Source organism: Gossypium arboreum, chromosome 11 (assembly GCF_025698485.1).
Source record: "Gossypium arboreum isolate Shixiya-1 chromosome 11, ASM2569848v2, whole genome shotgun sequence".
NCBI lineage: Eukaryota > Viridiplantae > Streptophyta > Magnoliopsida > Malvales > Malvaceae > Gossypium > Gossypium arboreum.
This window is the reverse complement of record NC_069080.1, coordinates 67,401,831-67,473,919: the sequence shown is the minus strand read 5'-3', so window position 1 is coordinate 67,473,919 and position 72,089 is coordinate 67,401,831. Positions and strand designations below refer to the sequence as shown.

The window sequence follows — 72,089 nt, the reverse complement described above, 5'->3', positions numbered from 1 at the left end:
GTATGTACAGAACATATGTAAGAATTGAATGAAAGTAAATTGGTCATATTGTATCATGTATATTAAATAAGAAAGAATTGTGTATAAGTATGTTTCATGCTAAAGTGTGTTTATTTGGTTATAATGAAATATGAATTGAATGATATGTGAGATATGATTTATAGTTGTTTTAACTAAATATGCATATGGCACGTGAAAGAAAAACCACGATAGGGCCTTGGTAACGTATGTGTAAGACCATAGTTGGACTATGTAAGACCATTGTTGGGCTATGGCATCGGAAAATTGATGAATTTGTATCATAAGCACTTATAAACCAGAGAGGTTTGATAAAAGTATGGGTGATAAATAGAAATGTATCAGTACAGGTATGTATGGAAAACTATTCAAGTATCGAGTTATATGAAGTTGAGAACTTATAAATGAGGACATGAATAATTTTATGTTAGCTCATGAATTGATGCTTTAAATGTTAATGATTTATTTATTTCGAATTGCTATATGAATGTTGTGATTATTTTAGCCTCACATACGAACTTACTAAGCTGTGAAGCTTACTTTATGTTATTTCTCTATGTTTAATAGTATCTTAGACGTTCTCTTAGGTTAGGAGTCAATAGAGATCGTATCACACTATCCGACTATTGATTTTCGGTATTTTACACTTTGTGGCTTAGTTTTATGGCATGTATAGGCTATGGTCTTTTTGATATGGTTGTTAGAAATGTATATGGTCATTTGAAATGGTTTATTAATGATTTTGGTTGATGGTTATAATTTGGCCTTATGATTTGGCATGGTTAATATAAAATGTGTATTTGGCTTATGTTATGTATTTGTGGTTTGTCTTGGAATGCAAATATGGCAATAATGTGGTTTAAGAAATGGCATGTACTGGTATGAGTTTGAAATGATACATTGATAAGCTTTGATTTGGTTATAGGTTGAATGATATGATTGGTTATTTTGCTGGAATTTGATACATGAAAAATGTTAAAGACGATAAATGATACATGCTAGTTTTGGTATGTGTTTGGTAAAGAAATGATTGAGATTTGAGAAGTGAGAAGTGAAGTGTAATGATTTAATATGGTGTGATTTATGCTGGAAATGGTCACTTTTGGTTGCTTATTTGGTTGTATTGAAATGGTACCAAATTGGTTGCTAGGTGTGCATGAGAAAAAGGATGGCAAATTGGCTTGTCAAATAGCCTATTTTTGTCCACACGGGCAGAAACACGGGCGTGTGTCTCAGCCATGTGCGACACACGGTCATGTTGCACGGCCATGTGTCCCCTGAGGTACCCTTTCGAATTAAATCAGTATACCCTACAGGTTTGGCACGGCCTAGACACACAGGCGTGTCTACTGGTCGTAGGTGGCACATGGGTTGGTACACGGGCATGTGGCATGCCGTGTGGCCAAGTCAGTAACCCCTCTAGATTTCACACAGCCTAACACACAGGCGTGTCCTCAGCCGTTAGTGCAAGTCAGTATATATGTCATGTTTTCACACGGCCTATAACACAGGCGTGTCTGGTGGCCGTGTGAGGCACACGACCTATTCACACTGGCATGTGACCCTTATATGTTGAAAAATTTTCTAAGTTTCTTAAAGTTTGCAAATGTTATCAGTTTAGTCCCAAACCACTTCTAAGCATGTTTTAAGGTCTCATAATTCCTTATGAGGGATAATGTGAATGATTTGTTTAGGTTTTATATATATGAATGCTTAAATGTGTATGTTATGTATGTGATCGGTAATGCCTCGTAACCCTATTTCAGCGACGGATACTAGTTAGGGGTGTTACAGGAAGTCTCCCTATCTTCCTTTAATCCCACTTTCCCAAGGAGAGATATTTTCTTATTTTAAAATCTTTTACTAGACCTAAGCCCTTATTCGAACAAGATAAACATTACATCAATCATTCGATGGTCTTATTCAAACCTTACCAATTCCAAGAATACTAATGAAGTACATTCCACTGGTTCATAACCATTTTAGTTCACATTCAGTTAAGCTATAAACATTGTTTCCTTGCTAGCTCAAAACCATCATTACTAAGTGCACTCATTACTAACTTAAACTTTTCAGCATACAATTTATTTCCTCATTTCTTATAACAGATTTCACCCATCCTATTCACACCAATACAGGGCTTTTGCGACAAATCCTTTCTTATTAAACCTAACACTCAATCGTTATGTGCTAATCTAGTGTCTGCCACCATCAGCGCATAACAAGCGCACCCATACAGTTCTTATCTTTTAAACTAAGTTTAGCTTTATTCACTTCTAGACTTATTTTATCCATCTTATCCTTTCAAACAGTGTTCGGATCCTAAGATTTTGTTAGGTGGGATGTTACATAAATAGAGTAAGCGATAATTTTCAACTTTAGATCTAAAAATTTCTATTAATCTTACAGGTTTGGCCAAACCTTATTTGGGTGTTAAGGGACTAAAGTATTTGGACTGTGATATGAGTTATTTTATTTGAGATTTTGCATGCATGAAATATTTGGATAAAAATCAAATGAATTTAATAACTGACCAAATTTGATTTAAAACGCGTATTTCTATACAAAAATCTAATGTAACACTTTTTTCGTTGCTTAACGATAAAATAATTTTTTTAAAAGGTTTACTAACAGAATGAGTTGAGTTTTTTTTTCAAACAACATGACTTTCTAACAAATCGAACTTATATCATAGACGACCTAACAAACCAATGTTTTTAATAAACCTGAGGTAACCACGCTAACATAATGTTTGATTGGAGGGAATGGAATAGCCATTCCCTCCTTATTCTTAAATGAATAGTTAAGCCATAGTTTGCTTCACTGTTTTTTTCATTCGACGAATGGCTATTCCTCTCCTTTTCATCTAATTTTCAGAATCATCATTCGGTGAAGGGGGCTAAGAATAGCCTATTCAACAACGGACGTAATAGCAAAATTTTCCCCAAGACAATTTTACCCTGTATTTGTTCAACCATTGTTCGTCAATTTCGTCGTTGTTGTAAAAGTGGTGCCTCCGTCGATTTTGTCATTAAGAATTGTCGATTCATCTCCGACTAGTTCCCTGCCTCCGCAAAGCTACCTCTTTTCCCTTGTGAGAACCTCTGTAAGTTCCCCTTTTTTCTTCCTCTTCTTGTTTTATAATTTCAACTATGTTTGTATTATTGGTTTTGTTTTTCCTCTTTTCCTTCGAATTTTTTTTCAATTATCATTGTTATAAGAATCGCCCAGAAGAATATTGAGAATTCTAGTTCACATTAAGTAATTATTTTCCATAATTTTCTTTAATTTTGAAGAAAAATGGAATCTTTTTTAAGGTTCCTCTCTTAAAATCTTCCAAAGTGGCATTTGGGTTACATTTTCATTGTCCCGAATCTTATTTTTCTTGAAGTTCTTCGTTCATGTATAATGTTGTCTGAATCTGTGTTTATGGGGATGAGCAGAGAATTTGGACGAATTTGAATGTGATGGGTTTATAATGGATGATGAAGAGGAGGAGGAAGACAAAAATGATCAAGTTTTGAAAAGCAAGAAGATGAAAAAGAAAAAGAGGAAAAGGTAAACTTTATATCCCAATGTGTTATGTTGATTGATTTTAATCTTATGACTATCTTTGCCATTTATAAAGTGCTACTGGCTTTTAATTCTCTAGGAGATCAGTGAAAGGTCCTGTTCTGTATGATGATGATGGTGAATTGGTTCAAGAAAACAAAATTTCAGGAATTTGTCAATTTCCAAAAGTAAACATCAAACTTGATCCATACACTCAATTTTATTCGTTGCTATCATTTGTATTACTAATCATTGTAAGATAGTTCTAGCATTCTTAAGAAAAATTCCTATGTTTGACATTTGATATGAGCTGCCGAGGTTACAATATCCATGATTTTCCCTGATGGCTTTGTTGGATGAAAATTTACTCAGGAAACTGAAATGTTTAAGCGGCTTAAAAGGGCTGAAAAACGTACTAAGATGGTTGAGAAATTTGGTTCTTCTGATGATGAGGGTAATTTCCTACTCTGATTTGAGTAATCTTTCTCTTGTTCTGCTGAATGATGTTGGAAACAATTTTACTTGCTGTTTGCCTCTGATTGTCACTAATTGCTCAAATGTTTTAACTTGCCTATGAATTGCCTACCAAGAAAGAAAGAAAGAATTAAGCGTTATTAATGCAGTTAGATATTGTAGGCCTGCTATTTGATGATATATTCGGAGAAGAGAAAGCTTCATTCTGTGGTCAAAACTATGAGATGAGTGATTTTATTGTGAGTAAGGAAAAATCTTATGGAGAGGGGTCATCTCTAAGGTACATATTACTCATCATAAAGTCATTTTTTATGAAGTTTTTGACAAACATTAAGTACCTTGAATATTGATTGAGTGTTAAACATTTTACCTTATATTATATGTTTGTTAATGCTAACATTTTACCTTATATTATATGTTTGTTAATGCTAACTATCTTTGTAGGTGGTTAAAGATGAACAAAAAGAAGATGGAGCAAGTCGTAACCATTTGTTTGTCTGCCTTAGATGACAAGGTTCCTATTACTGATGATGCTAACCAGACCCTGAATCATCGAAAGCAAGTTCAAGCTTCAAAAATGAACCTGGATAATTCTAGTGAGTTTGAGCCCTTTTTTTTAGCCAACAAGTATACAACTGAGAGGGATGATCTTATCAGCAGACTAACACTCCAGAGAGGATGCAGGTATATTTTGTTGCATCCAATCCCTTAAGGTACTAGACTTGTATTAATTTCTCTATTTCTTTTCCTTAGATGTCTGAAGAAATAATGGAGCCTCCTCCACTTGATAAAAGGAGCATAGAAGAGGAGACTATTTGGATACATAATCAACTTGTAATAAATTCATATATATTGTTCTGCAAGAAAAGAACTGAAGAAAGATCTCAGAGGTATCTGCTCACGAACAAAATTAAGAAGGAAGATATTATGAGGTTCTGGAATTACATCATGTGGAGAAGTTTGATGTAAGTATACTAAAACTTTTGTTCAAAGTTTGAAATTAAAATGCAAACTTACATGCATGTTTTCTCTCTATGCTAGGTTCCATTTATTGCCATGTATCGGAAGGAGCAATGTCTGAGTCTGCTGGATAATTTTGAGCAAAATGAGGCTGAGAATGAAGATAATGATGATGTTGAACAAGTAGGGCAATTGAAGTGGCATAAGGTAAGTTTTTTATTAAATTTTTGCTTATGTGCCAAGAGTCGAGAGTGGCTCAGATGCCTTAATCAATGGCAGAGCCATAATAATGGTCTCTATACTGTGATGTTATACTGAAAGTGTGACTTCCAAGAACAAGTTCTATTTACTGCATTATTTTCAGGTACTTTGAATTATAAAAGAATTAGACATGTGGTTGCTCCTTTAGAAGCGTAAGAGTGTGCTTCAGATGCACCAAAGGAAAATTTACGATGAGGAATGTCTGAAGATTGATAACAGTGAAAAGCATACTTTGAATAAGCAATTATTTGAATCAATATCAAAGTCTCTTAATGAAGCTGAAATGAAGGAAGAGATTGATGACGTGGATGCAAAGCATACTTTGAATAAGCTGTTATCTGGGTTCAACATAATTTGCACCATCTACAATTTATGTTATTTGGATTCATTCGATTGTAGGTGTTGAGTAGGGTATGTATGATGTATCTAGTGTAGGTCTATTCATTATTTTTGAGATTTTTATATACAAAATTCTTAAAAGATCAATGTTTAAATGTTAATAATACTATATGTTATTTGCTCAAAAAATGAATTTGACAAAATGAAAAAAAAAATAAAATTGGTAGCTCCGTAGTAGAACCACTAGTCTATCTCTATGGCATGTAATAATTTTGAGAAAGAAAATACTGGTATAGTTATTGTTTTATTTTGTATTCACATGTACTATCGACCCAAAGTTTTTAATATTATTCCATACTAAGATTTTTTAATAATCTTTTTACTTTTTCTATTTTTAATGAATTTCAGATAATTTTGTTGAAACATAATTTTGTAAGTTTTATAATTGATTGGATTTAATATATTTCTCATATAGATATTATGCAAAGGTATTCCTTCGATTAAATTCAATTTATATCGTAATAATAAAGTCATGAAGACTTGACTCTCCCAAAATGGTAAATTTGTTATAAAAATCTTTTAAATTTTATCAAATCATAAATTAATATAATGATAAAATTATAATTTGTTCTCTTATAAATTAATTATTCATTGTTAACCCTTAAAATAATTTTTAACTTCTCCCTACTTTTAGCACATTAAATTGTAATGCGTTTAAAAACAATAAAGTAGATTATATATTATTTTAATAATATTATATATTATAATTTTTTAATTTATATAATAATTATATTAAGAATATTATTAAATTGTATATTATTTTATTAAATTATATTTAATAATAATAATGTTAAAATATGATTAAATTATTTATTATTTTTATTAAATTATTTTAATAATAATCTTATTAAAATTTGATAATAATAACAATAGTCATTTACCTAACAAAAAAATTCTGCTAAGGGTATTCTGGTCATTTTAGTTTTTTTCCTTATTCTATTGCAACATCATTCTATTCAACCAAATGTAAGAATACTATTACAGTTCTATTACATTCCATTCAACCAAACAGTTGAATTACTTATTACAGCTTTATTCCATTACAGCTCTATTTCATTACAGCCTTATTCCATTACAGTGAACCAAACGTACTGTAAGTTTTCTAGATTGGTCAAAATAGTGGTTTTTAACCTAGATGGATTTACTTGGCCATTTCAGTGACTAATGTAACATTCAAGATTCGGCCATAATGTCTAGACTAGGTTTAACAGGTTACATTTGATGGTATTAAAGTCCGATTCAATAACTCAACATGAAAAAAAAATTATGAAACTGCATGCATGTTTTCGAAAAGGGGTATTTTGGGGAAAAAGACATGTCATAGTGTTTTATTTGAAAAAAATTCAAAATTAAAAACTCCAAAACTAAAACTAAACTGTATAAAATTTTAAGACTTTAGAAATTAAAAATACTCCCCAACATTTACACTAGGATCGAGATCGAGAACCACTATTTCGAGAACGGAAACTTTCGTACCCTTAAGAACAGAAACTTTCACAATCTCGAGAATAAAAACTTTTACAATCTGAGGAATAGGAACATCCATAATGTCCGTAGTGGTTTGGGGATGCTCCACGACAAGTTCCACATACTCCACATTAATGCTCAATCGAGCATGCTCCACTTCAAAAAGTTCCACATGCTCCCCCATCAGTGCTCGACATTCTTTTCCCATAAAATTAGATAAACTCCTTGGAAAACTAAAAATCCACTTATGATGCTATTAATTTTTTTAAAAAGTAAAAATAAATAAAGTAAAAGGTTAAAATAATATTTCAATTTAAAAAAAATTTAAAAAGGAAATTATTCATTACCTCTCGCTGTGTAACTCTTTATTTAGTAAAAGCGAGCCAAATAGCCATGTAAAAAGAAGTGAAAAAGGAGAAAATGCAAAGTAAAATATTGACTCTCGTGCTCTTATACACCATGTCATCAAATAGTGTTGACAACTCGAGCTAACACACCTTGTTTCATTTTTATTAAATTAAAATATAAGTTTAATTTTAAATTTTCAAAATTTAATAATTGTTTTGAAATTTAAGCATATAAAACAATGTATTTAAAAGGAAACATACTAACTAAATTGCATTTACCGAAATAAAATGGCTACAAGACTAATGTCCAAATGAAATCATCAAGCAGATAAAATCCTTTCTGAGGCGAGAACATATATGGCGGAGAGTATAGCGCTACTACCACAAATAAACAATGAAGATGAGAAAATTGGCTAGGAGTATGTAGTGCTCATCTTTCCCTGTTTAAAGCAAAATGAAAAACAAATAATCATAGTTATTGATATTTTATTGGTGTATAATTTTATTAAAACCAAAATATTTCAAACCAATATAATGAGGACTATCACAAAGAAAATGCAACTACAAAAGGCCAACACAACTCTTAATATCGGTCTCTGAACTGTAGGAGGCAATGTTGACACATAGAGTCGTGACAATAAATCAATATTTGTTGACCAAAGATAGATATCCGGTCTATTATAGAAGGTAATTATTATGAAACTGTTGATGCTAATGATGGTGCCGACTAATTTTTCCTTTCCAAATTTTGTGATTGTAGTAAATGTTTTCGTCCTAAAGACATCATAATAAAATAATCAAAACAAACATATCAACAAATACTTATCATATCTAAAAAAAAATTAGGCAAAAAAAAGAAAAGAAAAGAAAAGAAAAGCTTGTCTAAGATTAGTCAAAGGGTTTGTTTAACTTTTGATTTTTTATTCAAGACTTCTTTTAACAGTTTATTTACTTTTGTCAAGTAAGTATTTCTCTAGTAACTAGTGAAGCCAGATTACTTAAAATATTCTCTCCAAACTATTATTTATCACTTGTTATTCTTCGGGGTTTTGGCCTTGATGGTTTATCCATGCATATTCTTTTCCTAATTTCTAGTTTAAGATTCTAATAGAGGCACTTGTATGGTTGTGCTTTCAACTTTATGAACATTTCTGGTTTATTCATGCACAAGTTACTATCTATCAACTACTTAGAAATTCTTAATTAAAACTCTCCTAAATTTCACAAATCAAACATAAAATAAATAATTAATTTATAGGAAATATCAATTAAAAATCAAATCCAAAATACATACCCAAAAACTCGAGATAAAATACATAGTGCAATAATCTTCCAAGTCAATTGGAGTCTTTGACCGGTGCAAAATTATTTTTTCTAATGGAAGAAGTCAATTTATATATCGATAAAAAATAGCATATAAAGTATCAAATTAAAAGTTTCAGTCAAGCATCTAACATCTAAATTATAGACAAATACATTAGTTACGTAGAGGAATATTTAAAACTTTCTTTTTATTCGAGCTCCGATCATAAAAACTACGTTTTTCATACATGTTAGTAAAGTCAAATTCGATGATAATAAACAAATGGAATTAACACCTTAATCATATATAGCCAAAAAATTGGGTTCACTGAAAAATGGCAAGAAATGAGAAGGATAATTTCAGTTAACACATCTACTACAGATAAATTAAAGAAGTGCACATTCTTGTCTTTCATTGCCATCAAGATAGTTCCCTCTTCATTTATCTCACAATCTTAACCAAAACAATACGTTTCAGTCAAACAACAATAAGTGGGTTACGAGAAAAGGTGGAAAAAAAAACTAATATAATTGAAAATTTAGAGAAGAATATATAGCTGAAAATGATGGAGAGATTGAAAAAGAGATGTCGGAGAAGAGTTAACAAGAATTCTTGCTGGGAAAACAAAGGAATTAGTGGAGGAAAAGAAGTGTGAAGTAAAGACAATTGCTGGATTGATGAAAATAAGAATGAGTTGTTTCAAACTGGTTTGAAAGGGAGGCCAGAGTTTATTAGTAACTTATCATACTTAAATGGGATCGAATAATGCAGACATCTAGATTAGTTTTGATAGAAAAAATCCCAAGGAAAATAGGGAAACAACAGGTGAAGATGAGGGCAGTGGTATACGCTTTGTCGCCATCCCAACAGAAGATTATGAGTGGTTTGTGGAAGGATCTGTCAAGCAAGATCTTTCACAAGGTTTCCAAGAAATGATTAAGTGCTACTCTCCTCCTTGTTCCTCTTGTTGGAACTTACATTTATGTCCACAACTTGAAAGAAAAGAAAAGGAAAAATTAGAGCACATGTATTAAAACGTCAGGAAGCCTTTAATTCTTTATCTATTCTATTATTTCTTTTTTACTTTAATTCTTTTTCTCCTCTATTCTTTATTTTCTTCTATTGTAACTTTTTTCAACAAGTTTTGTAATATGCATTTGGAGCAAAGATTGATGAATATATTTTAACATTATCGTAGTGTAACGGTGAAGCGTTTGAGGTTTTTTTTCTTTTCTTTTTTTCCCCCAAGTGTGCATGGGCCCAAGCCGGGTTTAACTAAAATTTTAGGCCAGTTTGTTAGGCTCGGGCCCGGTTCGGCCAAAGAAATGGATTTAAAATTTTGTTCAAGCTTGAACAGGATAAAAATGTTAAAAATAAAGCCCGATCCGGTCTGCCCATATTAATTTTTATATTATTTTTTATATAATTTTAAAATATATATAATACATCAAAAATATTAAAACATCAATATAAATATTTCTTAATAAATTAAAATAAATTTTAAAAATATGTATACTTAAAAACACTTACATAGATATAACTTAACAAGCAAATGCCTCTAAAATAATAACAAAATTAACAAACATCTTTAAAATAATAACAAAATTAACAATAAAATAAGTTTTATACTAGACCTGATCATGGGTCTGGCAATAAAGGCCTGCTCGAAATGTAGGAGGGTTTGGGCAAAAATATAGGCTTGAAAAATGGGTTCGAACAAAAAAAAAAGGCCCGTTTAAAAAAAGGGTCGGGCCACGGGTAAGGCATTTTTGGCCCAGGCCCGGCTCGAATTTACTAAAGGTCAAAAAAACTATTTTTTTAATGTTATTTTCTTGTTGTTTTCTCCTATTTTGCTACCATTTTACTATTATGTTGCTACTATTTTATTGTTATTGTTTGGATATTATATAAAACTTATTTTATTGTTAATTTTGTTATTATTTTATAGGCATTTGTTAATTTTGTTATTATTTTAGAGGCATTTACTTGTTAAGTTGCATTTCTCTTAGTGTTATTTAAATCTACATATTGTTTAAAATTTATTTTCAATTTGTTGGGAAATATTTATTTTGATGGTTTTAGTATTTTTGATGTATTATATATATTTAAAAATAATATAAAAATTAATACAGGCAGGCCGGATCGGGCCTAGTTTTAGCATTTTTATCCTCGTAGGGCTTGGGCAAAATTTTAAGCCCATTTTTTGGGTCAATCCTAGGCCTAGTAAATGGGCCTAAATTTTTAGTTGAGTCCGACCCAAACTCGACCCGGCCCATTAGCACCTCTATTTTATACAATATCTAAACAATAACAACAAAATAGTAGCAACATAATAGTAAAATGGTAGCAAAACAGAGAGAAAATAATAAGAAAATAATATTTAAAAAATAAATTTTTTTGTCCTTTAGTGAATTCGGGCGAAGCCCGGACCAAAAAAATCTTACCTGAGGTCCGGTCCTTTTTTAAACACGCTTTTTTTTTTATCCAAACTCATTTTTCAAGCTTATATTTTTATATAAACTCTCCTACATTTCAAGCGAACCTTCGAGTCGAGCTATATAAAGGACTTTGCGCCTAGTGCCCTTGACCACACACACTGACCCAGCCAGTGTTCTCAAAGGCACAAGGTTCACTCTAGACACTAGAATCCTTACATTGCCTAAGATGAAAAATATGTGCTTGCCTAAGCAAAGTAAGGCGCAAGTGCAGGTGTTTTCATGTGTCTCTCTGTGTGTGTATATATAAAATATGCTTAAGATATACGATTATCATCCATAAAACATGCACAATTTTCTTTTTCTCTTGTTGGTCAACATGCATGATTTCCTTATGATCCTATGTGTATTGCTGTGAATTCATAATGAGAAGCAGAAAGATGTTAATATGTTATCCCTTTCTCACCAGTAAATTTAATTAACATCCCTTTCTCACCAGTAAATGTACATCTAGTGAAAAAAAAAATGTATGTACATCTAATGAAAAAAAAAGTTCAAAATAAATTAGATTAATGAGAGCTTCAACCAAAGTGCTTCTTTTAATGTCTAAAACCTTAGCATACCAAGCAAAGGCCTAATCAAATGCACCTAGTCCAAAAACATCCAAAGCGTCTAATCAACTTTGTCTTATGAACCGTTAGGTAAAGTTAGCCTTCAAGAAGATAACATAGGTTAATTCTTGTTGTTTAAGTTTTATTGATTGTGGTAAATGTTGTATAAATGTTCAAAAAATTTACTTATAAACTTTTCCTTTGATCTTTTCCAAGGGATTATCCAAGAACAAAATTTCTAAACCATTACTATGTTATTTATAAAGCTACTAATGTCTCAGAAAATGTAATATAGTTGCATTTCTCAAAATTCTATTAAAGTTTAGTATAACATACTTAGACTTTGAGTTGATTATTCAATGTTTGGAGTTGCATGTTTTGCTCGAGGTTATTTCAATTTTCAAGCAATACTGCATAACAGTCTCCAAAATCCTGAAATCGACTACATTGGAAGCTAACAAAGGAATCTAAAATCATTATGCCTTTATCTGCCTTTTTTTTTTTTTTTTAGTCTGGCTTTATTGGATTTTTGACCATTTTGTATTTTATTGTAATTTATTGAAACATATATTTGTGCATGTATTGTATTTGTAACTCTATTATATTTAAATTAATGAAATTTATAAAAAAATCCTCATTTAGTAAATTCAAGCAAATAATAATAATAATAATAATTTTAAAGATATAATGGATAATAAATTTGAATATGTTACCTAGGAAAGTAAATCTGAATAGAATCCCTTATTGGAGGATTTGGATAATTTCACACACTAATAATTAAACAAAATGGAAATTTTTTAATAAAAAGTATGAGATTAAAATTTTAAAGTTGAAAAACGCTAAATAACATATATGTTTTCGAGAAAATACATAATTTCATTAATGAGAATAAAATTCATTCAGTACCATTCAACTTACTATAGGCTCCTCAACCTGTATTCCATCCTAACTGCCTGGTTCTCATCCCAATCTTAGCCAAGCTGACATTTACTTAAATATTAATAACATTTTTAATTGATGATTTTGATAAAGAAATAATTATAGCAATGATTTTTCCCTAAATAATATAAAATAATTAATTAATTATTGAAATAAGGTAAAAAATATTAATTACTGAAATAGGTATTTGCAATAGTAATCTGTTGATGTCGCCTGACCAACCAGCGACACTACTCCACTTTCCTCTAATTATTGCCATTGTGTCAGGAAGCACCAACAATATTTTAAATACATTTTAGTTGGCAAATTAATAATTTAGTTTTTTAGTTTGATGGTTAAATGTTTGTATTTTGTCTTTGAGACCTAAGTTCAATTCCTCTCTTACTCACATTTGTATTTTTTTCATGTTGTTACAAGCTTTGTTTAAATTTTAATTAATATTTTTAATGCATTAACTCTTTTGATTAGATGATTAAATAATTGTGATTTTATGATTGAATCTCAAGTTTGATTCCTATTATAAATATTTTAATATATATTTTTAATTCATGTTGTTTTAAGTTTTTTAATTAATAATAAAAAATAAAATGTTTATAAGAGGAATTGAATCCGAACTTAAGAATGAAATTATAATTATCTAACCTGTCACATCCCAAAAATCGAGTTAGAAAAATCAGGTTTGTGAAAACTGAGAGTGATCATGTCCTGATTTATAAGGTTATCATTGTGCGTTGTAGATAAACTAAGGGTTTGAAATGAATATCGAAATTAGGGTCATAAATAATTAATTAAAGTATTAAAATAATATAATTATGTATTATTATATTAATTAATCTAATCTGAAACTTGATTACGAGGTTTAATTTGAAAATAGTGTGTTTTAATAGAGTCGGGACCTAATTGGAAAAGGGTGAAATGTATTAAAATATTAGTAATGAGACTTAACTATGAGTATTAATTATTATATATAAACTAAAATGGAATGTGCTAAGAACTATAAAGTTAAATAAGTTAATAAAAAAATGAGTAAATGTGTAAGCTAATAAAGAATATGTAAGTTGAGCCCGAAATAAATATATACAATTAAGTGACTAAAATAAATAAGAAATAAAATATAGATTTAATGGTTAGACATTAGTGCCTTCTCTTTAAAAGTCAAGGTTTGAATCACTTTTCTCCCATTTTTTTCCTTTTATTTTCAGCAACCTAGGATAAAAGCCAAACTAATATATATACTATTAGGGATAAAACTTAACAAGAAATGGACAACAACTCAATAGTTAAGTGTTAATCTCTCTCTCTCTCTCTTGTGATCTTAGGTTCAAATCCCTCCTTCCTTTTTTATTTCATAATTTCACTGAAGAAACTATCAGGAAGTGGGTAATAGCTTAGCAGTTAAGGTGTTAGTTCCCCTTGAGAACCAAAGTTGAAGCCTTTTCCTCTTCTTTTTTCATTTTAATTTCAAATTTTCGGTAAAAATATTGGAAAAAAATGCAAGTGAAGCCCCCAAAAATTTAGCCACTTCTTTCCTAACTAGAATTCATATCTTACCCTTCCTCAATTTAGTCCCTACTTGATCCCTGAATTCATCCTATAAGTTTTTAAACATTTAATTGATCTTTGCATTAGTATTTATACGAAAATTCACAATTTATATGCCTGAATTGCCACTGTTATTATGTATTTATTGGTATTGAATAACTGAATCACCATGGTGCTATGAATAAAGATGTGATATTAATCATGCCTACTGGTAAGTGTTATTGATAAATTGTGAGTGTTAACACTATTATCATCCCACTAAATACATGATGAACATGTCTATTACTAGTGATTGAATGAAATAAATGTTAAGCATGCCTAGGATTTTTGCATTATTATATTCTAAAGTATGCCATATTGCATTGCATGGGGCGAGATGATTTGTATAGAGGAAAAATGACAGTTTAATAATCTGCAAACAAGTGGTGACTGGTCCATAAACCTAGTGACAATTCGTTTAATCTACAAACATGTTGTGCACTAACAACAAGTGACAGTAACTACAAATATGTGCTTCGATCATGAACCAAGTGGCAGCTTAGCTGCAAATATTTTTATTTAAAAATATTGTAGGTTTACCCACAATTTTTACCAACTGACTAGAAACTTTTATCTGCAATTATGTTGTGTATCCATAATAAGTGGTAATTCATCTGCAAATCAGCGGTGGTTCATCCACAAACCAAAGTGAAATGGTAGATGAGTTCTGGGAAACCCATAAGTAAGGAGTGTAGCGAAGTTGGGTAGGACTTTTCTGAATTTGAAATTGCATTGTCATTCATCAAAATGTGCATATAAAACTGTGTTTTCTGAAATAGTGTAGTGAAGTGATATTATGATAAACAATTAATCTAGAGTGTTTTATGATTGTGGTTATTAATAGAATTGCTAACCCACGTACTTTGCTTATGATTTTTGTTTCAATTTTCTTCTGAACGAATCCACACTAAGCTTTATGGCTCACTCCCCTTTTATTTTGACTTCTACAAAATAGCCCACCAGGTTAGGACACAGACACAACAATCTTAAGGCTCGGCTCGAATTGAAGTTTTATTAATATATTTATTTTTACTCTTTATTATTTATAGTTCCTATTATTTAAGAACTATAATGTTTTATTTAAATTGTGGCACGGAACTTAGTTTCGGGTTTATTTAGGGCATACATGGTATATTTAATGCTATTAATGCTTGAGTTTTATATTATTTTACAATGCATGAAACTTGATTTTCATTAAAAATACGTTAGCATCATTTTTCTGCTGAATTGTTGAAAAATGAGTTATTTTTAACGAGTAGATAATTTATAAGTCAATCAGTTGTGAATTAATTATATTATTTCATAAGAAGGGTGGTAAAATGCTAAGTTTTTTTTTTCGAAAATAGACTAAGTTTTCCAAAAAGTTAAACAAATGTTTTAACACGACTATTTTGTAAACTCCACCGGCTTAGAGATGACCAATGTAATCTTCTGGATTCGTGCTTGATGTTTAGACCAGGTTGGGAGGTTACATAAACATTTAATAATAATAAGCCAATGTATTAAAAATATTAATTAAAAAATAATAAATTTAAAATAATATGATGTAAAAACTTGATTTTTAATAGTGTCGGAAATAGTGGTTCAAGGCCACCAAATCCGACGAGTAAGCTTGTAAATTTTACTAATTAATATTTACGAGTCAAATATGATTTTAAAAAGATTTTTGGAATTAGTAGTTTATGTTTTATAATGATTTATTAGGTTTGAGGAGTAAAATCTAAGGTCAAGTGGTTTTAGAAAATGAGGTATCGAGACCTCGTTTTTATAAATTGAGCCGTAAATATTTTTATAAATATTTACGGAGTGTCAATAAGGTGGTATTAAAGTTTCGTTAAAAATTTTTAACGTTTCGATAGTTTATTAATTAAAAAGGACTAAATTGATAATAGTGTAAAACTTGCTAATTATAATAATTGAGTACTTAAATGACATGATTAATAAATAAAGAAGGACTTAGGTGGTAAATATGCCTAAACTAATATAGTTGGACAGCAACTTGAATGGAAATGATAAAATAATATAAAACAAATGACAATTTTGTAATTAAACGGACATTAACATAAATTAAAGTGAAAGTAAAACATTTTTATTTCATTTCTTCTCCAACATTCCAGCGAACGCCATAGCCATGGGAAGGTTTCTATTTTTGGCTTTATTCCTTTACAAGTAAGTTCAATTTAAACACGTTTTCAATAATTTTTATGTTTTTGAGATTGTTACAATTAGATTTAACTAAATTTTATTTTAATTTTTGATGTTGTTAAAGATTTTGGATGTTTCCATTGATAAATCTATATGATTTTTATTCTAAATGATGAATTTGAGATATTAGTTGCTATTTAAAAATATTTTATTAAGTGATTTTGATAAATTTTTCGATTAAGGATTTATTTGTTAAATAAAAAATATAAGGGTTTGTTGTGAAATTATTGCAAAATGGGTTGTATTGAATGCCATGAATATTCAGCTAGCATGAGTTTGATTAAAAATGGTTAATTTGCATGATTTGGGCTTAGGGACTAAACTGAATAAAAGTAAAATTTTAGGGGTAATCTTATAAAAATATCAAAAATGACCAAATTGCATGAAATGAATTGTTTTATTATTTAAATTAATAAATTGAATGAAATTATTAATTTAGATTAAGATCGGGTAGAAAATCGAGGAAAATAAAAAATTTATAAAATGCCCCTAAATCTTGGTATTTCTGCAATTTAGCCAGATAAATTCATATGAACTGTATTCTGTATAATTTTGATTAAAGTGAATGTTAATTGGTGATGAGTATTATATATATTTATGTTCTATTGTTGGAATTGAATTATTATTGGAAATATACTATCGAATTTAATACTCAGTTTGGATTGAACGCGGGATTTGAGTACATTCGTAAATTGGTGTATGGTGGTATTGAAGGGAGACATCGACATATTACCCAAGTAAATCGGGGTTCAGCATTTGTTGCAAACTCTATGTTTTACTTTCTATTTGGAGTGATTTGGGTAGATCAGCTCTTACGAGCTTCTGTTCAGCTCTTATAAGCTTTTGTTGGTGTGTTTTGGTGGACTAGCTCTATGAGCTTCTGTTGATGATGTACTCTTATCTGTAAGTCGTTGAAAGGTAAATTTTTTAATAAATTTGAACGATTTGTTAATTATTGAATATTGACTCGAACATAAATTAAAATGAGATATGTTGTGACTAAATGAGATACTTGAGTTATGTACTCATGAATTGAGTATTGAATGGCTAATGCCAATGAATAAACAATTGTAGTTTGATATGTGAATAACTATTTATATAGAAACGTGTGAATTGAGACATTGTTAATCAAATAAAAGATGTTAGCATGTGCAATTTGAGTATTTGACACTTTGTCATTGAATTGATTTGAAGTTGGTTGAATGGATTGAAATTGATATATATATTGAATATATTGATTACTTGAATTGAAATGAATATTGGTTGTATTTGAAAAGTGAATTGAAACCCTATTAACTGTATTAGGCTGAGTCGGATATAGATGGCATACCATAGAATTAGAAGAGTTTAGTGATTTCTTCGACTTCGAGTCGATGAGACACTGGCTGTCAATTTATTACTTCGGATTTATTCGAAAGGCATTGGGTGCCAACTTACTTTGGTTTAATCGATGAGACACTAGGCGTCAATTTACTACTTCGAATTATCCGATGAGGCACTAGGTGCCAAACTGGTGTGTTTGGTTGGATCCGTGTATCCGTCCAAGTCCGAGCCATGTTATAGGGGTAATTAAATAAAACGGTACTATGATTGATATTGGATGATATTTATGAGAATTGAAAATGGGATAATGATTTGAAATATGAAAATGAGTTATATACATAAATGTACTAACTTGTGTATTGATGATGGTGATTAGGCTTATGTCAAGCTTGAGATTATGATTGATGTATATGTTTATGTCTAGTACTATACAAATGAAACGGTAAGTTCATAATTGAAAAGTGATATGATGAAAAAGGGATTGAGGAGTTGATTAATGTACTTATATTTGAGAAATTACTTATGTTATGGTTGAACTTACCTATATTATGAATAAATATATTAATTAGTTAATTGATATTGTTATTTAAGTTTATGTTTAATAAATAGAATGGAAAATAAGTAAAGAAAGTTTTTCATAGTTTTATGAAAAGGTTAATGATGGTGTATAATGTTTATAAAATCCTATTAAGTTAGAAATGAATATAGATATGATGTTGATAGACTTACTCATTTATGAGTTGGTGGTTATGTAGTTGATAAATCTTAAGCCATTGATATAACTTTATATTTAATATATAAAGTTTATTATTGAATTGTAATATTATGTTTAAATTTTGTACGAGCTTACTAAGCATTCATTGCTTACGTAGTTGTTTATCCTTTATTTCACAAATTATCGGAAGCTCAATTGGGTTGGAAGCTTGTCAGAGTTATATCACACTATTCGTCGGTTCTATTGATACTTTTGAATGTTTTTTATTTTGGTTATAATGACATGTATAAGTTATTTTGATTAAATGTTGGTCTATATGTGTTTTGTCAAGATTAGTCATATATTTGGCTTTTGTTTTGGTATTTTAGTATGTGCATAATTTGCCTTATAATGTTGATGTGTGGAATGATGAAAGACAAAATAGTAATTGAAAATGCATATGAGGTATGTTTTATAGCTTAATGTGAATTGGTACTATGTTATAATAAGTGTATATGTATTTTATGTTATTGAATAAGTGGTACAACTGGTACCAAATAGTAAGTTTTAGTAAATGATTTACATGTTGTGTAGTAATACGATTCAATATAAAAGTTAGTTGATTACTTGGTTTCATGGATTATATGGTTTAAACATAATTGTATTGGTCATTTAAGGTGCCTAAGGGCATATTGATTTTATGTGAATTTACTACTTGTTTAAGGATTGATTTTAGATGCTATAATATGACTTGTTTATATACAAAATGTTGAGTTAGGTTGATGACCAATTGGGTGAGAAATGTGGCTTAGAAAATAGCTTATTTTTGCTCATACGGGCATGGACACTGGCTGAGACACGGCCGTATGTCCTTATTTTAAATACCCACACGGCCTGAGACACGGGTGTGTCTCCTGACCATGTGAGTCACATGGCCTAACCACACAACTGTGTGACCCCTACAGTGCTGAAAATATTAAATGTTTCTAAAAAAAAGTTTTGAGTTTCTGATTTAGTCATAATTTGTTTCTAATGAGTATTTTGAGCCTCGAGGGCTCATATAAGGGACAATATGTATGATTTAATTGGTTTTTGACATAAATGCTATACGTATGAAATGTTTGCATTTTTTGTCTATTTGATCTGTAAACATCGGTAATGCTCCGTAACCCGACTCCGACGAGGGATACAAGTTGAGAGTGTTACATATGAAATAAAAAAATGCAAATTGATGAGATAAATTCTTGGTCTCGCATATGTCATTAAGTATAAAATATTTATATTTTGTTTTATTAAACTAAGTTAAGGGTCCGTTTTTTTAGAAGTAAAACATTTTTCGAAAAAGGTTTTTCGTCTTTTCCAGTGTTTGTTTGGCTGAAAATATTTTCCTAAGGTAAAATCAATTACAAAACATGGGAAAAGAAGCCTTTAATTTTGGAAAATGTCTTAACCTTTCTAATTCAGTAAAACATTTTCAGGAAAATTAGAAGCCAAAACCGATCTTCCCTTTCCCTTTCCCTTCCTCTTCCCCTTCCCCCATCCTTGACACTTGATCTTCTGCTTGCCATCAGCCAACACCAATTCTCAACACCAGACACTGGCGTTCATCAAAGCTTTTCCCTATCTTCGCCTTTCGTTGTCAAAATCTGCACTGGCGTTCATCTTCCTCTCTCGAAGGTAAGAACGAAAAAATTTGAAAGCTGAAGTTCTACTATTTTTTACTGACAAATAGGACCATAAAACAAAAATCCTCTAGTTCTAGTAATGAAACAATTGTTCACAATTTGATTTCTCCATTTTTATTTTGTTTTTGTTTCAGTTTCAGTCCTTCTTTCATCATATATCCAACAGATTCCTTGGGAATGAATTTTCTTCATATTAACTTAAAAAAGAGGAAATCCCAAGCAGAATGCACCATACTCTTCATTATTGATCTTAAATTATCGTTTTAAATTACTTACGCCTATTTTACTTTGTTTCACCTTTCTCCTTTCTCCTATTTCTGTTTTAGCAGGTTGATTTCTTTCTACTATCAACTTTTTAAAATGAAAACAATATATGCTATTTAATACATGAAAGAACAATGTCTGTTATTTAAATTATTACATCAGAAGTAGCAAGATCCTAATTGGCAGGAGAAATTGCAAGTATGATACCGTTGGGCTGCAATGAGGAACAAGTATAGCATAATTTTTTTTCCTTTTTGGAGAAAGTATGTATTCTATATGTTAATAAGCATTAGAAACAAACACTAATTTAGGCATTAGTAGACATCATAAATGCTAACAAATTGCATGTTTATGAACAAAAAGTTGGAAAGAAGAATCGGATGAACAATAATTAACCAAAAACTTTCAATTAAGATAGGTTTACTGTATGAAGAATAAGCAAGAATCTATCAATTTCTGCCTCTAATTACCTTTTCAATAAATGGTCAAGCAATAATTAAATTTGTATATTATACCTGTAGTCACAAAATTAACGATAACGATACATCTTAGCTTCCATCACTTGTGGCTGCAGAGATAAACCAGTAGAATTCTAATTTTCTATTATGCTTTTGAGTGATACAAGAAAGAGAAGCTTTTTGGAACAAAAATTAACTAAAAATCTATTTACAAAATTCAAGCACCATGTCAAGCTATAAACTTTTTCTTTTCTAACTCATGTTAATCACCCTACCAGACAATTCCTTCTTTATCTTAGGGAAAAAAAAGACCCTTTCTTCTAATTGAAAATGTGATTGAATGATCTGAGATTCTAAACTACACAATACCCACAGTACTAGGAGCATCTAAATCTTGCAGTGTAATTAAGAAGTGGGTACAAGATTAAACTACAATAGAAGTTAGTCGTACCAACAAAGGAGTAACACGGTACATCTCCATATAATGTAAAGTCGTCCATTTGTTCTCTAATTTGCTTTGAACACCTTTGCCATGATCGACCTTTCATACTCCTCATTGGGAAGAAGCACCTCACTGATACTACTTCTTGAGTGTTATGTGCAAGTAATGTGAGATTTTCTTTTGAGTTTGAAAGGCTGTGGAAGAATTTGAAGCCCCTTTTATAATAAAGAAAGCAGTCAAAGATATGAACATGTGGTGGAAAAGAAACGATTTTAATACGAAGATGTCACATGGTGTGCAATTTTACCAACAAACAAAATGCATTCATCCACAGTTAATAAATTGTGCATATGTTGCCCTCTTGCTGAGCTTATTTCACTCAGGCTTGGCATATGTTCTCAGTACATGATCTGTTGTATGGTTTATCATTGTATTGTTTCTTATAGGTTCTAATATATGATTGCAGTTCGTAAGGTTTCTTGGGCAAAGGCAAACCTCAACCATACTGCTCAAGGCTGCTGCCATTACTGGTGTTTTCACTGTTGTGCCTACAGTAAGTTAAACCAACCTTTCTCTTATTGGTTGTTCTTTTATTAATACCAGTGAAAGCACACAACAATGAATTTTTTTTTTTGGGTGCAAACAAGGTACTTAGCCTCCAACTTAGGACCTCTAACCCAAATCTAACCTTACACTTACTATTTAAGTTAAGCCTAAGTGGCACACTGTAAATTAGTTGAAAAGTGTTTAAGTCTAGAGGTACAAGAAAGCACGTTTATAGCTTAACATGCTTTTGTTGACCTTTCTTGAAATCTTATTTGTTGTTTTCTTTTTGTTTTCCAATGATGGTTAATGTGATCATGAAACCTTTTTATGATGGTGGGTATAACGAAAATGGAAAAAGGTTGTAAACAATTTTTGTATTCAAGTTGAGGAAACTAGTTCGAACGCAGATAAGTATTGAAGTTGTATTTATGCCTTTTGGTTGTAACTCTTCCATTTTATCACATTAGAGTTGTATTGTCATTTGATTTAGTCTTGAATGTTAAGAGTAGATAATAGATATTTATTATTCGAATATTTATCACAGTTTTTTGGGCCATAAACTATTGATCACAGTTGAATATTTTTATAGATAGGGATTAGAAATTGAGTAACACTGGTATTGAATGCTAGAATTGGGGAGGCCTTTGGATCCTAGTATAATAAAAAATAATAAAATCAGGTTGCTAGAGGGTTAAGACATGCCCAAAAATGGTGAAGACTGGCCTCTAGTCAGTGACATGGTGGCTAATAACCAAATACTACTTGTCTTCACCTTAATTCAGTCCAAGGAAGCAAGCGAATAAATTATTTACCAGTGGAACTACATGGTCGAAAATCAATGTAAACCATATATATAAGTATATATATGTATATATGTATATATATATATCCATTATTAATTAAGTTTTAGACATCGACATGGTTAAGGAAAAGCGAAAAGTCGAGATAACACAGAGTGGTTGAATACGAAATTGGCAGATAGGGATAGCGAAATGCAAGTAGGAAATTGCCCGAACAGGGCAGAGTTGTCAGGTCTAGACGACAAGACTAAGTCGTTGGTATTGGTAAATTACTTTCATTCAATGTCAAGCAAAGAGAAGACATGCGAGGACAACTTTGGAGATCTGATTAACATGCTTCGTACTTGCTATGCAGCTGTTGGTAACCGTTGGGCTAACTCTGTAGCCGTTGATTACAAGGTTCCTTTGTTCACTCTTTAAGTTGCTAATTGTTTCTTATTAATTCAGTTCATTTTCTTTGAAATCTGAAAATATTCTTGTTTTGGTTCGCACAGAGGAGTGAAGGAGGAGGATCATTCCAAGCTATCGATACTTTGAATGGGAAGCTGTTATAGGATGTGATGATATTCATGCATGTGTGGTAAGTCAAAATTACATTTTGCAAATGAATATAGTTCTTAGATTAATATAAACCATATTCTTATACTTATTTTGAGCTTAAATATTTGTGTCCAACCCCACTCTTAAATATCTGCAGACCTTCGAAGTTAGGTAGACAGTAAAAAAATGTGGTTTGTTTTGTGATTGCAGGCTAGGTCAACTTCAGGTGTCTTTACACCATAAGGTGGATTCCAGGCAGAGGATGTGGCACAAGATTTCAGACTACATCAACTTTTTAAGAACTGAATTCACTCTTATCGTAAAAGCACAAGTTGTAGACATTACATAAATATATGTATGTATGCTGAGTTTCATGAATTTAATAAAATTTACAAATGAAATTTCAATCTGCTCCTATAGCATATTTTTTTCTCTGATTGTCTGTTGTTATACCTCAATTGCTTTTTTATTAATTCTTAGTTTTAAAATACGAATGATAATATTACGACACTCACCATTGATGATGGGGAGGAGGAGCCATGGTAGATTAATTTAGGGAAGTGGCTACTGCATTTGCCTATGATTACGAACATGGCTTGATGGATAGTTTCTTGTAGTGTAATACTCCAAAAAATTTTACAGTAAAATATTATCCATGATATAGTAAAATAAGGAAATAAAGTGACAAAAAGGGAAATTTTGAGTTATGTCAATATTGGGAAGTATATTATGATATATTAATTCAAGAAAGGACTAAATTGTAAAACTAAAAAAAGTTTTATTGTACAAGAGTAAATACTCAAAATTTTAGGGGTTAAAGTGTAAATATGAAAAAGTTGAAGGACCAATGTGTAAATATTTTAAGGGTGGAATGATTTAGAAACTAAAGAAAATAGATGAATTAGGACCAAATTGAATAGATGAAGAACTATGAAGGACTAAATTTTAATTTTACCAAATTAAATGATGACTCAAGGATGAAATTTTAAAAGATAATAAAGGGCAAAATGGTCAATTGGAAGAGAGAGAAATCTAGAAAGAAATAATGATGCTAGAGATATTTTGATATTTTATAATTATTTAATTAGATAAATATTATTTTATTAATATTTTAATAAAATATTTTATTATTATTTTATTAATATATAAAGAAAGAAAGATGAGAAATTCTCATCCATCTTTCCCATGCACTAACGTGAGAGAAAGAAATAAAGTTTTGCTTTCTTTACAATTTGGTCCTTTTACCAAAAAATTACCATTTTCACCCAAAAATCAAAAGAATTTCCATAGCTACCAAGAGAGAAAAATGTTAAGGAGACTATGGGAAGTTAGAATATCAAGTTGGATTTAAGAAATGGAAGCTGAATGAGAGAGAAAATCAAGATGAATATTGAAATCAATAGAACAAGGGGATTTAGCCTGGACTGCTAATCCCGCCAATACTCTATGAGTTTATATTACAGGAGATTTAGCCTGGACTAGTAATCCCACTGTAAGGATAAGGTTCTCGGGAGTGTGCTTTCTAAAATGAAATGTGTAAGACCATGGTTGAAAGATACCATGGCAACATGATATGAAATGTGTAAGACCATGGTTAAAAGATACCATGGCAACATGATATGAAATGTGTAAGACCATGATTGAAAGATACCATGGCAACATGACGGGAAATGAATAGGACCATGGTTGAAAGATACCATGGCAGCGTGACATGAAATGAATAAGACCATGGTTGAAGGATACCATGGCAACGTGACATAAAATGAACAAGACCATGGTTGAAGGATACCATGGCAACGTGACATAAAATGAACAAGACCATGGTTGAAAGACACTATGGCATCATGTCAAAGATAAATAAGACTTTGGATGGGAGACGCTATGGCATCTATTGAACAATTGATTTTTAGGTAATATGTATCAGATGACGAATGGTTATATGAAATGGTTGTGTGAAATGTTTACAAGAACTGGTCATATGGAAATATATGTACAAAATAGTTGTATGAAATAATTATGAAGATAGATAAACGAAATAAGTATAAGTACATAGAATATAATTTATGTTAAGTTTGATATAAACTATTACCTAATAAATATACATAAAATATATGGAAAAGATGGAGCATGAAATATTGATATAATGAAATGAATGATATATACTTATGAAGAAACGGTAAGAGCATGATATGTTTCAGACATGTATATATATGATTATCTTTGATATGTTGATACAAGAAAATTATGTAAGTAAAGACAATTATTAGACTCAAGTGTGACATGTCGAGAAAATAAGTATATAAATATTGAATTTATATGAAATATGTACTAGTGTACTAACTATGTTGCTGTTTGATGCTTGTACAAGTTCCAAGCTGTTGATTGAATGGTAATATATTTATTTATATAATGCATTAAATCGGTAAGTATTTAATTGAATTTTTTTAGGTGATCTGCAAATTCTAGTAATGCTCCGAAACTCTGTTTCGACGGCCGATACGGGTTAGGGGTGTTACAAGTGGTGTGCATTATTAGTCCATGTGCAATATGTTAGTAAATATTTGGCATTCAATTGAGAGTATCACAATTTCAGACTGGGGGAGAAAAGATTTGATATGATAATCAACAAATTAAATATTGTTATCGGATATCGTATAAACTGTTTTTTTTTTTTTGGTTATATCCATATACTATATTGTAATTAATTGACTTGACAATATGAGTAAATTTGATTAGAAAAATTACTTAGAAGAATCATTTTAAATAATATTATAATGGTGTTTTGTTTTTCATTTTTAATATTTTTAAATAAAATAAACTATAAATAAACCAAAAGTCTTAAAAGAGTATGCATACATACATAAATCTTTTCCACTTTTCCTATGATTTAATTAATGATTATTTTTATAAATAAATTTTTACATAATTTTTCCTCCACTCAAAAATAATTTAATATAATTTGAAATCGTTATACATATACACTAACTTTTTACCTTAATTATACATTTTCATATAAGTTATAAATAATAATGTAACACAAATATTATACAAAGTATTGTTATTGTATACAATTTAAATAATATATTTTATTTCACAAAAACTATATTTTTATGTTTAATTTTTTCTAAAAAAGATATGTATACTCTAACACTTTAAAATATTTTTTTGAGCAAAATTGAACTGGGTTTTATAAAATGAAATCAACGTGAACAGAAAATTATGTCTTGTGTCCAAGAGCCACTACACGGCCCACTTACCAAACCTAACAAACTTTACACTAACAGCAAAATAGAAATAAGGAAAAAACATTTATAAAGGAAAAAACAACTAATTTAAAGCCCACTTCCTCGGGAAAGTCATTATCCGTCCCATCAACTGTCCAGCCATAAGTGCCTGACGATCTCTCTTTCCCAAAACTCCCTTTTCCATCCAAAAAATGGCTCCCCTGATTTCCAATTAGTCATTTCCTTCAAAAAACATTTCTCCGACGTTTTGATTCCCAGGGAGCAAAAACTATCTTCCTCACAAAGCTTTAGTCTGGTTCTCTGATCCAATCGTCTTCCAGAGCTTTAACTGCATGACTTGGCACTGCACCTTCCAGGTAAAACCCTTTCCTTTTCTTCAAACTCTCAGTGGCTATTATGTCTGGCAGAGCGTTTGCTGTGCGATGTACATAATGAAATTTGATAGACTTGAACTTGCTCTGTAAAGCCTTTATGTTGTGGATGATGGAACAGATTCCTGATTTATCTCTGGATTCTGAAATGCATTTCTTAATGGCTGAGATCGACTACCCTTCAATGTAGATTTTACGATCTTTCAGTTCTAACCCCATTTTAACTGCCTCTAAACATGCATGTGCTTCTGCTGCGAAAGCCGAAGTAACATTCTCGTAAATGGTCGCTCTGGAGGCGATCACTTTCCCCTTCCGTCTCTAGCGACCACTCACGAGCCTGCTCTGAAAAGACCTCGACTAAAACCGGCGTCGAAATTGATTTTTATATCTTCTCCAGAAGGGGTAACTCATGTTTCTCTCTGATCGTTGCCTTGGTCAGCCCATTTTCCTCTAGGCTGTCCAACTCTTTTATATATCTGTGAATAAAAAAGGTCATATCCTTACTCGAATTCTTTATTTTTTTTCATGTACATAGAATTTTTAAATTTGTATAAATAATGTATTATAAACTTTGTATAATATTTTTCATTTTTAAACCGTTTATAATTATTTTAAAAATTAGTATAAGTAAATTTTTATACTAAGCTTAAAAAGTATTTCAATGAAAATTAAATAATATATATATGTATATTTTAAAAGTTATTATAAGTCAATTTTTATACATATTATAATCCTTATGATGAATTCAAATTGGAACCATTGTTCCTTACATAAATGTTTAATTTCTGTAAATTAAGAAGACAAACTTGACACTAAATTGAAACAATTTAAAACAAATTATAGTTTGAGACCAAAAACCCTAATCCCAAATGTGGAATAAGATCAAAAACCCATAAAATAAAAGACATCTTATCTTGTTTTCTGAAAAACCCATATGAAAAATTGAGAATTTTGAAATTCTCAGAAGTAAAGAAGAAGCAAAGGTAGAAGAACAGAAAAGATATCAGAGATTAAAAAAAAAATCTTCTATTATATTATATTTTCACAAGAGATTATGCTAATTAAGGCTGCCTTGTGCGGTGTTTGCAAGTAATTACAAGATTAGCATGTAAATTTTTTTATGGTTTGGCAAGATCACAAGAGATATAAATATATAATAGGCTGTTAATGTCGAATTGATTAATAAAATTTTAAACCCACCTGTCATTTTTTATATTGGTGGGACATAAATACAGACGCAAACAAAGCGCAGGGCATTTTTATTCCTCAAGTAAGACCACTTATAACCACCAATTAATTATTCAAGTACAAAAGGCCACCCAGACGAAGACCTATCATCGACCCCATCCCAATAACATACATGAATCAAAATTACTGGTTATTTAAAATTTTTAACAGATTCAATGCCTATAAATTGCAGCATTAAGTCCAAATACCTCAAAAATAGTAAATGCAACTGGCATTTCTCCTTTTGCCCGAATCTTGAGCATATTGAATCCAAGAAGGAAAAAATAGAAAGAAAAATAAAGTTTTAAGTCAATTACTCCTATCTCCACGTGGTAAAGAAACATCAGACAAAATGGTAAAGATTAAAAATGATTTTTGGAAACTTTTGCCAGTTGATAAGTGGATTGAAGAAATAGAAAGGTTTGGTTTTCTGCATATATATGCAGCTACGGGAGTGAAGAAAAAGATAGCATAATGGTCTATAAAAAGACCTTGGAACTACCCTAAAGCCATAAATACTTCATTGCAAGGAGACCTTGAGTCAAAATGGGTTATTATAGTGAATTGGTTTTTCTAGTCATTGTTTTATGCAAAAAGAGAGCATAAGGAGTAGCATGGTGGCTTTAGGGAATGACCAATGATAGAATTTGGCATGGCTTGCCCCTTACTAGAAGAATTTCTCTGTTACGTGCTCCCTTGGTCTCTCTCGAACTTCCTTTCCTGGCTTTTTGTTGTTCTGTGGGCTTGAATTCTACTTATTTGAACATAAAAATGGTGGCCTTGGCACTACCCCAAACCCATAACTTGTGTTCTCTAAATTCAGTTTACAGAAAGTTGAAAGAAAAAAAAAATGAGGTGAAGCTTTTATATAACATACTCCTGAACTTTCCAATACATGAGCAACTTTTCACAATTATGCATTGGCAATTTCCATAATACAAAAACAACACGAAAACTATGTTACGCGATGAAAGTTTCAGCTGAGTATGTTAACTCAAATGTAGAACCTATATATGTATATTATTTTAAGAATATTATACAATGTACAATAGTGCATTGAAAATTGATTTAGTCACAATCCTCCTTTAGGATTTAATCATAACTACTCATATGCACATCATCTCAGATATCTTAGTTTTCTTAAAAATTAGCTGCTTGAAAAAATGTTGGCAGCATAAATTAAGGCTACTTATGTTTAAAATTGACCACCATGCATGTAGGATCTTATACACTAAGGCAAGGAAGGTTCAGGAGGACGGGTAGCCCATAGTGTACTCAAAGCTCGAAGACGGTGGAAGTATTCTCCTAAAGCAAGTAAGCCTCGAGCTGCCTGACGAGTTGTCAGGATGCGAGACATCTGCTGTAGCGTTTCCTGCCGAAGGTGATCAGCCTGCGAATGGAAATATATAGGCATTAGTTTAAACTTGAATAAGATCATTAAAATGGCTTCTCTTTGACAATAAAGTTTTGTTATCTAGACACTTATACATCACTAAACACTTAATTTTGGTGTGCTCATACTTTGTGACCTTTAGCTATGTTCTCTAGTTGAACAAAAACTGTTTGTCACCAACCTAGTTCATAACAAGAAATCCATTGACCAAGATGTCTACGGTTTCGCACCTTTCCGGGAAGCCCTAGGTTTTTCAATATAAGATAATTAGAAAATTTTCTAGGTTATCATATAACCCGTATTACCTGTCACAGTAGGTGCAGCATATATAGTTAAACATCATTTTGAAATGAAAATGATATAGTAATTTATTAAAAATCTCGCACTTGTTGATTATATTTTCACTTCAAATGCATGGATAAAGAACCAATTTCTGGGTAATATATATTGACTTGAAAAGAAAAACTAACTCTGGAAAGTTCCTAGAATAAACTCATGTGTGGCACCATGAAATGATGCAATTAGTACCTGGTTCACAAAGCTGACTAAAGCTTCTAACTTCTCCATTGCAGTAGCCACTTGAGGAATGTAACTAACTTCGTCCACTGGACCACCTGCCACGGTGGAAGACACAGTTTCCTGGAGTTTCTCCATACCTTGCGAAAGGGCGTCTTCAGCTTGCTGACAAGATTGTTTCAGGTTACAAACTTCCAAAATTTGTTGTTCTGTCAAGGGGTCAAGCTGAGGCACCAACACCTATAATAAGCATATAATCCTAGATAAATATCATTCAACATTTAGCAATATAACTTGGAATGGAATTCCGATGTAAAAAATATAAGGAATTTCGCTTTTCAAGTAACACATGAGTACAGAGTTACTTTGTTAAACAAGCCTTGACTAACCAATATGCTCAATGACACTTGGCCAAGTTCGATGCTTGTGTCGTGAAACTAAATGTTTCACCGGTGATATGTAACTGTAGGAAACCCTAACAGAGAATAATTGCAAAAGGTTATCATAGATATTCAACGTACATAACCATTTTCTTTTGTTTATGTACGCATCAAAGGGAGGGAAGGGGGTCTTCTAATATGGACCGACAGTTTCTTCAACGATAGCTAAAATATTGATGTCAAGGGTAACAAGTGAATATCTAAAAGAGACCTGTCTAGATCAAAGAAAAGTATTTAGAATAACAATTCAAGATAGGCTACCCTATTGTCTTAAGGAAAGGCAAGATAAACATGGTGAATAGATTTCCTTAGCAAGCATTGTTCCAAAGATTATAAAATCTAGAAATAATCAAAGAAATTTCAAGTCTTTTTTAAATGGAGGAGAAAACATCCTAAAGTTAGACAAGATATAAGAATCCATCAATAGATATGTCAAAGTGTGAAACTATCGTAGTTTTTCATTTAAATTTAACCAGTGCCACCTGCAGAAAGAATTTGCAGTTAGACCCACTGCTATGGGCTCTTTCCCTCAAAAGACCTACATGAAAATAGAAATGCATGATCTACAGTTAATTAAACTGAATTATGCATCACCTTAAGAAGTTCTGAAGGGCGAAACCCTCCAATCCATGAGAAAAATCGCTCTGCTGATGTTTTCCACACACCAGATATCACATAGAAAACATCAGCCTTTGCGACTGTTGATTTCATGCGAAAAAGTTCAAAATAGTGGCCAATACCACTTTCCACAAGTATGCGAAGCTCTATATCACTTATATGGGCATTCAAGGTAGTCCTCAGTTCACATATTTGTCTGTGTTGTACATCCACCCAACGTCCGTACTCCATCTCAAATGCAGCAATCCCTACAGAATCCTCTGATCATGTAAACAATGAAACACAAAATAATAGATATCTACTTGTAGTGAAAATAAAAAGGCATGATATGGATTATTGCATCAAGATCACATTTAACTCATCGGAGAGTTTCCAATGAAGCTTTATATCATAACATAAGAATTTTAAGGTGGTTCGACCATTACATACCAACAACCAATTTAAAATAGCACATAAATACAGGACGCAGACTAGATTCGATTGGAAGAGTGTAATTTCTGGTATTACTCATACAATAAGCTCTATATAATCTTCAAGTAGTGTGAAGGGAAGCAAAAAATGGATAGGTGGAGCCTATGCATTGGGCTCTAAAGATATGATGAGCTAAGAGGAGTTGAAATAGTTTTCCTCATAAAGTGTAAAGAGATACTGGTGAAATGAACTACTCACTCATGAAGAGATAAAAGGAAGTTGCAAACAAACCTGAGTTTACTGTTCCAGAGAATCCAATATGACTTCCTTCTAACACACCGCCCATATAAAGACCCTGCAGTTAATGTTTTATTTATTAAATGGCTTTAAAATATTTTAAAAAGAGATATAATATGATATTCATCTTCTTCAAACCTGTTGCCTCGCTCGTTGAAGCTCTTGCTCCAATTGAATCAACTTTAGACGACTATTTTCTAACTGTTGAACATATGCCTGAAAGTGACATCAAATCAAGTTATTTCAAAATTTCACATATGGCTTTCCGCATGCATATTCATCTTACCTTTTTCCGCAACCTACTTTTACGAGCAGCCTCACGGTTTTGTGCTAGACGTCTTTGTATCTATAGACATTAAAGTTAAAATGAATAAATAGATTATACCACTATTTAAGGTAAAAAGGTTCACCAACAAACTTACAACAATTAATATGACACTTCATTCTGTGCACAAAAAGATTATACCCTATTCAATATTTACATCTTTCAGAAGGGTAAAAGAAATAAACAATCATAACTACATACCTTATCAATAGGTTTACTTGCCTCTTGCTCATAAGTGTTAGAAGCTGTTAGCATTTCATGTGAAGTAGTCTCGGACTGGAAAGTAAAACAATATATATAGGGTTATTTATCGTTTAAATCAGATAAATGTGTTTTAACTACCTAGTAAAGAATTATATCTCCAAAATCTTAACCTCATTCTCTAGCTTATTATCCACTTCGACAATCACAGATGTAGATGTATTTGGATTGCCATTACTCTTAAAATTTTCTCCCCATATGCCAATTTGGTGGATAGGCTCATAGATACCCAACCTTGAAGGTACAAATTGGGGGGTCGGAGAGTTCATGCTTTTTGAAATGATAAAGAAGGCAACTTTTGCACAAGTTGAATTGATGTCTAAGGCAATTGAGAGCTTAGACTCTGGAAAGAAACAAAAATAAACATGTAAAAGCTTTGCTAGAAGAGTAAGAAAAACAGGCATAATAGCAAACATGCAACAAGCAACAGAGAAGACGATTATAAAAGTTAATTGCAACAACACTCTTAAGTACTAAAATGACATACATGCAACACAAACCAAATGGGGTCTAGGGAAAATTTTATATTTTGGCTTTGTTAGGCAATATTTGTAGGAACAAACGGCATGTTCAAAATGATGCATCATGATTTTGATTTCCTAAATATTATGTTGATGACTACATCCTTGGGCTAGTTATCTCTGTCCAACTCATAAATAAAATATTAAACACCAATCATGGAATCCCTCTTTTTATTATCATTCTCCTCTATCCAACTCAGTCTTTAAGCGGTCAACTCTTGCCATTATTGGAGCACACTATTCACTATCACTTGTGTCATAGTAGACCTATTCAGACTCTCAAAAATTCTTCATTATCATAAAAAATAATGATGTATTCTTCTATAGGACCTTTCCTAATGAGCATAAACCACTAAATAGTTGCATAAAACAATTCTTCTACTTCAAAATTAAATTGGATAACACTATAACGTACTACTAAATCACCATGGGTTCACTAAAGCAAAGAATATTTAAATGCAACCCAAACTTGGTGCAAACTTTTCTTACTTATTCACTGTTCTGAATTTTCTACGTAAAGTTCTTTTCAAAGCTGACCAACAATCAGATATCTAAACAAATACACTTTTTGGCGGCAAACTATGTTGTAAGCTTTAGGCATTCGCAAGAAATTAGACAAGCGCAGAGATAAACAGAGGAAATACATATTACATGTTTCCTTGTAATTGTATTGTTTTCATGAACACAAGTGAAATGATAAGCAGAAACCAACAAAACTTAGATACTAGCTACAATCAAAACTTGAAGAAAAATCACTTCTTTAACTCCTTCCAACTTTCACATACATACATGAATACGCTTCCATCTTATGAGAAAAACAAAAAATAATGAAGGAAAATTCGATTTACGAAAACAACTTTTAATTCAAAGGACAATAATAGGCTCATTTTATTTGATTTAATATTAGTCTTTGGGATGGCAAGGTAAATTGGTAACGGCAGTTGGACTGGAAATTGTTTTGGACTTTTTGCATTTTTTTAGCTGTGATCAACAAGAATACTAAAGTTGAAAAGATAAAATCCTCTCAAAATAATATCTATTGTTTTATTTGTAAAATAGAATATTTTAATAAATTCTACATTGAATTGAGATTTGATTGAAATGTGACATTAATTTAATAAAATATTAAATATTAGTACACTATTATTAATATTTAATTCATCCTTCTTGTTATAAACACTTCTTAAATTTTTATTCTTTAAAATAAATTTTAAAAAGAATTGATTGTAATTAATCTTTTATTATTTGAAAGTTGATATGTTGTTAACTTTACCTACAATCTTACATTAGAATTGTTATTTTTTTAAAAAAAAAGTGTGGTATTACTTTATAAGGATGATGCTATACATAAATGTTAGGTTACTTTAGTGCATTCATTAAATTTCATTTTTTTTCAATTTAGTGTTAGAACATCAATTTTAATTAAATTAATGTCACGAATTAATCCAACATCAATTTAATTAAAAAATAATATTATTTTCAATTTTAATATTCACATAAAATAGAAGTATAAATGTTATTTAGTGTAAAACTTTAAATATTTTTATTAATTATCTTTTGTCAAGATTCAAACTTTGTTGTTGTATATTTTAAAAAAATTAAAGATTTTATATAAACTTTGACGTTTAGTTATATTAAGGAGATTTTTACTCTGAAACCTTTGTTAGGAACAGAAACAAAAAATAGGAAATAAAAAAGGGAATAAGAAGAATAGAAAGGAAAAAAAAAAGGAGAGAAATGAAGGAGAAAACAGAAATTGAGAGAGAAGAAGCAAACAAAACATATTCATTTCATTGCCCTCCATCCAATTAGTGCTGCATATATGTATAACGAAACAAAACAGTCCAAAATTGGTTCAAACTAACAGTAAAGAACATTTATTCAAAACGCCCCGTTTTTGCTAAAGTCATTGCGCACCGTTTCATTAATACAAAAACGCACTGTTTGCCATCTTTTAGTACTGTAACAAACTATTAAAAGACATAAATATATTTTGTTAAAACTTACATTTTAGACAATTTCTAATTAAATTAGATTTGGATAAAGTCGTGACACCAACTTAATTAAGATTTTTATTTCAGTTGAGAAATATATAATTTTTTTATTTTTTTATTTTCTTATTTTTCAAACTTTTCTTTTATTTTTTCATAGAGAATATAAATGTTATTTAACATAAAAGTTTAAAATGTTGTTTTATCTTTTAGTTGTTCACTGGGATTATCTTTTAAAACAATTTTAAAAGAACTAACACCTTTCCTTAAGAAGAATATTTTCCTTAATTTTTATATAGGTTCTTTTATCCCATTTTTGTATGCGTGTCAGGATTCAACATAAATAAAAAGGATGCAAATTTATGAAATAAGTTCTGGGATATATAATTAGAAAATACATAAATGTAGAGCAAGATGCAAGTGTTTTGTTTAGTTAATAACAAAACATTGTAAATTTTTGATTAAAGTATCATTCCATAAATGTTAATATTTTTAAAATTATTTTTCTCAGCAATAATTTAAATCAATTTTGTATATGAAAAGTAATACAAATTTTATTGAATGTAATAGAAATTTAAAATTAAAGATTGTGCTAATATGGAGTGCGTGGAATGAGTGTAAATTAGAAAATAGCTATTTTCAAATATAATTAACAATGTGAACACTTCATCATATGACAATTAAGTAGAGATAAAATAGTGGGCAAAGCTTTATCCAAACCAATAATTATTCTTTGGTTAAAATATTTGGGCATCCAAAACCTTTTATTAAATAATAAATTAATTAGAAAATTTAAAGCAAAAATGAAAGAAGGAAAAAATCCCACTGTAGAGGGTATACCTAATCCACAAGCAAAATTATATGATAAACCAATTGTTGTTGTTAAATTTTTAATCAAAGTTTGGTGATGTGACCTAAATTATGAATTGTTGACCCTTTCCACTCATTGCCCTTTACAGCTTGACCTCAACTTCTCCCTCTTAACAAAATAGTACAAAACAAAGGTTGAGGATTCAGCAAAGCAATTGCCTTCTCATTATATATAAAATTACATTAGATTTATACATTTTTTAATAATTTCATCATAATACGTATCAAATTTAGAGTAAAGAAAGTTTATATTTATATGATTTACATAAAAAAACTTTAAACAGTTAAATATATATTAATAAAAAAATATTTTAAATTGATATAATTGTGATAGTGAATCAATTCAAAATTTCATATGGATGCCAAGTATAATCATATTGATAATTTTAATAGTTCAATTGTTAAAATATTAATTGTAGGAAAAATTATAAAATGTGTAAAGTAATACTAATTTTACACGTTGTAAATATATGTTTTTATTTTTATACGACGAAGTCTTTGGTAAAATAAGAAATAATTATTAGTAGCCCTTATCAAGTATTAATCATTCAATTTAAGTATTTCAATTATTAAAAAATTATAATTTTAATCCTCTTAAAATTAATTATATAATCTAAGTCTTTTAAAATAAAATTTTAACTTTAACCCTCATGATTTTAAAAATTTATCTCTATCCCCACCTCTCGACTAGATCAAGCTTCCTCAACAAGAAACTATTCTAATGAGTTGATAATTCCACATTCTCAATATTCAAAATTAGAGGATCAATTATGAAAGTATCCTTTTTGTTTATCAAAATCCTATTCATCATCCATAAACCATAGCAATATACCAAATACACAATCCATCAAGAAACCCGAGAAAGTGCTTAAAGCAAGTATATCACCCTGTTTCACATCCATTTTAACCATTGAAAATACCCTCAATTTCTCTTCTTTGAAAACCCAAAACGAACAAATAAGGAATTAGAATATGACTTCCGTCAATGCCACACAAAAATCACATCCATGAATCACTCACCCAAACCTTAAAATGCTACTGAATCCTAAAAATATAAAAGCTCCTGTATTTATTCACAATCTACAACCCGAAGCCATGGATGAAGCAATGATGGTACCACTCGCCACTTTTTAACTTTGAGATAAACATCTCCCACCTTGTACAACCAAAACAACACTAATACTATATATTATTGAAGCTGTTGTATTAAAAGTTCAATTATATTTTGTCTTATTTATTTAAAACAAATGAATAAATTCATCTTTATATGTTAGTTTAAAAAGTAAATTGGTCCTTTCTAGTAAATTTTTTATCAAATTCTATTGTTAAAATTAAAATTGCTGACAAAATAATCAAATAATTACACATGGTATACCAAGTGTATATTCTGAGGTATAAAGACTAATTTTTAACAATAAAATTGATAGATTTTAATAGAAAAACTAATTTACTCTTTTATCTATAGGGATTAATTTATCAAATTTTTTAAGTGAGGAAGCAACATAAAATCTAACTCTTAATACAAAAACCTCCATAATACTCTTACTCAAAACAACTCATCACACCATCCTCTTTTTAAATCATTTGCCAAACCCAAAACACAAATCTTTAAAACCAGATTGACAGTCCCCTTATAATCCAAAACCCAATCACCCCAATCCAAAAGGAAGAAAAGAAAGAAAAAGAAAACAGATATCAAAACAACACATCAAACCACAAACCATGACACAATTAGCCCTTAAAGAAAGTTAAAACACACCCAGCATCAACAAGAAGTTAACCCTTAAAGAAAGTTAAAACACACCCAGCATCAACAACAAGAACCCAGCTTACTAGATTGAATTAATAAACAGGTTGAACTTGAATCTCTCCTTCATCCATACCTTCATCCCCTTCAAGCTCTTGTTGTTCACCAACATTCCATGTCTCAATAGCTTCAATGCCTTCCTCCTCCCTAAAGAATACATTAAATTTCTTTTCGTTAATTGAGTTGGCCAGCCTTATATAATATAATTAATCAACTTCGTTACAATGAAAAAAAAAAAACAGACAAAAAAGAAGGAGAATATAAGATGTATGAGTTACTTTAAGTTGGGTTGTAGCATACACAAAATCCGAATCTATACCATATTTGATAAATATAGACTAATAGAGGCAAGTTGCTGAAGGGCATTACTTTAAACTATAAATCGGCCACTTCTTTCATACATTGGAGTAGAAGCTTCAAGAGAACTTGAACTCATCAATTCTGATTGCTTCTCTCTATATTTCTGTCTTTGACTTTATAAAGAAAATATCAAAGGTCCCTATTCCATTTACTTTAATTTGTTTACAACAATTATATTCTGGTCCTATTTTTCATGGTATTAGTTCCGGAAATGACATATTCAATGCCATGACCTAATGCTTGCTAGGATTCCATTGATTCCATATGCACTAGTTAGCAACATAGAATAAAAATAATAGTAAAAAGAATCATACATAATATTTAAGAATAAAAATTGGATGATCCAGTAGGAGGGAGAAATGGTTGAAAAGGGGATAGGTTTGAATAATTAAAATATATATATATATATATATATATATATATATATTACTATACATGTATATTTAGGTATGGATGGGGATGATGGTTGAGAGGTGTATTCCAAATTTTCAATGGTTGGGTGAGTGATATTGCTTTTCATATTATTATTATTATTATTATTATTATTATTCACTGTTAAATGGTTTGAAAGAAAGAGAAGAGGAAGATAGATAATGTCCACGCAATTACAATGTGCAATTTTATTTTCCTATTAGTAGGGTTGTTGTATTCTCACGTGCAATCTTAAGTGGGAGTTCTCCTGTTGCCACTAAGGATGGCTTGTGTTTGGTGTCACATTTCTATGAACATACAACATTCAATCCTCCAAAAACAAAATCATTAAATTAACTTCTTTCCCAACTCACACTTCTTTTTCCTTTTTTGTTTAAAAAATAGGTGTTTTTGTATTTGCTACTTTGAAGGAACGGAAATCTCCTGTCTGCCTTTTTATAATTTCTTTTTCCTTTCTTTTTCATTTTAATCATACAAGAAATTTAAAAATAGAAACAGTTTTAAAATAAATTAATTAAAAATTATGGTTATTTTAATTTACATCTTTTATATTTTTAAGCTGCAATAGAAAAAAATCTTTAAATTTTTTAATAATATATTTAAATATTACTTTAATAGTTTTTAAAAATATTTTTAAAAAATTTACTTAAAAACTCAAAATAAAAATTGATACAAAATAAGCAAATTTTTTACGTTATTTTATTAATTTCACTTTAACAGAAATATAAAATTTATGCATTCATTTGTAATTAATTATCTCCTTACATTCATTTGAAGACTTATAAATTGGGTGGTTTTATGAGATCATTGAATTAGATTTTGAGTGAATTACTCGAAATCATTATTGAAATAGACTAAGTCAATTAAAACTTATTAAAATACAGTTTAACTTAAATAGCATAATTTTTAAGTAAAAATTAAAACTCAAAAATAAAATTAGTGACTAAATAAATGAATGGTAAAGAAAAAAATCGAAATCTATCGGGAAAAACTGTGATTCAAATACTGAAGCTGTTGATATTTTCTTTCTTTCTTTTCTTAATTTTTAATTTTAGCGAATTCATTATTCAAAATAATCAAAAATCAATATTGTAGACTTGAAGTTGGTTGGTTTAATGGTATCAGTATTTCTGATTTTAGTAAAGATGGGTTTTTCATTTTTGCATCACACCATTTGGAATGATGATATTACTCTTTTAATTGATTTTTGAATGCTTAATTCATGTATATGTTATTATTGTTGTGTATATTTTTTTAAAAAATTTTCTGAAATTTTTATTTTGAAATGGTTGAATTGATAATTTAATTGGTTAAATCTGTAATACCCCTAACCCGTATTCGTCGCCGGAAACAGGGTTACGGAGCGTTACCAGAGTTTTCAGAACATTTACAATGTCGAAATCTATTCATTTTCCAATAATATTCATAATGTCCCTTGAATGGACCCTCGAGGCCCAATATGAGTGTTAGAATCGAATTGAGACTAAATCGGGAACTCATAGCATTTTTCGCGAAATTTCTAAAATTTTCCAAGATACAGGGTACACACGCCCGTGTGGTCCAAGGGACACGCCTATGTGACCTTAGGACACGCCCGTGCTACAGGTCGTGTTCAACCCCGTGTAACTCTCTGACTTGTGCCACACGGCAGGCCACATGTCCGTGTGCTAGGCCGTGTGGTTAATTAAATTCTTCGAAATTAGGTGCAGGTTTTACATGGCCAAGACACACACCCGTGTTCTAGGCCGTGTAGCACACACGGCTGAGACACACGCCTGTGTCTCTGCCCGGGTGCTCAATTCTGAGCATTCTGTTTTTCAAATTTAAGATGCAGGGGACACACGGCCTAACTACATACCCATGTACCAGGCCGTGTGTCGCACACGGTCTAAACACACGCCCGTGTGTCTGCCCATGTAGACAAAATGAAGTCATTTCTAACTTCATTTCTCACTCAAAATTCACCAACAACCTGCACTTAAACTCACATCCAAATACCAACCATTTCAAGCATTCAAAATTAAACAAACTCTATCATTCAACATGGCATATCATTACATGCATACTTGTTTATAATCTTTCCTTGGTATATTCCATGTGTTAGGCATAATTTGAACAACCATTTAACATGTATGTAGCTACCAAAGTATGACATTACAAGTATATCAAAAACAACCGTTTTTAGCCATTCTAATGGCTAGATTTCTATAACAGCCCGATTTTGGGTCTAGTCGGAATAGTGGTTTCGGCACCACAAATCCGATGCAGAAAAATTTATTTTTATTATATTTTTATGGTCTAAATTTTTATGGAATGATTTTGTGAAAATTTCGTTCAAAATTTTTGACGTTTGGGCACTCAATTTGGTCAAAAGAACTAAATTGGAAAAAGTGCAAAACTTGAGTTATATAAGCTAGAGGTGTCTAATTGTTATGAAATTTTAAATTGGGGGTCCTTAAATGGAAATTAGATCATTTGTTAAGTTTGTGGACAAAAATGGACATAGTTAGGTATGTTTCAAAATTTTTCATTAAGGGTATTTTAGTAATTTGGTAATTAAATGAATTAAAAAGCCAAATTAAAAGCCAATTTTTGTCCATCTTCCTCCCATGGCTGAAATTCACAAGGAGAAACCATGGCTAGGGTTTTTCAAGCTTTCAAGCTCGATTGTAAGTCCATTCTAACCCCGTTTTTAATGATTTTTATGTTTTTGAAATCCTTGTAACATGATATATTTCTACCACTAATTTAAGGCATAATCAAAGTCTAAAATTTTACCCATGATGGATATTTGTATATGTTGATGTCCAATGGTAGAAAATGTATGTTTGGTGTATGATAAACGACTTTTGCTAAGTGATTTTCGATGAAAATGCCTAAAAAGGACTTATTTGTAAAAGTTATAAAATAAGTAGTAAAAGTGTGTTTTAATGAAAACTATGGGCTGGTATGAGTACAATAAATATTTGGCTAGACTTGGGTAATGAATAAATTTGATAAAAATCATTTTACGAGCCTAGGGACTAAAATGTAAAAATGTCAAACTTTAGGGAAAAAATATAAATTTTGTCATAATATGATTTTGGGCTGATTTGACTAGTATAATGATTAAATAAGTTAAATTTAATATTATAGATCAAGAAAAATGAGGTTCAGAATTAGAACGGGAGAAAAACGAGTATTTGACGGTTGGGTCCTTTTCGCCATTTTTATGCCAAGATAAGTTCGTGCATTTAATAAGCATTAAATTATATATGTATAAATGCTTAATTGATATGATTGTGGTAAATGCTTTATTATTGAAATGAAATACGAATGCTATTGAGTACGATACTACGGAAATGACCGACAGAGATTCGATACAACAAAAATCCCAGTTGACCCTTAGGAATAGACAGGATACAAATGTCATGACATTAGGATTACTGAGATTATGTGTAAGACTATATCTAGGATATGACATTGATATGAGACTTCGTGTAAGACCATAGATGGGCTATTGGCATCGATACGAGATTACATGTAAGACCATATCTGGGATATGACATTGGTACGGTACTGTGTGTACGAGATTCCCGAGTATCCTTTAGTATTCCAAGTGGTTCAACAGGTAATTTGACCATATATGGGATATGACATTGGTACGGTACTATGTGTACGAGATTCCCGAGTATCCTTTAGTATTCCAAGTGGTTCAATGGGTAATTTAATAGGTATGTCAAAAAAGAGAAAGAGCATGTAAGTATTTCGAATTAGTACAGGTATGTGCATAAGTTTATAAGCATTGATTTCATGACATTGAGAGTTCATGGTTTCCATGAGAATATTTTTGTGAGAACCTTGTGATCATTGATCTATACTTGTGATGTATGAAATACATGGTAAATTCGGTTGGCGATCGTGTAATTGGCTTCGGTCCAAATTGAGTTATTATATAACATGTTTTATTCACACAAATTGTGATTATCGGACATGAGAAAAAGGAAAGATTGGCATAGTTGCCTATTAAAATGATTATGGGAAGATATGAGCTTTAAGTAATTGAAAGATGTTAAAATATATGCTTGAAAAGTGAATACTCATATTTAATGTGCATGTTTACTATGAGGTTTGAAATGACTTGTTAATTGCTGTGATATGTTACAAAAGAGGGATTATGGTTGTTAAGCTAATGCCAAGATATGTTAAATTATGCTTATAAGTTAATAGAGTTAACATCGTGATTGAATAAAATTATAACTATAAGATTTATAGCAATTGGTATTATTTTGTGTTTAAATTGCTGAACTTGATAAATGCTTAACAAGAGTTGCTTATTATGTTCATACGGCCTTACTAAGCTATATAGCTTACCCCCTTCCTTTCCCATGTTTTATAGTACCGTCAAGCTAGCTCGGGCTGGAGATTGCCGGAGATCCTATCACACTATCAAGCTATCATTTTGGGTATTGATGAATTCAAGTATTTTGAGTTTATGACATGTATAAGGACTTGGTCTTTTGGTCATATGTGTCATTATGACTTTAGTCAATGTATTGGCTTGTAAGGGTCAAAGGCTTGTTCTAATATTTGGCCATATAAATTGGATTATTTGGCTAACATGGTTGTGAGCCTAAGTACATTCATATATATGTCAATGTCTTTGGTGATATGATGATGGTATGCTTGGTGAATGTGAATTGTTTGGAAATGTGATTTATGGCATGAATGTGAAATGTTTGGTAATGTGGTCTATTGATGAGATGATAAATTTGTATGTACAATAAGGTAACTAGAGAGTAGTTAAATGATGCCTAATGAAGGTGAAATTGACATGAATGATTTATAGCATGATAAATGTTGTGTGTATGATAGATGTTGATATGGTATTGGTATGTGATGGTTATAATTGGGAATGGTTTGGTTGATCTTACATGCTTGAATTTGTGTCATGAGATGTTGTGTAGATGTGTCCAAGTGAGGGTGACAGAATGGCTTGGTAAATAGCCTTGCTCTTGTTCACACGAGCAGACACACGGGCATGTGTCTAGGCAGTGTGAGACACACGGTTAGCCCCATATGCATGTGATTCGGCCATGTGTCCCCTGCATCTAAATTGTTGCAAAACAAAATGCTCAGTATCAAGCACATGGGCATGAGACATGGCCGTGTGTCTTAGCCGTGTGACTTCAATTTGTTCTTGGGTGACAAACAGAGAGTTACACGAGTTTGGGGCACGAGCATGTGTCCTGCCCACACGGGCGTGTGACCCTTATTTAGACAAAAAATTTTTAAATGTTGTAAAATTTTCTAAAGTTCTCGGTTTAGTCTCGATCCGCTTTCAAAGCATGTTTTGGACCTCGTAAGCTCGTGTTAGGGATTTTATGCTCGATTTCAAAAAGTTTTAATTTGGTGCCAAATTTACAACTCGGAATGTATGTTTGCTTGTGTTACGTCCGGTAATGTCTCGTACCCTATTTCGGCGTCGAATACGGGTAAGGGGTGTTACAATTTCAATCACATATTTAAGCCATCTATGGCCAAGTTAACTTATACATGTTATTATACTAAAATGATTTTACTATATATACCCAAAATAAGCTAGTGGATAGTGTGATGATGATCCAATGATCTCCAACCTTCACGAGCTTTCGAGCACTATAAAACAAGGAAAATAAAATATAGTAAGCATTACATGCTTAGTAAGTTCGTACAACAGAAACTAAACTTACCAATCTCGTTTATTAAATTTAAGCATACAATATCATGTTTTCCACCTACTTGGCAAAATTGCCTAAACACAAGCATTCACTCAAACATGTTAGTCACAAAATTTTCATATATATCAAGTAAACATAGATGAGCTCATCATGCAATATTCTTTCAAGACATTATCATTTCATCTCATAATTCTCTCATAATGCCAAGAGTTTTGTCCGTTGAATCATTGAAATTCCGATGGATACTCAAGTAGTACACTCAAGGTATACAATTCAATAACCCGTCAATTCTTATTCAAGAGTACCCATTAGGGCATTTAATCAAAGATCACACTTTCGGGCCACATATCGTATTACAGGATTACCAGTCCAGGCTAAATCCTTTATGTAACGTATGCTCAGAAGAGCCCAATTAGAATTACCAGTCCAGGCTAAATCCTAATTGTAACATATGCTTGAGAGGGATTATATCAGGATTACCCATTCGGACTAAATCCTTTCTATAATGAGATCAATAGGATAACTCGTCCGAGCTAAATCCCATCTGCAACAAATGCAGGACCTCATTTTATAAGGCAATCACATTTATCCATCGAAATTCAATATTAAAACGAGACTTTACCCTTTTTCCAATGTTTCCGAACATGTAATCATTTCACACATTTATAATATTCACATAAATATAAATCATATTGCATACAATCATAACATTCAAGTTAACATATTTACATGCTCGATTAAGTTACACGAACTTACCTCGACACTTGTTCGCGTAAATAATCTACTAATCATAAACCTTTCCTTTTCCTCGATCTAACCTCAAATTTTTGTTGACTGGATCTATATAAATAAATTTAGTCATCAATTTCACATATTTCATATTCATTTGACTCAATTTACATCCTACGCAAAATTACCATTTTGCCCATAACTTTTCCATAAATTCCAATTTCATCCCTAGGATCGGAAAATGAAATTCATGCAATTCACTCCCTATTCCAAGCCTAACCAAAATTTCAACATAAAATTTACAGCACATATTTTCTATAAATTTTAAAATTTTTCATTAATTTTCACAACTTTACATTTTAGTCCCTAAATCATGTTTTCATCAAAAATCACTTTGTAAAAGTTGTTTAGCTATCAACAACCTTTCATTTTCTACCATAAATTTTAAATTTTCAGCATATTCATCCATGACCTTATTTTCATATCTTGATAATTTTTCAAATTGATCCTCCAATTAGATAGATTAAGCTATCTCGGTTTCAAAAATATCAAAATTACTAAAAATGGGACAATAAAACTTACCCAATTAAGCCATGAAAGTTTATTCTCTCTCCTAGGGTTTCCATATAATTTTGGGGAATATGATGAGAAAAATAAGATGATATCTTTTATCATCTTTTTGATTAATTAAATATTTTTCAATTTCCAATTTAATCCTTGCCCTTTTTCTAAATTTCCATGGATGAGTCATTAAAATATCTACATACTTTTATTTAATAGTCTAATTACCATATAAGGACCTCAAGTTTTGAATTCCATAGCTATTTAGTCCTTCTAGCCACTAGAGTTCAACTTTTTCATTTTATGCGATTTAGTCCACTCTGTAATTAAACACATAATCGATAAAATTTCCGTTTCAGAATTTTCACATGACATTTCTAACATAAGACGGACCATGTAATAAAATTAAAATAAATTTTATTTTCGGATCGAATTTGTTGTCCCGAAACCACTGTGTTCGATTTCACTGAAATTGGGCTGTTACAACTCTCCCCCTTAAGGATTTTCATCCTCGAAAATCTTACCAGTAAAATGATTCAGTTATTGCTTCCTCATAGGATCCTCCGGTTCCCAAGTAGCCTTTTCTATACCGTGTCGTTGCCAAAGAACTTTTACTAATGCTACCTTTTTATTTCTTAACTCTTTCGTTTCTCGAGTTAAGATTTTGATCGATTCTTCACTATATGTCATACCAGGTTGAATCTCTACCTCTTTCGGAGAGATAACATGTGAAGGATCGGATCGATATCGTTGTACAATAGACACATTGAATACATTATGAATCCAATCAAGTTTTCGTGGTAAAGCTAACCGATATGCAACAAGTCCAATTCTTTCTGTAATCTCATATGGTCCAATGAACCGTGGACTCAGTTTTCCTTTACAACCAAACCGAAGAACTTTCTTCTAAGGCGATACTTTCCAGAATACTTTGTTTCCGACTTGGAATTCTATTTCTTTTCGTCTAAGATTAGCATAGGATTTTTTACGATCAGAGGCCACTTTCAAACTGTCCCGAATTACTTTTACTTTTTCCTCGGTTTCACAGGCTAAGTCAACTTTGTATAACTTTTTCTCACTGAGTTCTATCCAATACAATGGAGTTCTACATTTGTGACCATACAAAGCTTCATACAGTGCCATTTTGATGCTGGACTGATTACTGTTATTGTAAGCAAATTCAACTAAAAGTAAATACTTTTCCTAATTACCTTCAAACTCAAGTATACAACACCGAAGCATATCTTCTAAAATCTGTATAACACATTATTTGTGGATGAAATGCAGTGCTAAAATGTAACTGAGTATCCAGAGCTTCTTGCAATTTGCTCTAGAAGAGAGAGGTAAACTGAGGGTTTCTATCTGAAATAATAGAGACAAGCACTTCATGCAATCTGACAATGTCTGAAACATATAGTTCAGGCAATCTGTCCAAAGAATAATCCATAGTACCGGAATAAAGTGTTCAGACTTTGTCAACCGATCAACAATCACCCAAATGACATATTTCTTCTTTGGAGACAGGGGTAATCCCTATACAAAGTCCATGGTAATTCTTTCCCATTTCCATTCTGGTATCGTAACTGGATGTAATAGTCCAGAAGGCAACTAATTTTCAGCTTTTACTTGCTGACATATCAAACATTTAGACACAAACTCAGAAATATCCCGTTTCATTCCCGGCCACCAGTACATCTTTTTCAGATCATTATACATTTTATTACTACCAGGATGAATAAAAATGTTACCATTATGAGCTTCATTCAAAATCTTCTGTACTAGTTCTGAACTTTTCAGTACACATACTCTGTCTCTGAATAACAAACAACCATTAGTCCCGATCTGAAATTTTGAGTCAGGAGTCAATTCATTTTGTATTCGTTTTGCTTGCAACTTACTATCATTTTTCTGAGTTTCAGATATCTGCTGAAAAAAAGTGGTTCTAGCTTTTAACTCAGCTATAATTGAACCATCATCAGATAATGACAACCAGGTATTCATTGCTCGCAAAGTATACAAGGACTTTCTGCTCAGAGCATCTGCAACTACATTGGCTTTTTCAGGATGGTAGTCAATAACAAGATCATAATCTTTCCGTAATTCGAGCCACTTGCGCTGTCTCAAATTCAAATCTTTCTATGACATCAAATATTTCAGACTTTTATGATCAGTGAATATATGACATTTTTCACCAAACAAATAATGTCGCCATATTTTCAATGCAAACACTATGACTGCCAATTCAAGATCATGTGTAAGGTAGTTTCTTTCATGTGGTTTTAGCTGTCTTGAAGCATAGGCTACTACTTTACCTTCTTGCATCAGAACACAACCTAAACCATTCAATGACGCATCACTGTAAACTATAAATTCTTTACCCTATTTTGGCTGAACTAACACTGGAGCTTCTGTCAATAAAGCTTTTAGTCTGTCAAAACTCTGCTAACATTTATCAGTCCACTCAAATTTCACATCTTTTTGTAAAGGACTGGTTATCGGAGAAGCTATCATTGAAAAACTTTTTACAAACCTCCGATAATAACCAGCTAGTCCTAGAAAACTTCGAACTTCAGACACATTCTTTGGTCGCTTCCAGTTAACAATGGCTGAAATTTTATTCGGGACTACCCTGACACCTTCAGCAGATATTATATGCCTAAGAAAACTAACTTCCCGTAGCCAAAATTCATATTTACTAAATTTGGCATACAATTGTTTCTCTCGAAAAGTTTGCAACACTATTCTCAAATGTTCCACATGTTTATTTTCATATAGGGAGTAAATTAAAATATCATCTATAAATACCACCACAAACCTGTCTAAATATAGGTTGAAAATTCTGTTCATTAGATCCATAAACACTGTAGGTGCATTTGTCAAACCGAATGGCATTAGAAGAAACTCAGAGTGTCTATAGTTGGTTCTAGAAACTGTCTTTAACACATTCGAATCTTTTACCCGTAGTTGGTAGTAACCAGAACGGAGATCAATCTTTGAAAGGCACATTTATCTAGTCAAACAAGTCATCAATACGAGGTAATTGATACTTGTTCTTTATTGTTACTTTGTTGAGCTGTCTGTAATCAATGCACAGCCTCAACGATCCATTTTTCTTCAATAGAACCGGTGCACCCCAAGGTGAGAAACTAGTTCGAGCAAAACCTCGTCAATCAATTCTTACAACTGTACTTTCAGCTCTTTCAATTCAGTAGGAGCCATTCTGTAAAGTCCTATGGATATTGGTGTTGTACCTGGAACAAGATCTATAGAGAATTCCACTTTTCTATCTAGTGGTAAACTAGGTAATTCTTCTCGGAATACATCAGGAAATTCACACACAATCGGCACTGACTGAATCTTTGACTCAGATACTTTGGTATCCAACACATATGCAAGATAAGCATCATAACCCTTTCTGACATATTTCTGTGCTGATATTGCTGAAATCACATTAGGTAATCCATCCAGTTTATCAGATTCAACATGAAGTAATTCACCACTCTAACATTTCAATACAATATATTTTTGTTTACAATTAACCACTGCATCATGTTGGATTAACCAATCCATTCCCAAAATCACATCAAATTCATCAAATGGCAATAATATCAAGTCAGCCGAAAAGCAATAACCTTTTATCATCAACGGATAGTTTTTACAGACTTTATCTACCATAACACACTAGCCTAGGGGGTTTGAAACTTTAATCACAAATTTAGTGAATTCAACAGGTAAATTTTTAACAGACACTAAGTTTCTGTATATGTATGAATGTGTGGAACTAGGATCAATCAAAGTAGTAATATCAGTATCAAGTAAAGAAAATGTACCAGTAATAATATCTGGTGCAGAAGTATATTCTTTAGCACAAATAACATATGTTCTTGCAGGTGCTCGTGCATTAGATTTAACTGCTGTATCCCTGGTAGTACCTCGAATACCACTAACATTACAGGGGTGACGGGGTGGTCTGCCCCTCGAAGCCTTTCAAAACAGGATTACTCGACTTTGGAGCTGGTTCTATTTCTTTTTCAACTCTTTTTGGACAATCTCTGAGAAAATGGTCAAATGAACTACATCGGTAATAAGCTCCACTTCTCAAACGACATTCCTCAAAATGAAACTTGTTGTAATGCTTACACTTTGGTTTGAGATTACTGACACTAACCACACTGGTTATAGAAGGAGATAATGATCTCGAGTTGGAACGTTGAGAATGTCGCTCTCTTCTTGAATATCCCGGAGAAGTGATAACATAATCATAATACTTCTTTATTTTCTTAGAAGCAGATGATTGTGACTTATTCATAATCTTTTTTCCAGAAACCCGAGCCTCTCTTTCAGCTTGTTTCTTTTCTTTACTAAATTCTTCAACTTTGTGTGCTCGACCGGCTAACATCGTAAATCCCCTTATTTCAAGAATTCCGATCAATAACTTTCTTCATTTAAACCTTCTTCAAAGCATTTACACATATCAGCCTCGGTTAAAATGTAACACCCTATACATGTAACCCACACCAGGGAAGAGTACAAGGCATCACTTAACTCGGTTTCACGCATACAACCAATCTCAAGTCACCGAGACTCGGTCCAAATTAAAACTTTTTAAATTTCTACTTTAAACTACTTATTATGGGCCTACAAGCCCCAAATCGATCATTGAAAACTATTTGGAACCATTCCAGGTCCTCAACCCAACCTTAAGATGTTTGCTTTTGAAACAGGGCACACGCCCGTGTGGAAAAGTAACACGCACGTGTGGCTATATCGACATGACAGTGCTAACGGCCTTGTGGCTCACATGGCCTGAACACTCAGGGACATGCCCGTATGGAATTAATTTTTAATTCACACTACAGGGGTTTCCACATGGCCAGACATATGCCCGTGTCTACGGCCCTTATCTCTCACATGACCACGACACGCCCTTATGCAAAAACCTAGACATTCTATTTCTGACGTCAGCATTCCCAAAATGTGACATGGGCGTCGCACACGCTCGTGTACCAGGCCGTGTCCTCTACACGGTTGAGACACACGGCTGTGCCTCTGCCCGTGTGTTCAATACCATGCATACTAACTTGAAATTTATATGTGCAGGGGACACACGGCCGAACCACACACCCATAGGGCTGACCGTGTGTCACACATAGCCTAGACACACAGACATGTGTGTCTACTCGTGTAGACATTATCAGGATATTTACTAAGCCTCATTGCCACCCTCGCATACCTATTTTCATATCAATACCAAAACAACCATAATTTCCAAAATCAAATCAGTCACAATAGATATTCATTCAACCATGAAGAAGCATCTTTTATAAACTCAAAATGAATGTTAACCATCATTTAAGACTTAATACCAAGTGTGGGATCTATCCTAAGCCAACACTTTTGGCCAATTCTCAAAGACACAAAATGATAAGGTCTTGCCCTATACATGCCATATTCAAAAATATAAATCCAACTATACCGAATGCTTTGGCTGATAGTGTGATCGATATCTCTGAATTTCGATGATCATTGAGCTAATTAGGAGGCACTGTAAAGAAATGGAAAGGAAAAGGGAGTAAGCATAAACGCTTAGTAAGTTGCATGTAAATAAATATAAGACAACAAATTCATGAATGATCATCATGCCCATAACACAAAAATGGGCACAAGCGTAACTTACTCGTTACCCTCCATACAAATTACATATTCTATATTGAACAACTTCCTCATACGTACCAATTAGGTACCTGCATCACTCACAATATGGTTATACTTCTCTTATTAACTCACAATCATAGCTTTCGCCGTTGAACCATTCGGAACACTACCGGATATTACATAAGCCTCAAACATGGGGTAGGGTACTAATGCCATGTCCCAGACATGGTATTACACTGACACATCTCACAGCCGATGCATGTCCCAGACATGTCTTAAACTGGCTTACATCTCGAGGCTGATGCATGTCCCAGACATGTCTTACACTAGCTCTCATCTCAATGCCGATGCCATATCCTAGACATGGTCTTACATTAGCTCACACAAGTGACCCTACTGTTATGACATGAATATCCGATTTATTTCGTATGTTCAACGGGAACCCTACTATCTCTATTATTATTATTATACTTTTTCAATTCCACAATCAAGAAATTCATGCTATACTAATTCAAATACAATTGAACACATACATTATTAATGTAGTTGTATTATTTGCATACAACTTACCTCGGATTACAAAATACACACGACTAGTTAGTTTAGTCGATTTGCTTGGCTTTCCCCCGATCTAGGTTCGGATTTGGCAATTCTTGATCTATATTAGAAAAATACACTCATTTAGTCACTAAATAAAATTAGGCAATCCAAAATTTACGTCTTAGGTAAAATGACCATTTTGCTCCTATGCTCAAAAATTGATTTTTATCGAATTTCTTCATATTTCAAGCCTAACTGAGCTCTTTTTGCTCTTATAGAAACCCCAAATTCTCACTATTTCACACACTTATCACCTATTTTGCAACTTATGCAAAATAGTCCTTTTAGGTGTTTTCATGCTAACACCTTTCATAAAAGTTGTTTATGACACAACTAGGACTCATATTCTTCCATAAAAACTTAGCAACTATCATGGATGCATTCATGTCAAAACCCTAAACTCTTGTTTATTATGCATAATAATCCTCTCATTTGAAAGCTTATGCTTCAAGGAGTTTAAAAATGTGAAAATCATTAAGAGAAACTATCAAAATCACTTACTTGAGAGGGCTTAAAGTTGCTGAAATTTTTGAAGTTTTCAAACCCCAAAATGGCTGATTTTTGGTCAAAGAGGAGAAAAATGGATGAAAAAGGTGAATACTAGGCTTTAGGGTATTATTAAAATACATATTATGACATTAACCAACCTAACCTTTTGACCAATTACCCATTCTTGTCTCATGGTCGGCCAAGCTCTTCTAATAGGGTCTAATTTCCCTTTATAATCTCTAAATTTTGATTCTCTAACAAAATAACACCTTTAGCCATCAATTTAGGACTTTTACACTTTATGCGATTTAGTCCTTTTTCGTAATTGGGTTCACAAACGTCAAAATTAACTTACCAAATTTTTCATGCACTAATATGTTCATGTCAGAACATCAAAATAACAATAAAATAATCTTTTTAACTTTGAATTTGTGGTCTCAAGACCACTATTCCTATTAGGCCCTAAATCGGGCTGTTGCATTTCTTTTCTCTTAGGGATTTTTGTCCTTGAAAATCTTTCCGGTGAATAAGTTTGGGTATAGATCTCTCATAGTCTCCTCGAGTTCCCACGTAGCTTCCTCAACTTCATGTCTATGCCACAAAAATTTAACAAGTGTTATACTCTTATTTCTCAATTGTTTGACTTCCCGGGCTAAAATCTTGACTGGCTCTTCGCCATAAGTCATGTCCGAAAGAATCTCAACCTCTGTCGGCTCTATCACATGCGAAGGGTCTGATCTATATCGATGTAGCATGGAAATATGAAACACATTGTGAATCTTTTCCAATTCTGGTGGCAAATCCAATCGGTAAGTAACTGGCCCCACTCTCTCGGTAACTACAAAGGTCCTATAAAGCGAGGACTCAAGTTGCCTTTTCTACCACATCTGAGAACTTTTCTCCATGGAGATACTTTCAAAAATACCTTATCAGCGACTTGAAACTCAATTTCCTTTCCTTTCAAATCTGCATATGATTTCTATTTATTTGAGGCGACCTTTAAGCAGTCACGAATCACTTTGACTTTCTGTTTAGTCTTTTTGACTAAATCGACCCCGTGAATCTGGTGCTCTCTCAACTCAGTCCAGTATAAGGGCGTTCGACACTTCTGCCCATACAAAGCCTTATAAGGCGTCATTTTCAGATTTGTCTAATAACCGTTGTTGTAGGCAAATTTGACCAAGGGTAAGTATCTTTGCCAACATCCCTAGAACTCGAGGACGCAACATCTCAACATGTCCTCTAGAATCTGAATCACTCTTTCCGACTGACTGTCAGTTTGCGGGTGGAACACCATACTAAAACTCAACTTTGTTCCCATTGCTTCTTATAACTTTTTCCAAAACCTCGAGGTAAACTGCGGGTCTCGGTCTGATATAATCAATAGCAGCACTCCATAAAGCCTTACAATCTTAGAAATATATAAGTCAGCTATTTTCTCGAGGGAGTAGTCGGTACACACTGGTATGAAATGGGCCAATTTTGTTGGTCTATCCACGACAACCCATATTGCATCTTTCTTTTTCGGGGTTATTAGCAAACCTGTCACAAGGTCCATAGTGATCCGATCCCACTTTTACTCGGGGACCATTATAGACTAAAGTAGACCCGAAGATACTTGATGTTCAGCCTTTACTTGCTGACATATTAGGCATTTAGACACAAACTCTAAAATGTCTCTTTTCATACCCGACCACCAGTACATTTTCTTAAGGTCGTTGTACATTTTCACCCTACCCGGGTAGACGGACAAACAACCACTATGTGCCTCTCTCAGAATCTTCTGAATAAGCTCATTATTCTTGGGTACACAAACTCTATTTTTGAATATTATACATCTATCGGTACAAATACGAAAATCTGATTCAATTCCTGACTCACACTGAGTTCTCTTGCTTGCAATTTCTCATCTCTTTTCTGAGCTTCTCGGATCTCTTGAAGAAACGTCGGTATAGCTCTCAACTCTGTTAGGACTGAACCATCATCAGACAAAGCCAAATTGAAATTCCTTACTCTCAGCGCGAATAACAATTTTCTACTCAATGCATCGGGGACGACGTTTGCTTTTCTCGGATGGTAATCTATTACTAACTCGTAATCCCTTAACAGCTTTAACCATAGGCGTTGCCGCAAATTCAACTCTTTTTGAGTCATTAAGTACTTTAAGCTCTTATGGTCGATAAATACTCGGCATTTCTCACCATATAGATGGTGTCTCCAAATTTTCAGTGCAAATATGATGGCAGCCAACTCTAAATCGTGTGTCGGGTAGTTTTTCTCATGTGGCTTCAGTTGCCTAGAAGCATAAGCTATGAATTTACCTTCTTGCATAAGCACGCACCCTAAACCATTCAAGGAGGCGCCACTATAAATCAAAAATTCCTTGCTCGACTTCGGTTGCACTAACACTGGTGCTTCGGTCAACAAAGCCTTTAATTGCTCGAAACTCTGTTTGCACTTTTTGGTCCATTCAAACTTGATATCTTTCTGTAATAGCCTCGTCATTGGAGTAGCGATCATGGAAAATCTATTTACAAACCTTCTATAGTATCTGACCAAGCCTAAAAAGCTTTGAACTTCTATCACATTCCTCGGCGGTTTCCACTCTACAATAGCTGAGATCTTGCTTGGGTCAACTCGGATCCCGTCACCCGACACAATATGTCCTAGGATCTGACCTCTTTAAGCCAAAATTCACTCTTACTGAACTTGGCGTATAACTACTTGTCTCTCAGGCTTTGTAACACAACTTTCAGATGTTCCGCATGCTCGCTCTCATCACGCAAATAAATCAACATGCCATCGATAAAGGCGACGACAAACTTATCTAGATTCGGTCGAAAAACGTGGTTCATCAAATCCATAAACCCGGCGAGGCATTAGTCAAACCAAAGGGCATGACGAGGAACTCATAATGCCCGTATCTTGTCCGAAATGCAATTTTTGGCACATCTTGCTCTTTCACTCTTAACTGATAGTATCCGAATCTCAGGTCAATCTTGGAAAATAGAGTGGCTCCCTTTAACTGATCAAATAGGTCGTCGAACCTTGGCAAAGGATACTTGTTCTTTACTATTACTTTATTAAGCTATCTATAGTCGATACATAATCTCACCGACCCATCCTTCTTTTTCACAAAAAGTACCAGAACACCCCACGGTGAAAAACTTGGTCTCGCAAAGCCCTTATTCGTTAGCTCTTGCAACTATGCTTTCAACTCTTTCAACGAGCCATCCTATACGAAGCAATCGAGATGGGTGTCGTACCGGGGACCAACTCGATTCCAAACTCAACTTCCCTCACTGGAGGTAATCCGGGTAATTCTTTCGGGAACACGTCTGTAAACTCACAAATTACCGATACTGATTCAATCTTCAACTCAGACACTTGAGTATTCAATACAAATGCTAAGTAAGCCTCATATCCTTTTCCCAAATACTTCTCAGTAGTCAAAGACGATACTATTACGGGCAATTTATCTGACTCATTTGGCCCAACCCGAAGAACATTCCCGTTTTCACATTTCAACTCAAATTTCTTTTTCTCGTAGTCTACTACAATACTACGAGTTGTCAACCAATCCAGCCCAAGGATTACATCAAACTCATTAAAAGGCAACAGCATCAGGTTGGTCGGGAAACAATAACCCTTAATTATCAAAGGACAATTTCTACACACTTGGTCCACTAATACATGTTTGCCTAAAGGATTGGACACTTTGATCACAAACTCAGTGGGCTCTACTAGCATACTCATACGAGATATCAATTCCATACAAATATAATAGTGGGTAGATCCCGGGTCAACTAAAGCAATAACATATATGTTATAGATAAAAAAGATACCCGTGATCACATCGGGAGACTCTGCCTCTTCCTGGGCACGTATAGCATAGGTCCTTGCTGGCGCTCTGCCCTTGGACCTCACCGCAGCGTCTCTTCGTGCGCCTCTACTACTATCCCCACTCCTCGGGTTCTTTTGTGTTCTACCTCTCAACGATGCACTACTTACATTCACTTCTTATTTCCTTTCTCTCTATTTCATCTCAGGACAATCACGGATAAAGTGGTCTAGTGACCCACACTTAACTCAACCTCTTTCATTTCCTCGGCACTCACCGAAGTGACGTCTTCCACATTGCGAACAATCTGGCTTATTTGGTCGAGCACTGTCGACACTCACAACCGGAGTGGTCTGGGCTCTAGATATCGTGTTCTGCCGGTTCTTGTTTCTCTTTGGATACCCCACCGAAGCATTCGATCAGGTAGAGAATTCCTTTGATATCTTGGATAAGGACTGATATGATTTACCTATCTGTCTCTTCTTTAAATCTCGCGATTCAGAAGCCATTTTCCTCTTCTCTTTAATCAGTTCTTCGGCCTTACAGGCTCTTTCAACAAGTGCTACAAATTCCCGTAGTTCTAAAATGCCAACAAACACTCGGATATCTTCATTGATGCATCCTCAAATCTCTTACACATGATGGCTTTTGTGGATACGTACTCCCGCGCATACTTGCTAAGCCTCACAAACTCGTGTTCATATTTCGTCACTAACATTTGGCCTTTCTTTAACTTTAAAAATTCCTTCCTTTTCTGGTCCATGAACCTCTGGCTAATGTACTTTTTCCTAAATTTCTCCTGGAAAAATTCCCAATTGACTCTCTCTTGGTAACATAAACACGAAGTGTTCCACCACTGATAAACCAAGTCTCGTAGGAGTGACACAGCATATTTTACGCACTCTTCAAGTGTGCATGACAGTTCATCAAATACTCTTATGGTATTTTTCTAACCAAAACTCTGCCCTTTCTGGGTCATCATCTATACTAGCCCGGAATTACTTGGCCCATTGTTTTCGGATCTTGTCTACCGGAAGCTTCTCTCTCCTAAACATGTCCGCACCTTGCGGAGTTACCGGGACATACTGGGGAATCGAAAGAGGTAGGGGAGGTGGAATGTTCGGGTTCGCATGAATGAACTCCGTGTACCAAGCATCCATCATTCAGAGATAGGCTTCTCTAGCCCCTCTGCCTTGGCCCATAGTCACGGGCTCACTCTCAACTGGCACGGTCCCTTCGGTGAGAGTCAGCGTATTACTTTCCACGTCATTCGCCGTGGCCCTATCAAGATCCATTTACTATATAAAAACATAATTTATAATCGTCAGGATTCATCACACTATCAATATACAACTATGGCATATATAGCTAGACTCGTGCTCTCGTTAAGTTAGTCCTAGAACCGACTAAACAATAGCTTTGATACCACTAAATGTAGCACCTATACCCGTAACCCACGCTAGGGCAGAGTACAAGGCATTACTTAACTCAGTTTCATGCATACAACCAATCTCAACTCACCGAGACTCGGTCCAAATTAAAACTTTTAAATTTCTACTTTAAAGTACTTATTATGGGCCTACGAACCCCAAATTGATCATTGAAAACTATTCAGAACCATTCTGGGTCCTCAACCCAACCTTAAGAAGTTTGCTTTTGAAATAGGGCACACGCCCATGTGGAAGAGTAACACGCCCGTGTGGCTATTTCGACATGACTGTGTTGACGGCCTGTGTGGCTCACATGGCCTGAACACTCAGGGAGAAGCCCGTATCCTGTGCCCGTGTAGTATTAATTTCTAATTCACACCTACAAGGGTTTCCACACGTCCAGACACATGCCCGTGTCCCTTACACGGCCATGAGACACCCGTGTCCTAGCCCATGTGTAAAAACCTGAACATTCTGTTTCTAACGTCAGTATCCCCAAAATATCACACAGCCGTGACACATGCCCGTGTACCAGGCCGTGTCCTCTATACAGCTGAGACACACTGCCGTGTCTATTGACTTGAAATTTGTACGTGGAGGGGGCAAACGGCCGAACCACATGCCCATGGGGCTGACCATGTGTCACATACGGCCTAGACACACACCCGTATATCTACCCATGTGGACATTATAAGGCTATTTAACAAGCCTCATTGCCACCCTTGCATACCTATTTTCATATCAATACCAAAACAACCATAATTTCCAAAATCAAATCAACCACAATAGACATTCATTCAGCCATAAAGAAGCATCTTTTATAAACTCAAAATGAATTTTAGCCATCATTCAAGGCTTAATACCAAGTGTGGGATCTATCCCAAGCCAACACTTTTGGCCAATTCTCAAAGACACAAAATGATAAGGTCTAGCCCTATACATGCCATATTCAAAAATATAAATCCAACTATATCGAATGCTTCAGCTAATAGTGTGATCGATATCTCTGACTTCCAGTGATCCTTGAGCTAATTAGGCGGCACTGTAAGGAAATGGAAAGAAAAAAGGAGTAAGCATAAAAGCTTAGTAAGTTGCATATAAATAAATATACGACAACAAATTCATGAATGATCATCATGCCCATAACACAAAAATGGGCACAAGCATAACTTACTTGTTACCCTCCATACAAATCACATATTTTATATTGATCTCATTCCTCATACGTACCAATTAGGTACCTGTATCACTCACAACACGGTTATACTTCCCTTATTAACTCACAATCATAACTTCAACCTTTGAACCATTCGGAACACTATCAGATATTATATAAGCCTTAAACATGGGGTAGGGTGCCGATGCCATGTCCCAGACATGGTCTTACACTGACACATCTCGCAGCCGATGCATGTCCCAGACATGTCTTACACTAGTTATCGTCTGAATGCCGATGCCATGTCCCAGACATGGTCTTACACTAGCTCACACAAGTGACCCTACTGTTACGACATGAATATCCGATTTATTTCGTATGTTCAACGGGAACCCTATTATCTCTATTATTATTATTATACTTTTTCAATTCCACAATCAAGCAATTCATGCTATACTAATTCAAATACAATTGAACACATACATTATTAATATGGTTGTATTATTTACATACAACTTATCTTGGATTACAAAAAACACACGACTAGTCAGTTTAGTCGATTTGCTTGGCTTTCCCCTGATCTAGGTTCGGATTTGGCAAATCTTAATCTATATTAGCAAAATACACTCATTTAGCCACTAAATAAAATTAGGCAATCCAAAATTTACGTCTTAGGTAAAAATGACCATTTTGCCCCTAGACCTTGACAAAATGACCATTTTGCCTTTATGCTCGAAAATCAATTTTTATCGAATTTCTTTATATTTCAAGCCTAAATGAGCTCTTTTTACTCTTATATCAACCCCAAATTCTCACTATTTCACACTTATCACCTATTTTGTAACTTATGCAAAATAGTCCCTTTAGGTGTTATCATGCTAACACCTTTCACAAAAGTTGTTTATAACACAATTAGGACTCATATTCTTCCATAAAAACTCAGCAACTATCACAAATTTATTCATGGAAAAGCCCTAAAATCTTGTTTATTATGCACAATAATCCTCTTATTTGAAAGCTTATGCTTCAAGGAGTCCAAAAAATGTAAAAATCATTAAGAGAAACTATCAAAATCACTTACTTGAGAGTGCTTAAAGTTGCTGAAATTTTTAAAGCTTTCAAACCCCAACAATGGTTGATTTTTAGTCAAAGAGGAGAAAAATGGATGAAGAAGGTGAATAGTAGGCTTTAGGGTATTATTAAAATACATATTATGACATCAACCAACCTAACCCTTTGACCAATTACCCATTCTTGTCTCATGGCCGGCCAAGCTTTTCTAATAGGGTCTAACTGCCCTTTAAAATTCCCAAATTTTGATTCCCTAACAAAATAACATCTTCAGCCATCAATTTAGGACTTTTACACTTTATGTAATTTCGTCCTTTTTTGTAATTGGGCTTACAAACGTCAAAATTAACTTACCAAAATTTTCATGCACTAATATGTTCATGCCAGAACATTAAAATAACAATAAAATAATCTCTTAAACTTCAAATTTGTGGTCCTGAGACCACTGTTCTGACTAGGCCCTAAATTGGACTGTTACATAGAACCCATTCTTTGCCATATTTGCTCAACCGAACAAATTCTCGTTCATACTCAGATACAGTCATGTCTTCCTGCTTGAGTTCTAAAAATTCTTTCTTTTTCTGATCCATAAATCTCTGACTAACATATTTCTTTCTAAATTTAGCCTGGAAGAATTCCCGTGTAATGTTCTCTCTCGGTACAATTGAAGTTATGGTATTCCACCAATGATAAGCTGTATCTTTCAGTAGAGATATTGCACACTTTAGACATTCAGCACATGTACAAGATAATTAATCAAAAACTTGGATGGTATTTTCTAACCAAAATTCAGTTCTTTTCGAATCATCATCTATGGTAGCTTTAAATTCTTCCACCCCATGCTTACTAATTTTATCCACTAGAGGCTTGCCTATTCTAGCGGGTTTAGCACCCTGTGGTACCTCAGGAACCAGTTGAGGAGCAGGTGAGGGAGGTCATTGTACAACAGGATTTCTTCTTAAGTATTTGGTAAACCATTCATTCATCAATTGAAAGAAGGCTTATTTTTCCTCCTCACTTCGGCCCTCAGATACGGGCATTTCACTACTAGATACAAATGCAACTCTTTGAATTGAAGCCGAAACATTGCTCTCAACTTCCTTTGGTTCAACTCTAGCTTGGTTGGATGGCATTATTGTATGAAAAAAACATTTAAAATGATCAGGAGACATCACACTATTGCAAATTACATAATGGCATGTATAGCTAAACTCATGTTTGCTACGTTAAATTTGGGAATCGGCTAAACCGTAGCTTTGATACCACTAAATGTAACACCTCTAACCCGTATCTGTCGCCGAAAATAAAGTTATGGAACGTTATCAGAGTTGCCAGAACATTTACAGATAATTCATGTCAATCTATTCATTTTCCAATATTATTCATAATGTCCCTTGAATAGACCCTCGAGGCCCAATATGAGTGTTAGAATCGAATCGAGACTCAATCGGGAACTCATAGGACTTTTCGTGAAATTTTTAAAATTTTCAAAGATACAGGGCACACACGCCCGTGTGGCCCAAGGGACACGCCCGTGAGACCCTAGGACACGCCTGTGTTGCTGGCCATGTTCAACCCCATGTAACTCTCTAACTTGTGTCACATGACCGGCCATATGCCCATGTCCTAGGTCGTGTGGTTACTTAAATTCTTCGAAATTAGGTGCAGGTTTCACACGGCCAAGACACACACCCGTGTTCTAGTCCGTGTAGCACACATGGCTGAGATACACACCCGTGTCTCTACTTGTGTGCTAAATTGCTGAATTCTGAGCATTCTGTTTCTCAAATTTAAGATGTAGGGGACATACGGCCTAACTACACGCTCATGTACCAGGCCGTGTGTCACACATGATTTAGACATATGCTCGTGTGTCTGCTCGTGTGGACAAAATGAAGCCATTTCTAGCTTATTTCTCACCCAAAATTTACCAATGACCTGCACTTAAACTCACATCTAAACACCAACCATTTCAAGCACTCAAAATTAAGCAAACTCTATCATTCAACATGGCATATCCTTACATGCATACTTGTTTATAATCTTTCCTTGGTATATTCCATGTGTTAGGCATAATTTGAACAACCATTTAACATGTATGTAGCTACCATAGTATGACATTACATGTATATAAAAAAAATCATTTCTAGCCATTCCAATGGCTAGATTTCAAACCACATATTTAAGCCATCTATGGCCAAGTTAACCTATACATGCCATTATACCAAAATCATTTTACTATATATACCCAAAATAAGCTAGTGGATAGTGTGATGATACTTAAATGATCTCCAACCTTCGCGAGCTTATTTTCATATAACAAAAAATAAACTTACCAATCCCGTTTATTAAATCTAAGCATACAATATCATGTTTTCCACCTACTTGGAAAAATTGCCTAAACACATGTATTCAATCAAACATGTAAGTCATAAAATTTTAATATACATCAAGTAAACATAGATGAGCTCATCATGCAATACTCTTTCAAGAATTTATCATTTCATCTCATAATTCTCTCATCATGCCAAGAGTTTTGTCCGTTGAATCATTGAAATTTCGATGGATATTCAAGTAGTACACTCAAGGTGTACAATTCAATAACCCGTCAATTCTTATTCAAGAGTACCCATTAGGGTATTTAATCAAAGATCACACTCTTGAGCCTTATATCGTATTACAGGATTACCAATCCAGGCTAAATCTTTTATGTAACGTATGCTCATAAGAGCTCAATTAAAATTACCAATCCAGGCTAAATCCTAATTGTAACATATGCTCAAGAAGGATTATATCAGGATACCCGTCCGAGCTAAATCCTTTCTATAATGAGATCAATAAGATTACTTGTCCGAGTTAAATCCCGTCAGCAACAAATGCATGACCTCATTTTATAAGGCAATCGCATTTATCCATCGAAATTCAATATTCAAATGAGATTTTACCCTTTTCCTATGTTTTTGATCATGTAATCATTTCACACATTTATAATATTCACGTAAATATAAATCATATTGCATATAATCATAACATTCAAGTCAACACCTTTACATGCTCGATCAAGTTACACGAGCTTACCTTGACACTTGTTCGCGTAAATAATCTACTAATCCGAAACCTTTCCTTTTTCTCGATCTAACCTCAAATTTGTGTTGTCTATATCTATATAAATAATTTTAATCATCAATTTCACACATTTCATATTCATTTGGACTCAATTTACATCTTAGGCAAAATTACCATTTTGCCCCCAACTTTTCCATAAATTCCAATTTCGTCTCTAGGATCGGAAAATAAAATTCATGCAATTTTCTATAAATTTCAACATAAAATTTCAACATAAAATTAACAGCACATATTTTCTATAAATTTTAGAATTTTTCATCAATTTTCACAACTTTTCATTTTAGTCCCTACATCATGTTTTCATCAAAAATCACTTTGAAAAGTTATTTATCTATCAACGACCTTTCATTTCTACTATAAATTTTAAATTTTTAGCATATTCATCCATGACCTAATTTCCATACCTTGATATCTTTTCAAATTGATCTTCCAATTAGATCGATTAAGCTATCCCGGTTTCAAAAATATCAAAATTACTAAAAATGGGACAAGAAAACTTATCTAATTAAGCTATGAAAGTTTCTTCTCTTTCTCCTAGGGTTTCCATAGAATTCTGGGGAAGATGATAAGAAAAATAAGATGATATCTTTTATCATCTTTTTGATTAATTAAATATTTTTCAATTTCTAATTTAGTCCTTGCCCTTTTTCTAAATTTTTATGGATGAGTCACTAAAATATCTACATAATTTTCTTTAATGGTCTAATTACCATATAAGGACCGCAAGTTTTGAATTCCATAGCTATTTAGTCCTTCTAGCCACTAGAGTTCAACTTTTGCCTTTTATGCGATTTAGTACACCCCGCAATTAAATACATAATAGGTAAGATTTTCTTATCAAAATTTTTACAAGACATTTCTAACATAATACGGACCTTATAATAAAATTAAAATAAATTTTATTTTCTATCGAATTTGTGATCTCGAAACCACTGTGTTCGATTTCACTGAAATTTGACTGTTACAAAATCGAAAATTGATAATTTAATTATTTCATCATCAATGACAAATTAAAATTTAAGAATTAATCATTTTCAAAATATTTTAAAAGCATATGCCTCTTTTATTTAATAATTTTAAAAAGCAAGTGATTAAAATTTTCTATTTTCATCTCAAGATCTAAAACTTTTCTATTTTCATCTCAAGATCTAGGGTTTCAACTTTGGTATTAACATTCCTCATTTAAATTATAACATAAACTTTAATTCTAAAAAGAATGTCTTTTTAGAATTTTTTTGAATAATTTAATTATAGGTTTTGATTATATCTACTTTTTGACACAATGCTTATAATTACTCATAACTACTTCTCCACTCATAAATAGGAGGACAATGTACTGTAACGTACTTGAAGTCATGTCCTTCTGTATTGATAACAATACTCATCATCCAATAAACAATTCATTAAATACTATTATCACGTATTTGAGGATCTTAGCGAGTTAGATATAAATAACAGTTTATTATTATTATTATTCATATCAAATTCAAGTATTACAATTTGAATCTAAATGCAAATTAATTATATTATTATCACATATTTAAATTCATTAAATATTGATATTATTGTCATATATTTGAATTCATTAAATATTAGTATTTAGTAAAGTTAGAAATATTTTTTAAACAATTTTAATAAAATAAAACCAATAATAGATTAAATATTTAAAATTATATTTATAACCAATATCAAAAAAAAAAGAATTTAAATAATATTTGCATTCACTCCCAATACATTAAAATATTTAAATTCATAAAAGTGTTATGCGATTTGCACTATTTATTATCTTAATTTTGGATTGAGATATGCGAATCCCTAGAAAAAGAAAACAAAATTCGAATATATATGCACCCTTAATTTTGGATTAAAATAGACGAATCCATTAAAAAAAATAAGTAATATACCTGCAAATATTATCATCCAAGTGTTGGGTCGCCATGATAGATTCATTTCCAATTAATCAATTATGTTCAAGCTCACTTCAGCATTCCCTTCTAAAATTATATTCTTTGTTTATTTTTCTTTCTCTAAAAATTCTCTTTTACTTTTTCATATTTTCATTTTTTTAATTTAGGGTTTGTTTGTTTCATTAAAATAGTTTCTATAAAATAATTTATTTTCATGAAAAAGTTAATATTTTTAGTGTTTGGATGAATCTGCTTAAAATATTTTACGTTATTTGATGATTTCTTAAAAATATTTCATAAAAACTATTTTCAATTAAGCAAATATACATTTGAGATTTTTTATCTTTTCATTGTTTAATTGTGTTTATTTTATATCAATATATTTATATTTTATATTATTTTTGCATATATTGAAAATATTTTGGTAAATTCAGATTCATTATAATGTCATTTTTCAGTTACATGACTACCAAGTGAATTTTTTATTTAAAATGTGACATCAACAAAATTGAAAAAAAAATAACAATGTCAACAATTGGACTTGATTTTAAATCTAAAAAGTAGAGGACTAAATTCTTGAAAATAAGAGTACAAAGATTAAATTGCAAATTTGTGAAGAATACATAGGCTTATAACATATTTTAACATTTATACTACAAAATATTTATTATTAAAATAAAATTGAAATATTAAATAATTTATTTATTTTTATTTCTTAACCTCTGCATTTTATAGGCCCATTAAGGGGCTAGAAGCTGACCACGAGTTTTAAAGCTACTCCATATCCAATGTGAGGACCGAACACTTAACCATTGGTTAAGGTAGGAGAGACCCTTGCCATCTCACCTAACTCCCGTTGTAACACCCCTTACCCATATTCGACGCCGGGATAGGGTTTGAGGCATTTTCGGACTTAAACGTAAACAAACATACAAAACCGAGCCATAAAATTTCATTGTAACACCCCATACCCGTAACCCACACCAGAACGGGATACGAGGCATTACCTAACTCGATCTCATGCATACAAACATTCCCCAAATCACCAAGACTTGGTCCAATTTAGAACTTTTTCAATTTCTACTTTAAACCTCTTATTATGGGCCTATGAGCCCCAAATCGACCATTGAAAACTACTCGAGATCACCCCGGGTCCTTAAACCATCTGTAGAAAATTTGACTTTGAAACAGGGTACACGCCCGTGTGGAAGGGCGACATGCCCGTGTGACCAACTTGACATGGTTGAGTACATGGACATGCCTGTGTCCTCCACCTGTGTGGAATTAATTTTAAATGCACACCTACAGGGGTTTTCACACGGCCTGACACACACCCATGTCCCTAGCCAGTGTCTTTCACAAGGCCATGACACGCCCATGTCCTAGCCCGTGTGCAAAAACATGGACATTCTATTTCTGACGTCAGCATCCCCATAATGTCACATGGTTAAGGCACACACCCATGTGCTAGGCCGTGTTCCCCATACGGCTGAGACACATAGCGGTGTCTCTGCCCGTGTGTTTACTATCATGCATATTGACTTGAAATTTTTACGTGCAGGGGATACACGGTTGGACCACATGTCCATAGGACAGACCGTGTGTGACACACGGCCTAGACACACACCCGTGTGTCTTCCCGTGTGGACAATATAAGGCTATATATCAAGCCTCTTTGTCACCCTTATATACATAACCTACACATAAGCAACCAGAACCAATACAAGACTATCTCATACAACCAAATTAGCCACAACAAACAATATTACTTTAGTGCATTTTACTCGGCCATGAAAATAACATCTTTTCATATAAATCAAAATGAATATTAGCCATCATTCAAGGCTTAATACAAAATAAAAGGTTTCCAATCCAAGCCAACACATTTGAATAGCTCTCAATGACACAAAACACAAGTCTAGTTCCCTATACATGCCATATTCAAAAATATAAATCAAACTATACTGAAAGCTTCGATTGATAGTGTGATCGATATCTCTAACTTCCGTTGATCCTTAAGCTAGATAGGCGGCACTATAAGAAATTGAAAAGAAAAGAGAGTAAATATATAGCTTAGTAAGTTGCAGATAAATAAGTATACAAGAACAACTTTACCATTTATCAACAAGCTCATGATACAAATGAAGGCATAAGCATAACTTACTCATCACTATCCATACAAATCACATAGCATATACATTAAGCTTACATTTTATACATACCAATTAGGTACCTGTACCACTCACAACACAGTTATACTTTCCTCATTAACTTAAGTTCATAACTTTTGCTGTCAAACCATTCGGAACAGTACCGGATATTCATTAAGCCTCAAATGTGGGTAAGGTGCTGATGCCATGTCCCAGACATGGTCTTACACAAGCTATAGCATATCTGTGTCGATGTCATGTCCCGGACATGGTTACACTGACACATCTCATAACTGATGCATGTCCTAGACATGTCTTACTCTGGCTTACATCTCGAGGCCGATGCATGTCCCAGACATGTCTTACACTAGCACTCGTCTCAATACCGATGCCATGTCCCAGACATGTCTTACACTAGCTCATAATAACCCATATGTTATGACATGAATATCCGATTTATTTCCTAGGTTTAAACGGGAACTCTGCTATCTCTATTACCATCATGCTTTCTCAATTCCACAATTAAGCAATTCATGCTATATTAAATTCAAGTACAATTCAATACATACATTAGCAATGTAGTTGTATTATTTACATACAACTTACTTCGGATTACAAAATATGGCAATTAATTGATTTGATTAGCTTTCCCCCGGTTTAGGTTTGGATTTGGTAATTCTTGATCTATAATAGCAAAATGTACTTATTTAGTTATTAAATAAAATTAGGCAATTGAAAATTCACATTTTTGGTAAAATGACATTTTACCCCTAGGCTCGAAAATTGATTTTCATTGAATTTCTTCGTATCTTAAGCTTAACTGAACCCTTTTTACTCTGTAGCAACTCCAAATTCCCACTATTTCACAGACTTAACATCTATTTTACAACTTATGCAATATAGCCCTTTTAGGTGTTTTCGTGCTAGCACCTTTCACAAAAATTGTTCATAAAACACCTAAGACTTTTTTTTCCATAAAAACTCAACAAACTCTACAAACCCTTTCATGGTAAAACCCTACACTCTTGGTCATTTTGTAAAATAGTACCCTCATTTGAAAGCCCATGTTTCAAGGGTCTCAAAAGTACAAAAATATTCAAGAAAAGCCATAAAAAATCACTTACTTGCAAGAGGAATGAGTTGCTGAAATTTTTGAAGCTCAAAACTCCTAACAATGGCTAAAAAATCAGTGGTAAAGAAGAAAGAATGAAAGAAAAAGATGATAGCTAGGCTTAGGGCATTATTATATCATACATTATGTCATCAACTTACCTAATGTTTCCTTTTCAACATTTTTACCTCCCATGGCCAGCCAAGCTATCACAATAAGGTCTAATTGCCCTTTAAAGACCTCAAATTTTTATTCTCTAGCTATTTGACACCTTTAGCTATGAATTTAGGACTTTTGCATTTTATGCGATTTAATCATTTTTCCCAATTGGACTCGCAAATGTTAAAATTACTTTACCAAAATTTCTATGGATTCATATAATCATGCTATAACATCAAAATAATAATGGAATAATTTATTCGACTCCGGATTTGTGGTCCCGAGATCACTTTCTGACTAGGCCCAAAATTGGATTGTTACATTCATCCAAGTTTAAAACTCTTCAATCACATGCAATTTGTCCTTTAAAAGGGTCTACGAGGCCCAAAACAAATACTGAAAGCGATTCGGGACTAAATTGAGAACTTCCGGAACCTTCTTTGACACTTAGAAAATTTTTTGTTTTGGAGATTCACACGCCCGTGTGGTCACACACGCCCGTGTGACTTAGGACACGCCCGTGTCCTCAGCCCATGTAACTCTCTAACTATGATGGCATCAGCAAAATGAGGTCACACGGCCACAACACACGCTCGTGTACTTAGGCCATGTGGAGAATTAAATTCTTGAAATCAAGTGCAGACTTCACACGGCCTGGGCACACTCCTATGTCCTAAGGCCATGCCTTTCACACGTCTGTGTCTCTGCCCATGTGTTTACTACTGGGCATTCTGTTTTGCATTAATTAGGGTGTAGGGGACACAAGGCCGGATCACATGCCCATGGGGTAGGCCGTGTGTCACACACGGCCTAGACACATGCCCGTGTGTCTAACCGTGTGGACAATTTCTAGGCTATTTTCCAAGCCATTTGCCACCCTTGAACACTCACCTACCTACACTATCTTCATGGCATGCAACATGACAGCTTTAGTTACTCAAGCATTCACATACATTGTTAATTTATAACTTGGTAGGGTCAACATATCACATACTTAAACCATTAGGCTTTCATATGGAATTCTACACTAATTTCATAACTATTCATCACTATACCACATTTATCGTCATACTCATTAATCATATTTCATACATTCAATATACATGCCATCCATCACACTCATTAACATAATCAACCACAAGCAACCACATCAAGCATAACACATTTGTATGCATGCGCAAATGATTAGGGTTACAACTAAAATAATCAATATGAGCCACCTTTTATGGCCATATACAAAATGAATCACAATACCATCATGAGCCAACACATTTGGCTAATCAATACGACACATAACAAAAGGACCAAGTCCCTATACATGCCATATTCAAAATACTTAAATTCACTATACCCAAAAGATCAGTTTGATAGTGTGAATCGAGCTCCAATGCCCTTCGACCCTCGAGCTAGCTTGGCGACACTATAAAAAGAAAGGAAGGGGGTAAGCTTTAAAGCATAAGAAGTTCACATGCAAATAATAAGCAACATAAATCATACAATTAACATAAGGCAAAGTTTCATAAATGTCATCAAGTCTCATAAGCATAACTTTCCCATATGCATTCTTACCACATGTTCCTAGCATACCGAGATCTTTAATCACGAGTTTGTGTACATACTTTTACCAATTTGCACATAATACTTAGTTTCTCGTCTTTGACGTGTTCATTAAGGTTACCCATGGAACTTCTCTTTCAACTACCTGTTGAACACTTGGAATACTATCGGATACATCGGAATCTCGCACCTAAGTGCCCCATATGTAGCCAACGCTACCTTATATCACATATCACATGTTGCTTGCTTTCAAGCTACTCATGGGTTTGCTCTCACAAGCTGACGGTCAGGATGTAGCTACATGGGCTGTTCACACAAGCTGTCAGGTATCCACAACACATGCCAGACTACCCAGCCACCGGTAGAACATACAGGACCAGTACCCGGAACGCCAAAACATGTGTAACATATATCATGAACTCAAACCATAACTCAAGAGCTCAGATCACATAGTTCCTAGTGAAATGTCACTCGTATCCTAACTATTCCTAAGGTTAAAATGGGATTTTTCAATACCACATTTCTGTTGAGCTTGCTTGTAATGTTGATTTCAATATCCATGGCACCAATCACATACTCATGGAGTAATCAAAGCATAACTCATAATAAAATTTAAGCATTAACACATGGTACAACATCACATTAATTATGTAACACCCCTTACCCGTACCCGAGACTAGGACAAGGTACGGGGCATTACCGTACACAAACATGATATTTTTGGAAAATCACAGGCTATAAAATTTCGTTCTAAATTAAAACCCATCAAACATATTCATAGTGTCCCTATTATGGGCTAACAAGACCCAAAACATGCATTAAGAATGGTTCAAGACTAAATTGAGAGCTTAAGAAAATCTTAGGAAAATTTTAAGGTTTAAGCCTCACACGCCCGTGTGGAGGCAATGCATACGCCCGTGTGCTTGGGACATGCCCGTGTCCCTTACCCATGTGGAATTAATTGAATTTATTTTCTATTTCGAACTTATAGAGCTTTTGTAACACCCCGTACCCGAGACCGTCGCCGGAGTCGGACATGAGGGGTTAACGGGCTTAATCCATTTACTTACACAGTCCACTTTTTAAAAATTTCCAGGCAGTTGGCTAACTGCGTCCCTGTCACCTTAAAAATCATATCTTGAGTTCCACAACTCGAAAATCAGTTTCGTGATTTTTCCCTGAAACTAGACTCATATATGCATCTACAAATTTTTTTCTAGAATTTTCGGTTGGGCCAATTAGTACAGTTTATTAGTTAAAGTCTCCCCTGTTACAGGGTTTGACTACACTGACCTTCCTGCAATGTGACTTAGATAACTCCTTGTACAGGGCTTCAATGCTTATGCCGCTTGCTTCTAAGGAAACTACACTCAAAAAGGATTCTGTACATATAAGGCATCACTTATAATTATCTCTAGTTAATTTATAATGAATTTCCAAAGTCGGAACAGGGAATCCAGAAACCGTTCTGGCCCTGTCTCATGAAAACTTAAATATCTCTTAACATACTGTTCAGATGATTGTTTCGTTACTTTCCTATGAAAATAGATTCATCAAGGTTCGGTTACATAATTTATTCGCTATTTAATTCCATTCCTACTATTTTTAGAGATTTTTCACATCCACATCACTGCTGCTGTCAGTATCTATTTTTAAGGTAAACTTTACCTATTTCATGATCCTCCATGGATCAACTAGAGTTTGTCATACACATACCAAAGGTGATCATGAATAACCATTCCCATGACTAACCGTTACCAACATTTCCATACCTCTCGACGGACGACATACAAAACGATTATAATGCTATGATCAAGTATACTTAAGCCATTTTCGCATGGCTATCCAAATTTACACAAAACCGAAAGGTACATGACCTACAACAAAAGGGTAGTCCTATACATTAACCAAAATATCCTCTCACTGCTAGTCTATTCTATACATGCCATAAGATATTCCAAAACGTAGCAGTACCAAGCAAAGGATAGTGATAGTGTGACTAGTTCTTGACGATCCCCGAGCTGTAGCTTCCAAATGAGATCTATAAAACAGAGGAAACAAAGTAAACGGAGTAAGCATTACAATGCTTAGTAAGTTTTAAGCAGTGTCAACAGATAACAACCAAATTATAACATAGTTGTTCGTATTTTTATTTCACTCTTCCTTCGGGCATACCATCCCCTTTTCCGAATATGCACGTCTCATCATATGTAATAGGCAGATAAATTCTCACTTGATGGTGACCTCTTATGATCATAGGTACATTACATATTTTTACTTGACTTCCCACATTGACCAAATGCACAATAATCATAGAACAGTCTTATTGCTTTACTCACATGTGCATCACATAACGACCTTGTGATTTAGTCTAAATCAAACTTAAATATAATCTCAAATACATACCTGACCAACTTAACGCATTGAATGTATTTATTACTAATTGTCACTGTGAAGTC

The 72,089-nt window shown here is 32.9% G+C and overlaps 2 protein-coding genes, 1 long non-coding RNA gene and 1 pseudogene across 14 annotated transcripts; 3 read left to right on the top strand and 1 right to left on the bottom strand.

The window, feature by feature from the left end:
• Positions 1-4,187: 4,187 nt before the first annotated feature.
• Positions 4,188-5,671, top strand: LOC108478046 (transcription elongation factor SPT6 homolog). Its single transcript, XM_053021301.1, has 5 exons — positions 4,188-4,324; positions 4,489-4,606; positions 4,798-4,878; positions 5,086-5,211; positions 5,414-5,671. The coding sequence occupies exons 1-5, from the start codon at positions 4,188-4,190 to the stop codon at positions 5,669-5,671; spliced, it is 720 nt and encodes a 239-aa protein (XP_052877261.1).
• Positions 5,672-9,546: 3,875 nt separating this feature from the next.
• LOC128283881 (cytochrome b-c1 complex subunit 8-like) lies at positions 9,547-9,815 on the top strand (annotated as a pseudogene).
• Positions 9,816-26,635: 16,820 nt separating this feature from the next.
• LOC108476928 (uncharacterized) lies at positions 26,636-30,581 on the top strand. 2 transcript variants are annotated; one of them, XR_001870161.2, is made up of 3 exons: positions 26,636-26,905; positions 29,368-29,528; positions 30,113-30,581. It is a non-coding gene; the product is annotated as an uncharacterized LOC108476928 (long non-coding RNA). The 2 variants fall into 2 exon arrangements; XR_008274419.1 differs by lacking the exon at positions 30,113-30,581 and having other exon boundaries at positions 29,368-29,665.
• Positions 29,010-38,225, bottom strand: LOC108476927 (transcription factor TGA1-like). 11 transcript variants are annotated; one of them, XM_053021666.1, is made up of 10 exons: positions 37,876-38,217; positions 37,674-37,744; positions 32,522-32,751; positions 32,349-32,423; positions 32,109-32,168; positions 31,961-32,038; positions 31,817-31,880; positions 31,091-31,362; positions 30,069-30,296; positions 29,010-29,537 (listed from the first exon to the last, which is right to left on the bottom strand). In XM_053021666.1, exons 1-10 carry the CDS (start codon positions 37,893-37,895, stop codon positions 29,379-29,381), a joined length of 1,257 nt encoding a protein of 418 aa, XP_052877626.1. In that variant the 5' UTR covers positions 37,896-38,217; the 3' UTR covers positions 29,010-29,378. The 11 variants fall into 11 exon arrangements, with proteins under 11 accessions (XP_052877626.1, XP_052877628.1, XP_052877625.1 ...); XM_053021668.1 differs by having other exon boundaries at positions 37,624-37,744; positions 37,917-38,217; XM_053021665.1 differs by having other exon boundaries at positions 37,917-38,217.
• Between the last annotated feature and the right edge of the window lie 33,864 nt (positions 38,226-72,089).

Bases quoted from the DNA above. Each gene is read 5' to 3' on its own strand.
- LOC108476927 (XM_053021665.1), bottom strand. From the start codon at position 37,963: ATGCCCTTCAGCAACTTGCCTCTATTAGTCTATATTTATCAAATATG. The intron at 32,424-32,521 runs GTTAAGATTTTG...TTTACTTTCCAG, and splicing joins ATAATAAGCTAGAGAATGAG to TCCGAGACTACTTCACATGA. The intron at 32,039-32,108 runs GTAAGATGAATA...TGTCACTTTCAG, and splicing joins AAAGTAGGTTGCGGAAAAAG to GCATATGTTCAACAGTTAGA.
- LOC108478046 (XM_053021301.1), top strand. From the start codon at position 4,188: ATGCAGTTAGATATTGTAGGCCTGCTATTTGATGATATATTCGGAGAA. The intron at 4,607-4,797 runs GTTCAAGCTTCA...TCTTTTCCTTAG, and splicing joins CCCTGAATCATCGAAAGCAA to ATGTCTGAAGAAATAATGGA. The intron at 5,212-5,413 runs GTAAGTTTTTTA...TTGCTCCTTTAG, and splicing joins GGCAATTGAAGTGGCATAAG to AAGCGTAAGAGTGTGCTTCA.